We start from the raw sequence: 72,089 nt of genomic DNA, 5'->3' as shown, positions 1-72,089 counted from the left end.
GGGATAAAGTTTCAGCAGGAGGAGTCTTGGTAGTCTTGGTTCCGTGCTTGCTTCTTAGAGTGGCGGGGGTCTTACAGTAAACAGGTTGATTGGCATCTTGGCAAGCCACACCCATCTCAGAAAGGTTGTGTGGCTCCAACGGGGCACCCATCTCCAATGCTGTGCTGAACTTAGGTGGAGCTAGGTAGGAAAGCACAGAACCAGCAGGGTTGCCGTTTGGAGTTCTGGATCCCAGGCTTTCCTACCTAATGGCTTCCACATCACTTTAGTTCACACACAGTTCAAGAATGGCTCTTGACAACTTTTGTCTTTTAACTTTTATACTAAGATTAAATGTGATTTATGTGCTACCATTACAGTAGTATATATTCTGTGGTTGTTTATATACTTTTTTTTTTAACCATGAGATTTATGCTGTCATATGCATTTGTGTAGCTCTTTTTTAAGCTCATTGTGCTGAAAAATTCCTTTTAGCATTCTTGGTAGGCAGCTGTAGCGGTGATGACCTCCCATAGTTTTGTTTATTGGGGAAAGTCTTTATTCCACCTTTATTACTAAAGGGCCATCTTGATAGGTATACTGCTCTTGGTTGACAGTTTATCTTTTCCTCCTTTGCTCTTTCCAGTCCTGCAAAGGTTTCTCTTATGAACCCACTGATAGTCTTATGCTAATTCTTTAGTATATCACTTTTCTCTTTCTGCTTTCAAACTTCTTTAACTTTTGAAAATTTAATGAAAACACATGTTCTTTGTATCTTTGGGTTCAATCTATTTGAAGATTTTTTTTTTAGGCTGTGAAAACTGTTTATCTTTCTTTCCTTACATTTGGGAAGTTTTAAATTATTATTTCTTCAATTAGGATGGCTCTCCTTTCTCTTTTTCTCTTCCCTTTCTGGAACTCTCATAAAGTATATATTGTTTTGTTCAATGATGGTTCCATAACTCTTATATGTTTTCACTGTTTTTATTCTTCTTTTTGATCCTGTGACTGGATAATTTCAAATGAACTGCTCACAAATTCTTTCTTCTGCTTGACTAATTCTGTGTTGAAGCTATCTATTGAGTGTTTTGTTCAGTCTTTGTATTCTTCTGCTCTAGGATTTTTTTTTCTTTTCTGCACTTCCAATTTTGTTCACATGTTGTTTCCTGATTGCATTAGTCTATTTGTGCTCTTTTGTAGTTTACTGAGCTACTTTAAGATATTTATTTTAATTTTTTTGTCAGTAAGTCTGTAGATCACCCTTTCTTTAGGGTTTGTTTCTGGAGCTTTATTAGTTTTTTTTTTTTTTTTTTTTTTTTTTTTTTGGTGGTGTGGTGTTTCTGAACTATTTTCTATTCTTTGACACTTGCATTGGTGTCTGGGCCACACTTGAAGTGGCCACTCTTAGTTCAATGGCTTTAGCAGAGAAAGAATTTCACCAATCTGATTCAAATGTATAGTATGTCAAGATCATTGTACTGTCATGTGTAACTAATTAAAACAAACAAACAAACAAAGATTTTCATCAATTAGCACAGTCTATAATTTAGTACACACCAGCTAGGATTGACCATGAGCAGGCAGATTCTACTGCTAGAGTCTACAAACAGGACACACTGCTCATGCTCTGTGGTCACATAGTACCCCCTGGCTATTCTCTGCCAAAATTGGCTGACTAGGCATCAGAGTCACCTGGTACCAAATGGGGATTGCTCTAAATTTAGATGGAACTGAAAGTGATTCCAAATTCAGTCAAGTTTAGCTGGCTGGGCTCTATAGTCAGCCAGGACCATTTGGAGGGGCCACATGGGTGGACAGGGTCACTATGAGACTCCACAGTGGAGCCTCTAACTGTTTCCTGTAGTTATGTAGGCCTACTTCACAGGTTACATTTCAAGTTAGGCTGCTGTTCATGCTCCCTGGTTGAACAGGGCTGTCAAGTGAGGTTGGTAGCTTGACTCCCTAATTGAGCAGGGCAGCTAGCTGTGCTCTCCAGGCTGGAAGAACTGTTTTCTGTGCTCTGTAGTCAGATAGGATCACTATCTGGGTTCTGTGGTTAAGAGGAATCTATTGAAGGGTATCCAAATTTATGCAAGGCCTATTGGAAGGACTTCTTGATTGGACAAAGCTGTAAGTGAGGGCCCTGTTTCAAGAAGGCCACCTGTGGAAATGTGGAGTCTCTGCCAAAATCTATTGCTGGACATCAAGATTCTCCTAACTCTCTTTCTTTGTTTATAGCTGTCTCCAGAAGATCTAGCTATGCCAGTTCCTCAGGTATTCCACGTAAAAAGTGACAGAATTGGACCTCCTGAACAGTGTCCTGAGACTCTAGGGAAGTTGGATATCTACCTTGGTCCTTCTTTCCTCCACTAGAGAAATCACAGGCCAGGGGGATCTTTCTTGGCATGGATTCATGCCCACTTGCTGGAGGAAAATTGGATAAAGTAAAAGTATTTTTTTTTACCTTTTCAATGCAGCTTTTCTGTTGGGGTGCTGCAATTTCCTCTCTGAGACCCAGACTTTTCACGTAAGTATTCTTATCTGTGGACAGTTTCTAAATCAGCTTTTCAGTGAAGAGACTAGACTAGGGACCTCACATTCTGTTACCTTGATGAATTTCATGCAGTGAATTTTTTTGTTATTGTTAGAAACCATTTTGTTCTGGGCTGGAGAAGCTCAGTGGTATTGTGCTTGCCTGAGTGTGTGAGGCCCTAGGTTTGATGACTAGCACTAAACAAACAAACAAACAAAACTCCTGTCTTATTTCTAAACAACCTGGGAGAAATGATAAGGAGATATTTATTAGATGTATCATAATATTTTTATCTGGTCATTCACCTTTAAATATTTTTACCTTTTGTTGGAGAAGTTGAGAAGACCCTTTTGATAGTTTTTACTTTCTTCTGTTAGTGTAATGATAGTAAGCCATAGAATCCATTGTCACTGTTTTCCAAGAAAAAAGTTTGTTTTTGCTTCCTCTTCCTCCTCCTCTTTCTTCTTTCTCCCCTTCCCCTACTTCTCCTTTCTTTCATCCTCCTCCTTTTTTCTCCTCCTCCTCCTTCTTCAGTTTTGTAGAAACTGATTAAAATCTGCATTGATTTAAATTTTGTCATGAAAGTCTTGGAACTAAAATAAGAATCGTGTCAACCATTAAGTTTGAATTGTCAATTGACCTGTTGGTTTTGTTTAAATGAATTTTGGAAGTATAGGAACATGTGTTATAATCAATCAGATCTGTGCCATTAAACATTTTAGTATAGTATATGAATATTTTAAAATGTTAATCATTCATGTTTTTAAAACATTTTAATTATGTCTTTGTACCAAAAGAACATTCATGTCTTGGTATTTGAAAATACCATGTTCTATCAGAGTATAGATGTCCTATCACAATAAAACCTATATTGTGATCTCATTTTCTTCTTCAGAATTCTTCAATCAGATAAGTCACAGTGAAGCCGGAATTGCTACTTTGGTTCTTTTTCCTCTGGGGAAATGAATCAGAAATTTCCTTCCATGGAAAAATTCAGAAGGAAAATTAGCATTTTTATCCAGTGCTTTTTCATTTTACTTATAGTGAAACAATTTTTTACTCTGGTCTGAAAGAACTTCCACGAGCAACCCACTTGTTACCTCCGTAGCATCATCTACTATTTTAGGCCAATTGGTCCTCTTTATGATTTCTGAATTGTTGGATTTTTCTTTTACAACCTTAGATCTTTTTAGAGGTTGATTTTTTTTTCCCAGAAGTGCTTTTCCTCCAGAGCATTGATGGTTGGTTCATTCTTGTCATTCAGATGCCAACTGAATCCCTATTCTCTTGGTGATGACTTCCCTGACCACATCATCCATTGGAACTCCCTGGCAACTTTGTCCCATTACTCAGTGCATTGATTCATTTTCTCAATTTCACCACCCAGTAATTATTTTTCTTTTCTTTCTTTCTTTACTTACTTATTTGTAATAATATTGCTATCCCTGTCCCGTAAATGAGCATGAAATGAAGAACCTTGCCCCATTAATCACTGCATCCTCAGTTCCTAGAACGATTCCTGGAACCTAGTTGGCTCTTGGGAAATGTTTGTTATTTGAGCGAAGGAAATAATTTATTATCTTTTCTATCACTTTTGATATGAAGGAATCACGTTCATTCTTTTCATGATCTTGTCCTCCATCATGTTCATCAGCTTTCCATTGCTGAGAAAAACAATTTAGAGAAAAAGCAATTTATTTTGACTCATGGTTCAATCATGATTGACTGGCTTCAAGGTAGAAATACCTTGATGGAAGGGCATGGCAGAAAAAAACTAGTCACCTTATGGAAGCCATGAAAGGAGAGAGAGAGAGAGAGAGAGAGAGAGAGAGAGAGAGAGAGAGAGAGAGAGAGAGAGAGAGAAAAGAGAGGAGAAAGGGGCTAGGGATAAATTATGCCTTTTCAGAGCCTACCCCCAGTGACCTATATCCTCTAAATAGTCCTCAACTCCAACAGTTTCTACTACCTCCCAATCCATGATGAGGTCAAAGTTTTAATGATCTAATTATTTCCCAAGAACCCCACCTCTGAACACTGTTACACTAAGTACCAAGCTTTTAACATATAAACCTTGGAAATAAACTAGAACTCTAAATCATAACACCCAGGCTTATCCAGCTTTCCCATCTCTGGGATCTTTTCACCTTTTAGTAAGCCTTCACATTTGCCTGGGGTTATTCCACTCTACCTACCAATCTCTACTTTCCAAAAAGAGTTAAACTTATTCAAATATGACATTGATGATTAATAGCAGACTGAATTGTCAATTTGTCAGTCTTCATATTTCTTTTCATTATTTCATTAAATCTTAAACTAGTCAAATGTATCAATACCTGTCTTTATGGATAAATGTTCATGTCTTTATGCAGAATGGATTGCCTATTCCAAGGTCTCAGATACATTTTCTTATAATTACCTATAAAAGCCTCATGTTTAACTCTTCACATTAACAGTTTCAAGGTTTACTTTTTCAAGGAAGGAACTATTATACACTTTTTTCCATGTGAATATCCAGTGGACCCATCTGTTTCTTATGACACTGTCACGTCATATTTGGCATAAATCAGGTGAGTATCTTCCTGGACTCTATTCTGTTCCTTTGGTCATTTTATTTATGTGTGAGCCAAACCACACTGCCTTAATTTCTATATTATTTAAGAATATAATTAATTATAGTTTTCACCAGATCTTAATATCTCATAACACGAGCCCTTCAGTTTTTTTTTGTTTTGTTTTGTTTTCTTTTTCTTCTTCCTCTTCCTCAGGATTTCCCTGGCCTAAACCTTTGCCTGCCCGTATCAATTTTACATTCAGCTTGTCAATTTTATTACATCTTTTTATTACAAAAGACAACTACATATTTCCATTTCAATTTGATCACTATTTTGAACATTAGTTATTGGCTTAAACCATGATATAGTGGTATCCTAGGGCTCTATTATAGTGCCTACGTTTATTTTTTGTTACAAGAGCTCATTTGAAAATGACCTATTTTTAAAAAATTTATTTTTATTTTTGTAACTATTCTTTTGGGATTTTCTAGCATAAGTACATTAACTTACTCCAATTTTCCTCTCAAATATTGCTATATGTTTTAAATTTGACTTAATAAACCATGTAATTTAAACCTTTTAATCTGGTCTCTGAACACTTATATTCTGTCTGGTCTGGGAGAGTTTCCTCAGCGGTACAGTTGGAGGCTACCATTATATGAAAATAATTTTCTACACAACAGCAAAACACAGCACAGACTGATCAAAGGAGCAGAGTCTCTAACAACACAGTTGAGCAGGTGAAACAAATTCTGTACTAGCATATTCACAATGCTAAATGGGATAAAAAAATCTTTTTAAATTGGCATATCACATATTTTGAGAATTATATCTGGTGATAAAATTAATAAATTTTGAAATACTTTATATTAAGTAAGTGCCTCAAAACATGATACTTTACCAAACTTTTGCAACAGCTGATAGATTTCTGTAGAATTTATATACTGTTGTGTTGATATTTTCAAAATATCATGGACTCAGGGAAATTTAATTTTTATAGATTAAGTTTGTTTCATCTACATCAAGATGAATTACCATACATGTGTATCACCCCTACTCCTTACAATTTCCACTAAAATAGTAAAATAAATAAAAATGGCATAAATATGCAACCAAATGAGGGAATAAAAGGGAACCCATGTTAAAAATTAGGAGGTTTTAACAAAATTATGAAGGTAGAAGTAAATGATGAAACAAAATGGACAAAAATAGCTCAGAAGAAGGAAATACAATGGATCCTGAAGAACTCTGTAGAGGCTCAAAACTCAGACCCAGGAGGTGTCTAACTGAAATTCTAAGTCTAGGACATTGATCTCATGACATGTTCTCTAATTTTCCCAACCACAGTTAGAAACATTGGCATCCAGATAATTATTATCTGAGGTTACCTAAGGCTGAGCATTTGGATATCAATTTGTCCATAGCAGAGAATCATACCTGTGGGCTCTGGGAGTCCTGAAACAATTAATTGGCTTTCTTCTGGTTTCCACAACATGGCAACCATCAGTGAAGTCAAGAGTTTCGAATCATCAACAACTGTTTGAGAAAATTTGGCAGCATGAAATAAAGATCGAGTTAAAGCCATTTTTTTTTAACAAAGAACTGATTATTTAATTTAGGGAAAGAGAAACAATTTAGGAAACAAAAGTAAATTTTTTAAAAAGAGAAATCTAGTTAATTCTGCAGAGAGAGTTGAAAGTATATCAATTACATAAGACAAGCTAGAAGCAAAGATAGCAAAAACAGTTAATCTGAAAGAATTGTTGGACATTAAAAGTATGACTGAACAAAATAGGAAAAGAAATCAAAAGAAGAGAAGAATCAGTGAAACAGTTGAAACAAAATCTCTGGAGAGATGATGGAAAATTTGAGCAAATAACAGATGGAAAATTTGAGCAAAATATAAAAGAAATACAAAATAAACTTGGAAGATCTAACAAGAGACTAAAGGAAGTTTCAAAATGAATTGACAGAAAGAAATTATCAAAGGAGAAAATCATCAAAATATTTTAAAAGAGTAGAGAAGATAACTTTCCAGATTTGAAGAAGGGCATGGAAAGGTACCACTGAGTGCTAGGGACAAAAAGAATCAATAAAAACCCACACATGTTCCCATGAAAGTTCAGAGCACAGGGGTAGGGTGTGGTGGAACACAAAACCAGAGTACCTAAAAATTAACAAGAAACATATGGCATCTGATTTTTTATGGACCCCTAAGATTTACTGAAGCATTTCAAAATCAAAGTAAAAGGAGAGTTCCAAGAGAATTCAGTTACAGACAAGGGGGAAAAAAAAAGCTATAAAATACAGAAATGAGTCATACAAGATTTTTATGAAGTCAATGACAATAATCCCTAAATTGCTTAATATTAAACCCAAATATACATGCACACTCATTTTAAATTCCATTTTTTATACATTTTCAGGTGCTCTCAAGCAGGTCTCCTCTGGTTTAGAACACTTAAGGTTACTTTTTTTCAGTAAAATCTCATAATTGTGTCTAGAGACAAAGACAAGAAACAGGGATGAGGGAACTCCTACACAGTTTTTGTCTTTTGAAAGGTTCATTAATTTTAAAACAGTGGAAATATTTGCTAGTATGTTTTTTGTCCTTCCCTTTCTCTGTATTTTCTCTTTTTCCATTCCTCCCCGCAAATTTGCAAAAGTCATTTAGAATCTCATCATGATTGTCACCCACGTTAATAAATCAACGGCTAGGGTTGGGGGATAGTATTGAGCAGCCTGACTTATCTCAGTGGTCACTGTGCTTAAGTCCTGGCTGGCCTCCTCAATCTTGTCTGCAGCATGAGAAGCAAAATTAGATGAGTCCAGTTGCTCTTCCTGACTTAACATTCCTTTTCTGGACTCAGTCACTACAAGGTGAGACCCAGGATTTCTGACCCTCTGGAAAACACTTACGATTCTTCTCTATTCTTAGAATGGTAAGGTGTGTTTGTCCTCCATGGTTGTCCCATAGGAACAAAGAGACATTTGTGCCAGCACTGTGGTGCATGCCAGTAATCCTAGTGGCTCAGGAGGCTGAGGCAGGAGGATCACAATTTTGAAGCCGGCCTCAGCGAATTAGCAAGACCTTGTCTCAAAATTATAAATAAATAAATAAATAGATGGATAGATAGACAAACAAACAACTGTCTTGGAATATGGCTCAGTGATTAAAAGCATTCCTGGATTCAGTCTTTGGTTAAGAGGCGGGGGCGGGTTGTAGTAACTGGCTTCATCTTCAAAACTCACCTCTCATATGGCTGTGAACTGGTTGTGACTTTACTCTTGCAATGCAATCTCAATGTGCATGAAGAATTTCCCTGCATGTTTACAAGTGCATCATTTTTATCTAAGTTCTCTCTTGTCAGATCCTTGGACACATCACTGATTTTATCTATTTGCAGAAAAGAATCACTTTTTTTTTTTTCTCCACAGACATTGTTTGAAAAACTTAAAACTCTTAATCATTGGGAGCTACATATTTCCACCATTCTCTCAACTTAGCCGTGTTATACCACATACTATAGTGTATCATAACCATTTTTGTCCTTGTTTCTCTTCTGGGTTGCCACATAAAATATAGGACTTTCAGTTTAATTTGAATTTCAATAAAAAAAGAAAATTTTTAGTTTGTTCCAGATACTCTATAGACATAATCATACTAAAAAATCATTTATTTGTCTGAAATTTAGTTTAAATGAGAATGCTACATTTTTATTTGCTACATCTGGCAGCTTTCCTATCTTTCCACAGAAACAATACAAATCCTCAAAAGAAGGACCTCTATTGTGTTCACTTCTGTTTCCACTCTAAGTACTTTACCTTGGCATATGGGATACTTAATTTTATTTCTAATCTAGTAGTTTGTAATATGAAATGAGTCATTTGAGCCAAACTCAGTGTATGATTAGAGTGGACTTAGTCGTGGGATGACCACATACAGAATTTGCATTTTAAAACATATGTGCAAAAAATCACTCTGATATCTAGTTCAAATTGTTTATGAATCCCTCAACTTATGAAAAGCATTAAGATTAGGAATATCTCCTATATATTTGTTATATCTCTAAAAATCTAAAAATAAGTGGGAGGGTTATGGAAATTCAATTTAACTGAGAAAAAAATGTACTCCCTTTTGTAATATTTTCCCTTGATAACAGGGACTGGTAGTTAAGGATATGATTGAGTTAATACACTAATAATATCTACTTGCTTTCCACAGGAAACTTAAAACGAAAAAAATTTCCACTTACAACAACAAAAAAGACTTTTTGGAGAGATTTGGTCATGAAATATATAAACTCACTAAAAACAAAAAACTTAAATTGCCTCTATTCGATTTTGTTCATTTATATTCTCTGATTTCTCTCTTTTCTTTGACTTTCATTCTAAAATTGATAAAATTTGTCTCTTAGTTTTTAAATAAACTTTTGCTAACCATTTGCTCTATACCAATGACTTAAAGACTTGAAAAGCATGAATCCGGCTTTTTGTAGGAAATGTTACATTTGAGGAGTCACCTAAGACTTGTATCCATCTGCTCTTTCCAGAATATGCTCTTGTACCATTCTCCTCTGAGTTGCAGTTTACCTAGCCAGATGGTGGTCAGGATTTCTGTCTCGCATGGTTGTTGTAAGGAACAAATGGGAGCATGTGTGTTTGAATACAATTATTAAAAACTACAGATGCTTTTTGTTTCCATTATCAGTCTCATTCTTGCATGGAAAGACAAAAGACAGACCAGGACAGTAAAGAGGAAATCACTTGTATTCAACCTGCAAGCTGTCCTTAGAGCATTTGCTTTGTAAATGGTCTGATTTCCCATAACAAAAAATGACAGGCCCACTCAGTTATACTCAATTCCAAATCAACAATGAACTTCTGAGGATCCTCTATGGTAGAAATTGGAAATATTAAGTTAAAAGTGTAAAGTTTCTGATCAAAGGAGTGGTGAGATTGTGTGTGTGTGAGTATGTGAGTACATAAGTATAAGTGCATTGCCTTATTTACTCTCCTTCCCCAAATTGGAAGGAATCCATAAAAGACAAAAATCAGACAGACTCAATTGATTTTTTTAAAGTGCCACATCAAAAATCTTCATATGATTAAACTATAAAAACATGTAAGATTTGGTACCAAGAGACTCAACTCCTGGAGAATGAATGATGTATAGGACAGGCAATAAATATGGTGATTAGTAGGACTAGAGGAGTTAAACAATCCCTGCCCTGTTGACTAGACACCTAATGAGAGTAGTTATTTACAGGGAATTAGGGAGGGTGGATAAGAGAATGGAGGATGGACAGGGTGCATGTGATTGTGACTCCTAAGGAGAATGATGGGCATCCATACTCCAAAGTAGGTGCTAAGGGGCTATCCTGTGAGCATACCATGCTACCCCACGTAGTCAGTGAGGCAGTGCCCTGGAAGGCAGCAGGAGCACAACAGGCAATCTAAAATAAGGTCTCAACTGAAAGGAAAGTAAACAATCAGGAATGAGATATTTAAAGAAAGCCAATGCATAAAGAAAAAAGGTCAATAAGTCAAAAAAACTACAATGGGGTAAATAATAGAGCAGCTTTAGTATAGTTGTTTTTGTTAGTTTAATTTTATTTTTACAACAGGCTTTTTAAAATTAATTATTTTTTAAATTAAAAATCTGTATGGATTACCATGTGATAATTCAGTATGTATATACAATGTGTGATGATCAAATCAGGGAAGTTAGCATTTCCATCTTCTCAAATATTTATAAAATTTCAGATTAGCATGTAATAATTCATATATGCACATTTATAAGGTCCAGTGTAACATGTCAACATATGTGTATTTTGTGTATTGATTCAGTTAAATTTTCCCCCTTTGGACATATATTTTGAAAATTAATTACTAGACCTTGTATAATTAAAGTTTTAATGCATTTTTCATTTATGATTTCTCTTATTTATTGCACTTATTTCTTATTCCTTGATCATGAATAATCTATTTGGGCAATAATAATCATTACCAATGAAAGAATTATAGAAACCTAAACTTTTCTTACTAATGTATATTACTTGAGACATACTTGGGTCAGCTACATACTATGCAAAAGGGGAGACACTCTGGATCCACACAACATGACTAAACTTGTTCATGCTTGAAGACATATTTTTTCCTACACTGTGCCAGGTGAAGTGTTCATGATAGAGTCAGAAGGACATGAGATGAAGTCCCTATATGCAAAGCATCCATAATCAAGAGCAGTATACATAGTAAGTTACCGAATCCTCAGAATAGAGAGAAAGCATGTATTTAAAGGATTTCCAAAGTATAGTATTATTTCGCACTACTAAATAATCAAGTATTAACTTGGAAAGAAATAGTCTAAGCATGGTGGCTGGGGTGTGGCTCAGTGGTAAAGCGCTTGCCTCTCCCATGTGAGCACCACATAAAAGTAAATGAATAAAATAAAGATAAGTTAAAAAAAAAGAAATAGTCTAAGCAGAGCCATATGAATTTGTTTGGTGTTAACACTGTATGGGAAGTGGATTTTCTTGGAGGGAATGGACCACACTCTGTAATAATAGGAAATAAAAATGTTTTCATTTTCTTCTACAAAACACACAATTTAGGATCACTAGGGAATTTAACTTGGTAAATATCATACCAAACTGAATGAAAAGTGGGAACTGAGACTCAGTAGAGTAATTTAAGAATTAGGAGTGCATTTCACTAGGTATTTGAGGAGAAGATAGAAGAGTACAGCCCAATGAGTCCTTTCCAGGGATCTAAATCCCAACTCCAGAAGTTCCCCTTTGTACTCCAGTGGAAAATGATCCACCCTCAGAGATTGGGTCTTTAAATGATCCACCCTCTGAGCTTTTCAGGCACCACAATAAACAGCAGAGATGCTGTCATTATAGGTCCAAGTGTTAGGCTAGATTCAGAGGTTCAGTCCATGGTTGACCAATTTCATAGTTCTGGACCCAAGATGAGGCAGAACATCATGGCAGGAGAGTACGAATGAGAAAAGCCACTCAGGACATGGCAATTGGGAAACAGGTCAATTTATTTGTTTTAAAGCATAGTTAGTATCCTCAGAATAAATCATAAAGATAACAAGGTATAGGTCATGAAAATTAAAAATTAAGTCATTGCAATGAAAAATTCAAGAGATGGTCTCAAAAGTCTAGCACACATAGCTGAAGATTGATGGAGTAAGCTAGAAGAGTGAGACAGAATTCCCCTAGAAGATACATAAGGAAACAAAGAGGGAAGGTAGAATGGGACCAGACTTTCAATAGTCATTTCATAGTAGTTCCTGAACAATAAATGGGGAGGAGATGATAGTTAAAGAAATGATATAAGACTATTATCCTAAATTCCACAAAGAGTCCTAATTTAAAAAAATAAAATAAAAGTCCTACTAAAAGCCAAACAAGGAAAACCTAAACTTATTATCTGTACTGTTATGACAGAACCCAGAAAATTATGGGGGAAAATCCTAAGGTCATTCAACAAAAATTACTTACAAATGAAAAAAAACCAATCAACACTGTCTTCCCATATGAAATTCCAGAGGCTGGAATAAGAAATTCCAGCTAATGAAAAAATATCTTCAAAGTTTGAAGATAAAGTTACTTGACCTTAGAATTCAAATCACAGCCAAATTATGAAGAAGAAATAAACATATTTTTACATGCAAGGACTCAAAATATTTGCCACTGACATTCTTTTTGTAAGAATTTCCTGAAAATATGCCAGCAAATAAAGGGTTATTTCAAAAAAATCAATGAGGGGTTCAAGCAACAATAACTAAAGAAAGCGTTACAATTTAATGTGAAGTCTGAATGTGTTTGGGTCACCTAGACTGAAATCTCCATGTGATAACAGTGAAGGATAAAGAGAAGAAGGAAGTAGAAGGATTTTTTTAATGCACCAATTTGTAAATATACCTGCCACAGTCTGGCAGCAGAAAAATAACGGGGGAGGGGGTGACGAACAACTTGTGTAGATTGATACAGCAGGAGTAGGAGCCATTTATTGTAGGACAGGAGGGGTATTTATACATTCCACACAGCTTATCTTAATTAACATAAACTAGATACATCAGTCAACCAATAAGGAATCTCCACACTTAATGGCTCGCTGGCATTACTTCACAAACCACTCCCTCTGGCAAAATGCCAGGCGCCATCCAGACTTGTTTACAGACTCTAACATATACCAATTTTCTTTTCTTGTACAATTGAAGGATATAGTTATTAATTAAACTTAGACATTATTAGAAAAATATGTGTTTAATTATATAAGATTAAAAAATTAACCTTTATAGAATAGAATGATAACATAAAACATTTAAATAAGTTTAGGGATAAAAGAAAAAAAGGCAGGAAAGAGGGAAAAGCAATCAAAGCATTCCAAGTAGAAAATATCAAATCTTTGGTAAGGAATAAGTTTAATGAAATCAGTAAGCACATTAAGAAATCAATGAGTTAAATAAATCCATTAAGACAGAAACTTTTAAAATAACCCAGGTATGTACTCATTAATAATATTTACGGTGGAAAAAAGTTAAAACAACAGTTGTTCCTTGGTGTGGGGAGTATTATGGGGGAGACAGGGAGCTTCTAGGGGTGACAGAAGTAGTCCACATCCTGACAGGAGACTGACTGACCTGGGTGTACATATTTTTCAACTCAAATATACATTTCATTACATACAAATTTTACATTGAAGGGAAAAACTCTAAACAAGTATTGAATATATAATTAATGATAATCAAATTAACTAGAAGTATGCTTTATTTTTTACAGATCAATTGATATCTGCATATTACCTTGGCATAGGTCAGCCAAATAAATGGATTCACCAATTGTTTTGTAAATGGAAAGCTTTTTAGTCTAAAACTTAAGAGGTATCCATTGGGTAATATATTTGATTCTTCTAAAAGCTTCAATATGCATATATTGTGATTATAGGTGCTTCTAAATATTTTCTAAGCATAGTTCATAAGAATTCAGTGAGACTACCTGTGTCACTGCCCTTTTTAAAAGTGTCTAACACCTCTTTTTGCTCAAATGCCTACTAGAATTGGATTTCTTGCTCGTGATGCAAACTCTGTTAAACAGAATTTCTGATGAGGAATGTGGTTTTTTTTTTGTGTGTGTGTGTGTGTGTGTATTCTGAAGTTAAATAGCGAGGGTCTACTTGCTTTTTAGATATTTGTTTATTGGCAGGATCTCCGAGAAATAATTTTCATTTTGTAGTTTTGCTGCTTTTAGCTGCAGTTATCAGCTGCATTCTATCTATCATTGCCCCTAGGGTCCCTTGGGCATCCTGTAAGGACGGTGGTTCTCATGGTGTGAGAAGTACAAGCCACTAACTTGCTCTTAGTGGTTATCAAGTCTAATCGAATCTCAATTAGGTTACGATAACATAAGAACAAATTCAAACATTTTGCGGCAAAAGAGTAAATGTATGCTTGCATTCTTGTGGAATGAAACCTATCATAAGTTTACTCTGTTGAACAACCGTTGTTTTGATTTTTTCCACCAGAAATATTAATGAGTACATATTGGATTATAAAAAAAAAAGAGTATCTGTCCTAAGGGAGTCACTTAGCTCACTGATTTTTTTTATGTGTTTGATGATTTAATTAAACTGTTGATCAAAGGAAAAGCAGTTGCCTAATCTGTAGCATATCAGATATAGCTGAAGAGATCAAAGGAATCAGGTTCCCAGTCTTCCACACTCTCTTATGAACCCCCAGAAATCATCTGCCTGTGTTAGGGCCTGGCAGGTTGTCAAGAGATCTAGTTAGTAGGAATCAAAATTCCCACTTCAATTACTTTCTCTATCAGAGCTGTTATCGCTAGATGTCTTCCCAGAATTTTGAATTGCTTAATGTTTACTAGAAAGAAGGAGTAAAATAATTCCAAAGATTCCTATGTGGTATGGCCAACTAAAACTGGCAGAGGTAAGATCACCAGGTTTCATTCATATGTAATATCATCCCACTTATACTCTCTGATTAAAGTGAAGGTTTTCCAATAATCTCACCACTTTGCAGTGTACCATTTTCCTTGGTGTTTCCTTTCCCCCATGGCATCTACATACCCTCCAACTTTTGTCTTCAGGTCTGCCACCTTCTTTTATGCTTGGGTTTCCACCAGTAAATAGAATGGGCTGCAGGCCTGCTTCTTTTAAGCATTTTTTTTTAAAGCTACAAATGATTGTGTGCAGTTTCTCTCTCTCCCAATTTGTTTTTCTGTGTGATGTATAGAAAATACATTATGATCACTTAGGAGATTAATTAAGTCAGGTTAGATTTCCTAGGAATGAATTAGAAGAAACCGATTTGCCTGCATGAGATTTATTGAAGGGGTGCTCTTCAGAACAAGTCTTTAAGAAAGGAAGTGAAGCAGAATAAAAAGGGGAAAGATATGAACAGACTGTGATCTCAGGTACAGAATAACTTTGGCTTGATCTTCAAGTAGGGGTGTGCACTGGAGCATATATTGCACTACAGAGATTTCCCACCTTGAAGTAAGATGTTGGTTTATTCAACTCCAGAATCAGTTGTCATTGTCTGCAGCAGAGGAGTTGTTAATCTCCCTGGGAGATGACTGACATTATCTAAGATTAATCATGCAGGGAAATAGGTGAGTAGTAGCTATGATCCATTAGCTTTCAACACTTATGACAGATTGGGGGAACATAATTTCTGGTAGAAGCAATTGGCCATAGGAAGACCCTATCTCAAAAACAAAAACAAACACAAAACAAAGGAACCAGAAAAACAAAACAAAACAAAAACAGATGGCAATTAGACACCAACAACATCTAATATATGCTGCAGTCCACCTGTATCTCACATGCATAATTAGTTTAATAATTTTAGCTAAGATGCATTAAAGAGGAAGCTGGATATAGTTTAGAAATGCTACTGAAAATCAGCAGGAGTGAGAAAAGATGGGTGTGCTTTGTGAAGTGAACTTGGCCATACTCTGTGGCTCCTCAGGAGGATGCACATAGATATAGTAAGAGTAAGCCCTTTGACAATAAGCATGGGAGCTCAGTGGTTAGAATGGAATAAAAATTCTTACACTTAATAATTTGACCATTTAAACAACTGTTACTTTTGAATAATCATCATCTATGCCCAATCAGAGATGATTTGGATACAAAACCTGAGTCCACCACGTCTTCAATTTTACATAAAATCAGAAAACCAATATCCAATATACACATATGCTATATGTTCTTCCATCACTAAACTTAAAACGCTCTTGTACAAATTTGCTTCCACATAGCTCTCCTCCTCTATTGACCTCTAACTTCCTTCAAAGTAGATAGTGTGTCTCACATATCTTAGTACTTTATTTCCAACAGAACACCAGTGTGGTTTGATGCATAAAGATATGAATGGAATACTAAGAAAATAGTCTAAGAGTGCACCGTTCCATCTGGAGAAGTCACTATGACTGTTGGAAAAGAACCATGGAATATTTTTAGGTTTCTCAGGGAGTGACCACCTCTCTCCCAGTGTCCATCATGATTCATGGAGGCAGTTTCAAGTTTGTTTGGCTCACCGCAGTTTTACTTCGTTTGGGTTACTGGTGCAAGGTTGAGTTATAATTATGGCTTGATTCCCAAATGCAAACAAATGGAAAAGGGTAAAGCTGGGAAAATGTCAACAAGAATTTCCAGCCCAGAAAAAAATAAATTCTTTGGAAAAACAAACCCTTTAATTTCTTCCTTGAAAGACTGGGAATCAGTAAAATCATGTAATTATGCTAGAATAGTTTTTAAAGTTATTGGCACTTCATGATAGTTGTGTAGAAGCTAAAAAACAAGAAATTTTAATTTTCTGGCTTCAGAATTAAGTAACAGTATTGGATGTTTTCTTTTTAACAATAAACTGTGTTTTTCCTTGGATAAAGAAGGAGTTTTATTAAAATGACTAAATGACTTTCCCACTTTTGCAAAATTTGCCTGTGTTCGTGATGATTCTCCAGAGAAACATAACCAATCAGAGAAAGAGTGAGAGAGATCTGTTTTAAGGGATAGGCTCATGTGATTAGGGAGACTGGCAAGTCCCGAATCTGAAAGGTAGGATGGCATGCTGCAAACCCAGTGTATTGGCACCCCCTCCTCCACAGAAAATCTTAATTAAGCTTCTTCAGAAATCTTCATCATAATTGATTTTAGGATTATCAGCAAAAGAGTCTCTACAAAAGAGTTCAATGTAGCTAAGCTTCCTATTTTCCTGTTGCTCTACTTTACTTGGCCACTGGCCTAGAAGAGATCAGCATTCCAGGTGCTGAACGCCCCCTTACTAGTTTTTCACAAACATTTATCCAGGACAGTAGTTTCTAGAAGTGTGTTTGCAAATGCAAAGTGTAATTAAAAAAAAAAAATTCTTTAACAAGGCCTCTGGCCTTGAGCTGTAGCTTCACAGAGATGTTTACATTTCTAATAAAATAGAAGTTACCAATTGAGCTCCATGGTAACAGCTGGCAAGGGGAGGGAAGAAAGGGGAGAAGAAGCTCTCCCATTCTCAGGGTTAACTTGCCCAAAACAGTGAAAGAAAAAGCTGTTTTTGCATGAACTACTGCAGACTGTGTACTTCCCTCCCCTTATACGCCGGGTATAAAGTTCTGAAAATACTTGAACTCAGGGTTCAGGGGATTCACTGATTACAGTGAAAGCTTTGCCCCCTAACCTGGCTATAGCCAAATAAACCTGCTTCCTGTTCCTAATCGGTTTCTTGCCTCGGCTGTCCCCTGCAACACCACAGGGCACCAAGGACCTGGTGAGCCCAAAGGCCATCTGCTGGCAGAACTCTGGCTTCCTCAGGGAAGGTGGGTCTTTTTAAATCAAGACCCATGACTGATTGGATGAAACCCACCCACATACAGAAAATAATCTACTTTACTCAAAGTCTACTGATTCAATTGTGAATCTCACTTAAACTTCACAGAAACTTCTGGGATAACATTTGACCACATAACTGAGTACTGTGGAACAGCCAAGTTGACATAGAGAATTAAAAACATATCCCATGGCACCTCCACAGCCGCAGACCTACTGAGGACTCTGCCCCTTCTTGTCTCTCATATTTCATAGGATAACTTCTCCTCTTCGGAGTCTTGTGAATTTATTCACTAGTTTGCCATTTAATTCCTACTCTTAAATCTTCCTGGTTGTCGTAGTGTGTTTTACATGTCAATTACATCCTCTTCTGAATTAGTTGAAAAGTAAAATTCTCTGTACTTCTTCCCCTGATAATGACTTTTAGTCACATTTCTATTCAGATATCCTAAGATTTAAGATCACAGCATGAATAATAATGAACTAGTAATCACCAATTCATTGGACATTGCACAGAAGTGATTCATAAGATTAAAGTGATCCACACTAGGTTTTCACACTAATCAAGGTAGCTGGTTAGGCACCCTCTGGAAAAGAATTTCAATGTTTCTGCATCTCAAGAGTTTGATTTGAATGAATTGCCTTGGTTTAGGGGTTTGGCGATTTTTTAAGGCATAATAGAGAATGATTTAAAAAAAATTTGTAGTTGTAGATGGACAGAATGCCTTTATTTTATACGTTTATTTTTATGGGGTGCTGAGAATTGAACCCAGTGCCTCACACATACTAGGCAAGTGCTCTGCCACTGAGCTACAGCCTCAGCCCAAGAGAATAAATTATTTTAGAAAAGTGTGTTTCTATTCCACTGAACAGTCAACCCAAACCAGACAAAATAGCAGGTATAAACATACTCAACTGAGGAAGGGGAAGAGCAGTCTCACCCCTTGGTGGCCAGCTCAGACAATGCCACAAGGTGTGAGGTCAGTTTTATAAAGTTCAAAGTGTTGTAAGAGGAATGGACACTAATGAATATAACAGGTCAGTAATTTAAATGTTTATTTTTAGTGGAAGATTTTGATTAAAAAGAAGCCAATTGACACGGAAATGACGGTGAAATTTTTTATGTGCAAGGAAACTGGACTTTTTGTATTTAAGTAAAAACAATACTGTGCACATTTTAAGAATAAAGCCATTTGACATTTTGGGGAAAAAGATGTCTATTAAAGAAAATGTGAAGGAAAGAGTTGTCCCTGTCACCTGGCTCCCAACTCCAAGTAGCCCAGAGTGGAGAAAGAGGAAAAAAGGCCTTAGATTTAAAATCTAGTACAAGGCCCTCCAATTCGAGGGGAAGATTATGGCCAGCATCTCAGTAAAGGGCTCTCCTTTCTGCCCAGGGAAATCCAAGTCACCCTAAAACTTACAATCTCAGATAATTAATAAGTAACAAAACACAGATATTCAGAAATATATTTACATAATGCAAAGCCCCTGATAGATCTAGTCCACATAGGTTCTGTAACTAGACAAAGGGAAAATGGTACTGGTGGTTTATGTAAGGGGGTACATCAAAGGCAGGGATAACTTTCCAAGGGCAGAAAACTGCTTCAGGTTGATTGACATCTTGGCAGGTCAAACCCATCTTAGGTGTTGTGTGGACCAGGGCAGAGCAGGAAAGACATTCACATTGTCCCTGGGCAATTGAACAGAGGAAATGGAAATGTTCACTGGTTATTCCCAGACACCCGATGTCTCTATCCACAAGGCTTCCATGAGCGGTGACTCACATGCAACCCATGAACGGCTTGTGACACTCCATGATGAAATCCATTGATAAGCAAAATCTGATGACCCCTAGCACCACACCAAAACCCATAGACCCCCCCTCATTGGGCTCAGTGGCTGCCTGCCTCCACTCCCCTCCCACTACCTGGCAGAGGAGTAGGGAATAAGATTCACTCACTAGGAAGCAGGGCATGAAACTAGTACAGGGTTTTGTGTGTAAGCTCAATGTCAAGACTGCTGTAGTGAGATCTAGCACCCCATAGAAACTGAAGGTCCTGTACACAGGCTAAAGCTTAGAAAGAGCCTCTAGACCAGCACTGGCATCAGAGGGAGAACTGGGTACTGGTAGGATATTCACATTTTGACCCATCATTTCCAGCCTCAGAGTGGGCCTAGGGCATACCCATCCTGATCCCAAGACTGTTGTGGGTCACAGCTGTGAGAATCAGGTGCAACCCAGCTTATAGTCAGTCTTAATGGCCAAGAGATTGGCATGCTCCATCTATTCTCCCAATCTCAGCTTGCACAGTTATTGCCAGGCAAATCCTCATAGATGACTCTAGAACTATGCCACCACAAGTCAGACCTGTGGCAGAGTAGGATAGACTTGTGCTTCAATCTACATCACTGCCAGCTGCAATGTGAGCCTCAGTGCATCCCTGAGACCACACAACCCCTTGCAGCTATGAGACTCAGGTGCAACCCAGCACAATGTCAGTCTAGGAGACCAAGAGACTGCCTTCACCAACACTTCCCAACCTCTGGCACCGTGGCACAGTGCAACATTTCATTCTCTGGGGTTAGGACAGGTTTAAACATAAGTTTGCCATGGAACTTAATCCTGGGCAAGGGAAATCCAACACTGAGCAGATCCTAACAGCCCTCATCCTCAATACTGCCTGATAAGGAGCCTCTGGAACAGATCCAGTTCCTGGGGAAGACATCGCATCATCTGAGGCTGATAGCAAAAGTCTCAGACCATCAGCCTACATCAGCAACAGGGACCTTGACACAACCCTGGTGTTGTGCTTATCTTAGTGCACTGTGGGCTCAGAGTGATACAGCCTGGTGGTATTGGTGGCCACAGGTGTGAAAAATAACCCGTGGCTGCTCTGTTTTATAGTGATTCTATCCAGAGATAGGCAAAATGATGACAGACTGGTAGCTGTGATTGAAGTGTCTGACCCTACCCCAGACCAACAAGGTACTGTGGGGATGGACTCCTCTTTCTATGTATTCTCTTGGTTCATTGTGAACAATGCACCAACAGTGTATCTGGATGAAACCTGGGCTTAGATTGCCCTCTATCACTGAAATAGTGACAATACATCAACAGCAGACTCCCAGCAAACCTGGACCTAGGCACATCCAGTATTCCAATAAGAGACATGAACCTAGGCTCAGAGAAAATAAACAGCCTACTTCAAATTTCTGGAAACATAGGTACAAGGACAGATTAAGAAGAATAACTAGCTAATCCTTTAGTACCCAAATGATGTTGCATGCCAACAAGTATCAAGAGTTTTCAGGGAGCTGGGAGTATAGCTAAGTAGCAGAGTGTTCCCCTGACATATGCAAGATACTGGATTTGATATCTAGAAGAGAGAGAGAAGTGTGTGAGTGTGTGGTAGGGGGATGCTTCCAAGAAACATGACCTCACCCAATACTTAATATAAGGTGTCAGAAACTGACCATATAGTACTCAGTATAAGAGAATTATCAGATAATTTTAAATAGATATTTTAAGGAAACTCAATGGGCTTGAAGAAAATCCAGAGAAACATTACAATATTCTAACAGAAAAACTTAACAAAGAGATGGAAGCATTTTCCTTAAAAAATTTAACAGAGGGGCTAAGGATGTGGCTCAAGCGGTAGCGCGCTAGCCTGGAATGCGTGCAGCCCGGGTTCGATTCTCAGCACCACATACAAACAAAGATGTTGTGTCCTCCGAAAACTAAAAAATAAATATTAAAATTCCTTCTCTCTCTCTCTCTCTCTCTCTCTCTCTCTCTCTCTTAAAAAAATTCAACAGAAATCCTTGATCTGAAAAATACACTCTGCAAAATTAAAAACATAATGCAAAGAATCAATAAGCAGGAGAGATCAGACAGAATAAAGAATTTGTTAATCTAATTCATAACTATAATCTCAGCTGCTTGGAGGTTGAAGCAGGAAAATCACAAGTTCAAAGTCAGCCTTATCACTTTGGTGAGGACCTAAGCAATTTAGCAAGACTTTGTCTAAAAGTTTAAAAAAATAAAAATGCCTGGAGATGTGACTCAGTGGTAAGGCACCCCTGGGTTAAATCCTCAGTACCAAAAAGAAAAAAAAAATGTTAACCTAAAAACAGACTATTTAAAGAGATTCATAGTGGGATAGGGAGAGGGAGTATGGGAGGAATAGACAAACTCTAGATAGGGCAGAGGGGTGGGAGAGGAAGGGAGGAAGCATAGGGTTATTAATGATGGTGGAATGTGATGAACATTATTATCCAAAGTACATGTATGAAGACACAAATTGGTGTGAATATACTTTGTAAACAACCAGAGATATGAAAAATTATGCTGTATATGTATATAAGAATTGTAATTCATTCTGTTGTCATATATAAATAAAAAATTAATTAAAAAAAGATACACAGAGGAGAAAAAAGAAAAAAGAATAAAAATGAGTGAAGAAAGCTTATGGGAACTTTGGAACAGTATTAAAAAAACAAGTGTTCATGTTGGGGTTTGAGAAGGACTTGGGAATGCCATAGGGATAGGAAGTTTATTCCAAGATACAAATGACAGATGGCTAAATATCATGTAAATGAAGGTCAAAGACCATCAGCCAGACTTAACTGAAACAAGTGTACTCTAAAGTATCTGATAATCAAGTTCTCAAAGATGAAAAATAAAGAGAACATTCTCAAGGTTGAAAAGAGGGGAGGGACAAAAAAACAAGTAGCATTCAATGTGTCCTATTTCTCCTAACAGCAGACTTTTCAGCAGGAAGCGTATAGGCTACGAGAGTTGCAGGACACTTTTCATAGGACTGAGGGAAAAAATCGTCAACTAACAATATTATACCTAGCAAAACTATCATTGAAAATGTAGGCAAAATAAAGACATTCCCAGATAAATAGAAGCTGAGAAAATATCTTTTTACCAGACCTGCCCTTCAAAACAAAACAAAAGCTAAAGAAAGTTCATCAAATTGAAAAAAAAATCTATCTATATATCTATATCTATATCTAAAAATGAGTACAAAGAAAGCATAAGAAGGTATAAAACTCATTGGTAAGAGTAATTATACAAATAAATTTAGAAAACTCTAATACTTTAAACATGGTACTTAAGCCTTTCATTCTTTTATCATGAAGGCGATAAAAAGAAAACAAAAAATGATAATTACAATTGATATGTTAAGACATAGGCAAAGCAGAAAGATTAAATAAGATATCAAAACTTTGAAAAGATGGAAAGAATGAAATGTAAGTTTTAAATTTTCTTATTAGCATATTTTCTCTTATTCTTTTGTTTGTTTCCTCTTCTTGTTTTTACAACCCTAATTTCAAAATAGCAGTTGTTCTAATCAAAAGATTTTTTGTAAGCCTGTGGTAATCATAAGGCAAAATATGTAATAGACAAACCAAAAATAATGATCAAGAGATAAAAACACACTACTGGTAAATCACTTAAACACAAAGGAAGACTGCAAGACAGAGTGGAAGAAAGCAAGAAAGAAAATACAACAAAAATAGAAAACAAGTTACATAATTACTGTAGTAAGACACCTATCAATAATTATCTTGAATGTAAATGGATTAAATTCTCCAATTAAAAGACAAAGTGACTGAATGGATTTTAAAAAGAGCTATATATATGCTGTTCACAAGAAGCTGACTTCACTTCTAAGGACTCACATAGTTTGAAAATGAAAGATTCCACATGAACGAAATCCAAAAGGAAACAGGAATAGTCATACTTAGATTAAACAGACTTCAAGTCCGGATAAGTAAAAGAAGACAAGAAAAGTCTTTATATAATGATAAAGCAGTCAATTCAAAAAGAGGAAATAACAATGCTAAATATATATGCATCTTGTATCAGAGCATCCAAACATTAAAAGCAAATATAGCAGAGCTAAAGGAAGATATAAACTCCATTACAATAATAATTGGAGACTTTAACACTCTACTTTCAGCAATAGTCAGATTATCCTGGCCAAAAAAATAAAGAAAAATTTCTACCCTACAGCTGCCAAATACACATATTTCTCATCAGCACATGGAACACTCTGAAGGATAGATCATATGATAGGCAACAAAACAAGTGTTAAAAATTTTGGAAAAATAAAAATGCAATGATCTTAAGTAATTTTTCAGACCACAATACAAGAAAACTATAAATCAAAAACAAGAAAAAAATTGTAAATTATGAAAATGCATGGAAGTTAAGCAATTTAGTTTTGAACATCCAATGCATCAAAGAAGAAACAAGATTGAAATTTAAAAGTTTCTTGAAACAAATGACAATGGAGACACAACATATTGAAATCTATGGGATATGACAAAAGTAATGCTAAGGGGGAACTTTATGGCAATTGATTTTCATATCAGACAAAGGAAAAACATCTAAACAAGCAACCTATTACTACATCTCAAGCCCAAACCCCAAATTATTAGAAGGAAAAAATAATAAAAATCAGAGCAAAAATAAATAAAATGGTGACAAAAATAAATACATCAATAAAACAAAGAACTGGTTCTCTGACAAGATAAAATAGACAAACCCTTAGCTAGATTAAGAAAAATAGAGAGTAGACTCAAATACAATTGGAGAGAAAAAGGAGAGATTACAACTGATTCCACTTAATTACAAAATTTTATTAGAGATTATGACCAACTATATGCCCACAAATTTGATAAACCTAAAAGAAAAGGACAAATTTATATACACATACACCTTACCAACATGGAATCATAAAGAAATAAAAATCAATAACATGTAGCAAGATTAAATAACACATAAACATAACACATAATCATAAGTAAATTAGAAATCAATAATACATAACAAGATTAGATCAGTGATAAAAACCCTGCCATTAAAGTAAAGCCTGGGATCTGACTGACAGCTTCACTGCTGAATTCCACCAAACATTTAAAGAAACATTTAAGGAAGAACTAATACCAATACTCCTAAGTTATTCTGGAGAGAGAGAGAGAGAGAGAGAGAGAGAGAGAGAGAAGAATTCTCTCAAGCACACACTCTACAAGGCCTGCATTATCCCAATATCAAAACCAGTTAAGGACACAATAAAAGAAAACATGAGGCCTTTAACCTTCATTAACATAAATGCAAAAATACCAAATGAAATACTAGCAAACTGAATTCCACAGCACATGAAAAAGACTATTTCCCATAAGCACGTGGGTTTCATCCCAGGAATGCAAGAATTTTTCAGTATCTGTGAATTAATAAATGTGATATACCACATCAACAGAATAAAGGACAAAAGCCACATGATCATCTCAACAGATTCACAAAAGGTTTTTGATAAAATTCAACTTTACTTCTTCATTATAAAAGTGTTGAACTCATTAGGTATACAAGGAATATAAGTCAACAGCTAACAATATACTGAATGGGAAAAAGCTGAAAGTTTTTCTCTAAGTTGTGGAGTAAGACAAGAATGCTCATTTCACCAGTTTTATTCAACAGAGTTAGGATGCTCTACCTAAAGTGACAGAACAAGAGAAAGAAATAAAAATCATACACTTTGGAAAGTAAGTAAAATTATTGCTGTTTGCAAATGACATGTTCTTACATTTAGAAAAAAATGAAAAAATTACACACACACACACACACAGCCTATTAGAATAAATGAATTCAGCAAAGTTGCAGCATACAAAATCAGTATTCTATATGCAAATAGTGGATTATCTGAAATAGAAATCAAGAAAGTAATCCCACTTAAAATAATGACAAAAAATATATAAAATCCCTGTGAATAAACTTAACCAAACAGGAAAGATCTTCATAATGAAAATTATAAAACATTGGTGAAAGAAATTGAAGAGTATACAAAAATAGAAAGATAACCCATATTCATGGATTGGAAGATTTGGTATTTTTAAAATGCTCATACTAACTTAAAAATGCTACAAAAACAAATTTAATGCAATCCCTATCAAATACCAACAGCATTTTTCATAGAATTAGAAAAAAGAATCCTGAAATTCTGTAAAACCATAATAAAAAATGCCAAATAGACAAAACCACCTTGAGCAAAAAGGAACAAAGTAGAAAGCATTACACCATCTGACTTCAAAACATACTACAAACCTGTAGTAATCAAAACAGCATGGTATTGACATTAAAAACAAACTTATATAGCAATGTAACAGAATACAGAGCCTAGAAGTAATCTCACACATCTATAGCCAACATGTTTTTGATGATTGTGCTAAGAACACATGTTGGAGAAAAGACAGTCATTTTGATAGAAGGTACTAGAAAATTGGATATCCAATTACAAAAGAATTAAACTAGACCCCTATTCTTCACCAATTGCAAAAAAAAAAAAAAAATCAATTCAAAATGGATTAATGACATGAATGTAGGACCTGAAACTATAAAACTATTAGAAGAAAACATAGGAGAAACACTTTAGAATATTAAAATGGGCAAGATTTTTTTTGATAGGACCTCAAAAACACAGAAGATAAAATAAAAAAATAAAGAAATGGAATTACATCAAATTTTAAAAAGCTTCTATGCAGCAGACAACTTCGGTATGAGAGATAATATATGCAAACTATATATCTGACAAGGATACAAGATAAGGAACTCCAAAAACTTAATTTCAACAAAACAAATAATCTGATTTCAAAATAAGCACTAGATATAAAAAGAAATGACTTAAAAGAATATATATAAATGGCTAACAAGTATGTGAAAATTACTCTATCATTAATTATCAAGGAGATGCAAACACAAATCACAGCCAGATATCACTTTACCCAAGTAAGAATGGCTATTATAAAAAAAAAAGACAAAAAATAGCAAGTGTACTTGGTGATGTGGAAAAAAAGGGAAAATTTGCACATTATTAGTGAGAGCATAAATTTGTACAACCATTATAGTAGAGTATAGAGACTCCTCAAAAAATTAAAAGTAGAGCTATTATTGTGTAATCCAACAATCCCACTAAGGGGTATATATCCAAAAGACATGAAATCAATATGGTAAAGGGATTCAGGCATTCCTGTGTTCACTGCAGTACTATTTGCAATAGTTAAGAAATAGAAACTACCTAAGGGATCAGATTCTGATGAATGATTAAAGAAACTGTGATACATATACACAATGGAATACTGTTCAGTCATCAAAAAGAATGAAATCCTGTCATTTGAGTCAACATGGATGAGGATTTTGTTAAATGAAATGAGCAAGGCACAGAGGGGTGTGTATCGCATGATCTCACTCATATGTGAAATCTAAAAAAGTTGATCTCAAAGAAGTTGAGAGAAGAATGGTGGTTACCAGAACCTGAGGAAAGTGGGAGTAGGTGAGAAAAAGTTGATTGATGGGTAGTACTAAGTCACAAACAGAAACAAGCAGTTCTGATGTTTTATTGAACAGTAGGGTGACTATAGAACATATAATACGTTGTACCTTTCAAAAATCTAGGAAAAGAAAATTTAAAAGTTTTCTATGTAAAGAAATAATAAATGTTTTTGAGGAGTTAAACATTACACGATGCATACATTTATCAACATTACATGATACCCCATAAATATGTACAATTTTTGTTTTTATATATCAGTTAAAAATAAAAATTTTAAAGTAACCTTTCATAAAGGTACAAAAAATAAACAAGAATTGTCAACATCAATTTTTTGGAGATTATTAAATGAATTTCTACATGTAACAAGCTTTATTTAAAATAAATGACTGTGGCAATTTCAGTGCATGCCAAGCATTGTTTTGGCAATGAGTTCATATAGATGAAGCCTAGAACCCCAGACCTCAAGAAGTGGATGAACGAAGGGGTCAAGGATACTGTTAGAACTCAGATAATAATGATCCAAAGTTCTATGGAACACAGAATGTGGTAGATAGAGTTAGTTCTGCTGGAGAACCTAAGAAAGAACATACAAACAAAGTGACATGAATTAAATCTTAAATGAGTGGAAATTATCCAGGTACCAAATGGTGGGAAATATGTAAAAGAGAAGAAATCCAATATTCAAGGCTCTAGAAGTATAAAAGATTATGGAACATAAACAGCTTATAGGATGTGGGCTATCGGGAGTGTGCCCCCTGTGCACATCCTCTAAAATTAGAATTCAGCACCAATGTTAAGGTGTGATGCCTACAAGGACTTGATTAAAGACATGCTGAATGTTGTATGGAAACAAACATTACTCCCTTCAGCCTTAAATACAGGAATCAGAGAGATTGAAACTATCAGGCAGGGCCAAGTGCTGGAAGGAACTTTCCTCCCAAACATTGCAGGGAGGTCTGAGAACAGAGACCAGCTCCAGGAATGTGGGTTTATCTCACTACTACAGTAATGTTTGCTTTCAGTGAAACACAGTTAGGAGCTCACAATGTGCACAGACAATCTCGTGGTGGCACCCTTTTATGTGCTCACCATCTTGCAAAGACTAAGCAATCAGAGGGAAGATGGTATGACTTTTATATTCTTTTGCTAGATTCTGGAAATGCTTTTCAGTCTTTTGAGTATGGAAAAAAGCAAAAAAGATAAAAGCTGGAGAGGGAGAAATGTAACCATAGAATCAAAATTGCAAAGACTTTAAAATGTCCCAATGAGGAATGTGTAGATTACTCCCATAAAAGCTGATGTCTAGGGAAAGTATCAGACTACTAGGAGGTAGCTCTGTGCCATTCAAAGAGAGGGAGTGGGCAAGCCAGAAAACACAATGTGCTGAGAGAAATATGAGAACTTAGTGAAACACATTGATAAAATGAGTTCCTAGGTGTAAGTCAAATATTCAGTGAGAATATTTACTAAATAAGAGTTTAGCAGGAACCTAGTTACCAACCAACCAGGGTAGGGAAAGCATTCCTGGCAAAAGTACTTAGAATCTCTGATCAAAGCTAGACTAGTACAAAACAGAAAGCCTCCAGACAAGCTTATGCAATATTAGCAAGAGAAAAAATGGAGCAAAGCCTTAAATACAGGAATCAGAGAGATTGAAACTATCAGGCAGGGCCAAGTGCTGGAAGGAACCTTCCTCCCAAACAATGCAGGGAGGTCTGAGAACACAGATCAGCTCCAGGAGTGTGGGTTTATCTCACTACTCCAAGAAGCTGGCCAAATAAGCATGGAGAGCTCTCTTCCAGTAAATTCCTAGGGATAGAGGAAGGTGAAAGGAGAAATGTTTTGTAACCAAGAAGTGATAGCCAGATTGACTTTTCAAACCATGGTATTTTGATGAACTATGGCCTGTTACTGTTGTGTTAACAGATTGATTGTTCAATCCGTAATCAGCTAAGACTAGTTGAAATGCCTTAGGAAACCTCTGAACATACAATTGCTCTTGATTCTCTAGGTTCCCAGCGGCAGGGAGAAAGAGTCACCAGGAATGATCTGAAATTCACTGTCAGTCGGTGGGAAGAAGCCCAGGTGAAATGACTGTCCAAGGTAAGAGAGCTCTCTTCCTGCTAGGGATGTAGTTAGCAGGCTGTTTAAGATTTATTTAAGATCTGACCACAGATATAAAAAGTCTGCTCTCTGGCTGCTGTTCATTGGCATTGTGTGCATTAAGCAGAATGAGATTTCAGAAGAAAAATTTATCTAAACTGAAAGATATTATCTCCAGATATTTAAACTAAGAATTGTATCCAAGGGAGGAGTGTGAAAGTCTGAGAGCTTCTGGGACTTCACTAAAAATATTTTTTTGAGTCTGAATACCCTTTACTATGACCCTATAACCCAAACTTTCCTCAGGGCTCCTCCTCCCATCCTTTGCTTCCAGGGTGCCACCCACTCTAATCTCTCTGATCCAATTTCCTCCCATTCCCCTTCCTCTATTCCCTTCAGTCACACAACATGGCTGGAGCACATGGCTACACTTGGGTTTAGATTTGCCTGAATAAGAGTTCTCTGATTTTACCATTTTAGTTACATTTCCCAAGACCCAGATATAACTCACAGGTAGCCCTGCTGATCAACTTGAGCTCTCCTTACAACACAGCCTTGGTTCAACCTACTTTGCTTCTACATCCTAGTGGGAAGATCTTACAGGCAGTAGGACATCTTTAGAGTTTTCTAAACATAAAGCATCATTAATAGAATTAGTTTTAGTAAGTAAATTAAACCTTTTTTTTTTAAACACAAATGACAGAATCCTGGGATTCTGCCCCTTAAGGGGTGTGGTGAGAATCAAATAATATGAACCATATAAAGCCTATTGCACACTTTCTGGTGTATATCTGGCATTCAGTAAATGTTTGCTATTATTATTTGTGTACATTGATTGATGGCCAATGATTTGGGAAAGTTTGAAAGTCATTTTTTCTTCTTACATTAGTTTGCATGCTTCAAGCATATTTAATTAATGACACCTGTAAGAATTAGCATATAGATTCCCTCTTTGTTCAAAGTTCAGTGATCTTGGTTCAAAGAGAAAAATTGCTTAAGATCATTGAAAGGAAAGTGAGGAACCAGGAAACAGGCCATCGAGAAATGAAAGACAGAGACCAGGCAGAGATACACATGAGAGTTTATTTGTCAGAGCTGGTGTGAGGGAGTGGTGATATCCCCTTGGGTGGGAAAGAATGCTGGTGTTGAAGGGTTGGGTTGGTATGAGGGAGTGGTAAGCCTTTCCTGGAAAGGTCCTTGAGCAGAAAAATGGCGGCTGTCACTTAAGATGGAAGCCCAGATGATAAGCAAGGACCTTACAATCGTGCTTACCCACACCAAGGCCAGATGGATGACTTTCTTCTGTGCACCCAAAACGGCTAGAATGAACCTCAATCTTCATGATTACCACTTGTTGTGACAATGACCTCCCTCACAAGAGAGCAAGCCTCCAAAGACAAGATCTCATGGAAACCTCTAAAACCTGCACAGGGCTTGACGTGCAATGGGCTCAAAAATATGTATACATTTGTTGAGTAAATTAATGAATGAGAAGGAAAAGCAATGTCTGACCACATGGACGATGCAGTTTTAGGATTTATGTTTTTCCCTTTTACCCATTGAGGGTGTTAACCTTTTATGGTTCCTAATGATAAGTTAGGCAATTAAGTTGTTTTCCTACACTCCACTTTATTTATTTTTTATTTTTTTATTAGTTGCTCAAAACATTACAATGATCTTGACATATCATACATTTGATTCAAATGGGGTACGTAATCTTAATCTTATTTTTCCACGTGTACAGATTGCAGGATCACATTGGTTATACAGCCATGTTTATACATAGGGCCATACTAGTGTCTATTGTATTGTGCTGCCCTTCCTATCCCCCCTCCCCTCCCCTCCCCTCTTTCTACCCAATCTACTGTGACACGTTTTTCTCTCTCTTTTTTCTTCCCCCTCACACCATCTTATATGTAATTTTGCATAACAATGAGGGTCTCCTACCATCTTCCATGCAATTCCCCTTCTCTCTCCCATTCCCATGCACCTCTCATCCCTATTTAATGGTAATCTTCTTCTCATGCTCTTCCTCCCTGCTCTGTTTTGAGTTGCCCCCCCCCCCTTATATCAAAGAAGACATTCTGCATTTGTTTTTTAGGGATTGGCTAGCTTCACTTAGCATAATCTGTTCTAATGCCATCCATTTCCCTGCAAATGCCATGATTTTGTTGTTTTTTAGTGCTGAGTAATATTCCATTGTGTATAAATGCCACATTTTTTTTATCCATTCATCTATTGAAGGGTATCTGGGTTGGTTCCACAGTCTAGCTATTGTGAATTGTGCTGCTATGAACATTGATGTAGCTGTATCCCTGTTGTATGCTCTTTCTAGGTCTTTTGGGTATAATCCAAGAAGGGGAATAGCTGGGTCAAATGATGGTTCCATTCCCAGCTTTCCAAGGAATCTCCATACTGCTTTCCAAATTGGCTGAACCAATTTGCAGTCCCACCAGCAATGTACAAGTGTACCCTTTTCCCAACATCCTCGCCAGCACTTGTTATTGTTTGACTTTATAATGGCTGACATTCTTACTGGAGTGAAATGGTATCTTAGAGTGGTTTTAATTTGCATTTCTCTTATTGCTAGAGATGGTGAGCATTTTTTCGTGTATTTGTTACTACACTCCACTTTAAATTCAGCTATTGAAACCAAAGCCCTAGGCCTGCTACCTCAACACATGCATGGATCAGCACCATGTACATCCATAGAGCTTGTTAAACAACAAATCTCAAGCTGTACCCCACATCAACTGAATCAAAACGTGCAAATAGTAAGATCCACAAGTAACTGTGCACATTCATGTTGTAACATACAGCTTCCAGGCCATTCAAGATTAACATACACCACCAGAATAGCCTCCAACTTCAGTATTCTCACACTTCAGATGAGTGGTTTTCTCAATTCCTCTTTCCCCAAAATGCTTTATCTTCTTGGCAGATCAGCTATATCTTTTAAAAGATATACTTAAAATATTTTTTAATCTAGCATATAATGATGCTTGAATTGTGGGCATTTTAAATAACATCTAGTCTATGATATTGTCAGTAACAAAAACCCTGCACAATTTCATCACAATTTCATGTGAATGTGAAAACCCTTTATTTATCTAGTAGTTATATTTAATGTAAAGATTAGTAATTCTGAGTCAATATCTAAACACAAAATAAATATTGAATAACTTCTGATACTTTTCCAAATGATTTTTCATATATATTGATTCCCTTTTGTTGCTATTTATCTCTATTTCAAATGGACTTCACTATGGTAGTGTTGTAGGTTTTAATGTCATCATTATTCTTCTTCCTTTTTAGAAATTTCCTAAAATGTTGCATTTTCCAAGTAAGTTTTGATATAATTTTTCCCAACTTTAAAATGAAAATCTGTTGATATTTTAATTGGAAATCATTAAGTACTGAAAATTTTAGAGAAAGTCCTATTAAGTCTTACTATCTAAAAGTTCAGTTTGTCTTTGCATTTATATATTTTATCATTTATCTTTAAATTCTGAAGTATAAATTTTGAAGATTTATCTTTAAATTTCGAAGTATACTTTACATAGAAGAAAATGTACAAAACTTAAATGCTCTATGAGTTTTGGTAAATGTATATACCTATCTGTAATATTACTCTCTAGATAATTACCCTTTCTACACCAATACTTTCACACACATACACCCAAGGCAAGATAACCAATTCTTTAAATTTCTCTTTCCAAATATTCACTACCCCTTTTCTAGAGATTTATATAAATGAAATTATAATCTTTTTTGTCTGACTTCTTTCACCCAGCAAAATGTTTTAGAGTTGTCTCCATGTAATTGTGGATAACCTCAGTTTATCCTTTTCTTTTTCTTTTCTTTTTTTTTTTCTGGAATAGTAGTTTATTGCATGAGCATACAATTTAAAATCAGTTCTCCTATTAACTATTGTGTTAAAATTGCTTAGAAGATTCTTAAACAAGTCCTTATACAAGTGAAAATATGTTGCATTTATCTTCAGTAAATATCTACAAGTGGAATGAGTCATGAGATGGGTGTATGATTATTTTTATAACAAAACACTTACCTACTGTCTTTCCAACATTGTTGCTCATTAAACAATCTTACCAGTAACTTCTAAGAGTTCCAATTGTACCACAACCTTGCCAATATTTGGTGTTATCAGTCTTACTATTAATTGGAATCAACACTCCATCTACATTTGATAAAAATGGTTCATATAGTTGGGTTTAAGTTCACTATCTTAATATTTGTTTTTTATTGGTCTTATATGTTTTGTCTATTTTCTTGTTTTCTGACTTATTTTTCATTAAATATTTACCTAACATCCTCCTTTATTGCTTTTATTTGCCTTCTCGCTATAATTTTTTAGAAAAGAATTTAATGATTACTGTATGTATTTCAATTTGCATCCTTGATTTATCACCATTTATTTTTAGATAATATCATACTTTCATTTACCACCCTCTTTCTTTGGGCTAGTATTGTCATATATTTTACATCTACATGTTCTATTAAGTCCATATAATATTGTTATGTTTTCTTTAGAAAATAATTTTAAAAAATTAAAAACAAGAATTCAGATTTATTTTACATTTACTCACATAATTTCCATTCCTGAAACCTTTCACTCTATTGTTCAGATCCAGCTTTTCATCTGGTGTCATTTTCCTTCAGCGCCCCCCCCAAAAAAATGTTTTAAAAATATTTTAGTGGCATATTTGCTTTGGTGACAAACTTTCCCCATTTTTATTTTTTTAAATTTTTAAAAATTATTTTGCCTTTATTTTAAATGATATTTTCCCCTGACATAAATTTCTAGGACAACTGTTTTTTTCTTTCTGAACTTTAAAATTTTGTTTCACTATTTTTATGACAAATTGCCATTTTTATTAATGCAATATATATATATATATATATATCATGGCCTTTTGCTGTCTGCTTTCAATATTTTCCCTTTATATTTGGGTATTGATAATTTAACCATGATATGGTTAAGTATAACCTTCCTTTTATTTGTCTATCTGGAGACATATAGATTTATCTTTTCCCTCAAATTTAGGAAGAATTTTAACCATTATTTCTTCAAATATATCTTTTTTTTCAGTGCCCTCTTCTTCTAAGACTGCAGTTACACGTTTGACATTCCTTGGATATGCTTCCCTTTGTTCCAGTACATTATTGCTTAAGTGTTTTACTGATTCATATTTGGAAATATATTATTTAAGACTTTTGTCATTAACAATAAGAAAAAATTAATAATTTATGTTTGTTGTGATAGTGTTTAAAATAAAAATGAAGTTTATGACTATATCAGCATGTTAATTATGCATATTTTTGACAGCCACATAACTTAAAGAGAAAATGGTTGCAATAGATTTCTCACGGTGAATAAAATGTTTTGAATAATATACAGGAAAGCACTTTGTAACCACCCACATTCTATTTAAATAGACATGTCAGCTGAAATTGGTCTTATATCCTGTCCCTCCTCTCATGTAACTTACACGATAGCCACTGGATTTCTGGCCATTCTCAGAATATGCCGTGCCTTTTCAAATAGCTCTCCTCTCCACAGAGGATTCTGTGGCCTAGACAATCTTGGTTGGTGCACAAAACTGATCAAGTAAATGATACAACAAACCTAGCCTCTACTTCACATTGTCTCAAATTTTGGACTTTGGAAAACGTCAAAACCACCCAGGGCATCTCTTAAGGATGATGGCTCTAAGAGAAAGCACAATCTTTGATTTTTCCTAAAGAAGAGTTGCCTCCTTTTTAATCCATTCATTTTACTAATGTAACATTCAGTGAATTCTTACTATGTTCTCCAATAAGGGGGAAAATCATTCTTTTTGCTTTCCTCCTGTCCTCACATTAGCTACAAAACACAGTCTTCTGTTGATCTACCCTCTTGATCTACCTTGCCTTCTTACAGAAAGAGGATTGATTTAAGTGGTTAGTGAGACAGAGGCTTTCAGCCACATTAACCTCAGGATGCAGCCCTTGTGTTAAAGGTAAGGAAGGTGTCACCATATCCCAACTCCTCTTCAGTTGCAAGGAAGCTTGAAGCTGACTGACACCCTTCCATGGGTTGGTTGGGTATCTCTGTAGGCTCTTCTATATCTTAATAGGTTAAGAAATATAGAAATAGAAATAGCCTATAGAAACAGAGAAATGTGATTAATCAGGGTTCTCTCCCAAACCCTCAGTATATTTGGAACAAAATATTCTACTAAAATGAATCAGAAGTGTGTCTTATGCTCGAAGAACTCACAGTTCTGTGGTGTTTCCACAGCAATTAATATATATATTATATACATTATAATTTAGCCCATGAATTATAATCTTTTGTTTAGTTTCTACCCTCTTCATCTAGACTGTAAGCAGTGTTAGGAATGAAATCTTTCTCAACCATAGAACCTCAGCATCTAGCAAACTAGTAGGTAGTAGTAGGGGGTCATAAATTATTTACAGAGAAAGCAACTCTCATGGCATGTTTACTGTGAGTGACTTCAGATCAAGGCCGTATGTTAAAGCACAATATCTATAACTTGAATTTGAAACTGTGAGTTGATTTCTAGCACAAAACTTTCAGTTCCCACATTCTCCAGTTCAGTACCAACTTCTTTTCTATAAAATGTCATGTCTCACTTGTCATTTTTACTTTCTGGGTGAGGTGGTGAGTTCCTTCCTGTTTCTTCCTAAAATAGAACTTTCCAAATTAGTCTATTCTACAAATGTATCTTGGGTTCCTACCCCACTTACTCAGGGTAGGGAGAGATGGGTACATAAGGACTAAGTGGATTGAAAGAATTAAAGTGCATACATATTACGCAAGAATCTTGCTAAACCCCAGATTCTTATTGAGTGTGTGAAGCCTGAAAAAGCACAAGTTCTACCAAACTCCCAGAGGTTCCCACGCCACTGATTTATTTGAGCAACAAGGAAGTAGATGATCTATTTCATAATAATTCATTCATTCAATACTAAAATTTCTTAAACAGTAAATTTAGTTCTAAAATGTATCAGGCACTGAGCTATGAAACTAAAGAGGAATGTAACCCACAGTCTAGATAACAAACACAATAACAAACAAATGCTATGACTATCATGAGTTTAAGAAGACAAACTATAGATTGGGAGGAGATATTTGCAAAAGACATTTCTGATAAAGGGTTATTATCCAAACCACATAAAGAACTCTTAAAATTCAACAAGAAAGTAAATAATCCAATTTAAAAATGGACAAAAATAATTCAAAAAAAAAGATGTCATGCAAGCATATGCAAAGAGGATTAACATAATATGTTATTAGGAAATCACAACAAAGAGATATCACTGAACACCTATTAGGATGACAAAATTCCAAAACACTGACAATACCAAATGCTGGCTAGAATGTGAAGCAATAGGGACTTTCATTCATTGCTGGTGGGGATGCAAAACAGTAGAGTCCCTTTGGAAGCCCGTTTGGCATTTTCTTAACAAAATTGAACAGACTCTCACCAATGTGATGTAACAATCATCCTCCTTGTAAATTACCCAAATGAGTTGAAAGTGTGACCACACAAAATTAGAATGTTTACAGCAATCTCATAATTTAAAAAACTTGGGAAAAAACCAAGATGTCCCTCAGTAGGTATAGTGAAACAATTGAATATTATTCAACACTGAAGAGAAATGAGCTATTGAGCCATAGAAAGACATGGAGGAAACTTATATGCATGTTACTACATGAAAGAAGTCATTCCAAAAAGGCTACATGGGATATGATTCCAGCTACATCACATTCTGGAAAAGGCAAAACTATGGATGCAATAAATAGATTACTAGTTACCAGGCGTTAGAAGGAAAGGAGGGATGAATAGATGGAGCTCAGAAATATTTTAGGGCAGTAAAATTATCATGCATGTCACTATAACTATGGGGATAGGCCATTATACATGTCAAAGCCCAAACAACTTCAACACCAAAAGTAAATGTTAAGGCTAACTAGAGACTTTGGTTGATAGTGATATCTCAGTATTTGTTCAGTTTTAACAAATATACCATGGCAGTGAAGCAGAGAAGGATATTAATGAGAAGGGAGTCTGTGTGTGTTGTGGGGTGGAGAAGGAGCATATGAAAAAATCCCTGTGCTTTCTGCTTAGTTTTGATGAAACTAAAATTAGTCTTTAAGTCTCAGTCAGTCTCTCTTTTACTCTCATCCCTTCTGGTCTAGACAATCTTGGTTGGTGCACAAAACTGATCAAGTAAATGACATAACCAACCTAGCCTCTACTTCACATTTTCTCAAATCATGGACTTTGGAAAACATGTCAAAACTACCCAGGGCATATCTTAAGGATGAAGATCATACAGCCGTGTCTTAGACCTCCCAAATCAGAATTTCTTAGTGTCAGGAGTTGGTGATCTGTAGGTTAACAAATTCTTCAGGCTGTTTGATGTGCATGAAATTTAAGAATCACTTCCATTTTGTATCTATACATTTTTGTTACAAAAATAAACATCAAATTGATTTCAAGTAAGTTTTAATAACTTTATTTTCTTATTCGGAACAATCAACAAGCTTAGAATTCACAGAAAATCATTAAATTATATACTATGTATAAATTAATGAAATAATCATGGAACAATACTAAAATAGATTTATTACATATATCTCTCTGATATTTTTTATTAAGAAGGAATAGAAGCATAAATGAATTATGATTTTGACAAGCATGGTACAAATATAAGAATAAATCATTGATAGAGATGAAGTCACTCCCAACATTATCTTTGATTGTAAGATGTATTAAGAATATTTTAAATGCAGTGATGGAAATATACTTGTTTTTAAATTGGAGGGAATTTATGAAAGAACCGTTCAACTCTGTGTGTTCATCTGATAAGAAGGCAGCTGCATGCATCCTCCCATGCTTCCGGTTTCTATTTTTAAGATCACAACTAGTCGCTATTCTTTTTTACATAAATTGCTCACAAATGTAGCTTGGTGAAAAGAACCTACCTAGAATTGGTTGCTTAAAATTCTAGATATGTAATGTTATCAAACTGGCTAAATAATGTTGACTCCAAAACCCAAATCCACAGAACTAAAATTAACATGAGCATTGTGTAAAAAAAGCTTCATCATAAAACCTCATGTTTGTCTTTGTGTGTGTTCTCTACTCACACTCCCACTGTCATAATTTTGTATGGATTATTTTATTTAATAACTCATTCTAGTATTCGGTGTTTCATCAGCAAACTAAAAATGGAAAGCCGATTTGATCAGTTTCTTTTGCACTATTTCCGTAAGTCACCTGCCTCTCTCTACAGTAAAACACACACATGCGTGCACGCACACACACAGACCACATTCATTTGTTCAGCAGCTCACGTTTGTTCAAGTGGATCCTAATGTTTGCCATCCACTTTGTACCAGGACTTCTGCATTATTTAGTAGCAGCACCCAAGAACACTAATCTCAACTGTTGAATCAAGTTGCAGGCTACTGCTTAAATAATTAGACTCAAGTATTCCAGAAATTCTAAAAATCTGAAATCTGAAATCCTCCTAATTGGCTACAATCTCAGTATTTTTAACAAATGGTTGTCAAACTGTAATGCTTCAAAACATATGATTTGCCCTGTTTCCTTCCTAAAAACAGCCAAGTTATAGATGTTAATGAATGTATGTCGACCCCTACAGACCAACTTGTTATTCTAACCTTCCATTCCATTACTTGTCCTTTTAGTATTGTCAGGTCAAGAATGAGAGGGTTAAAAGTTCAGTCGATACTTGCCTGATAATACTTGTTGTCATTGCTTTTTAGGTCTATTCAGATGCCCACGAGTATATTAAATCAGCAGCATTATGTCACATTCACATACCTGATACCACATGACCCAAACACCAAGTCACTGTCCTGCTCATAAAATACTATACATTGATTGCTCCATAAATACCTATATATTTGCTTCACAATCCAACAGGGTAGATTTAAGCGTTTGCTTGCCAGGCATAGAGAATATCTACCCCACATCCAGCTGGTATATTATATACCTGTATTGCACCTATTCTTTCCATTCTTTGCTTATGTCAAGTCTAAAATTTTATTTCTCCTTTATATGGAAGAAACAATAGCTTTAGATTGACAAATAAAAATTTCTAATTACAGAATATTGACTGGTAACACACAGTGACTATATTTATAGTTACTCAAATTAGCACATTCTTTCCTTTTCAAGAGTGTGTAGTGAATTGATCCAGATAATACAAACCTCTCTTCTCCACAAGTCTCTCTGATAGCCTCAAAGGAAATATTGAGTTTATATATTGGGTAAAATATAGCTGAGTTTAAATGTTCTACTATTGTGCTATTAACAATATGAAACAGTTTTGGAGAGAAGATTTTGTTGTTCAAGGCTATAATATAAAATTCTCCCAAAGAAGTTATCAGGAGGAATTCTGATCATATGTTCTATGGACCATTAAGACACAAGCACCACCATAAACCACCTTGAACTGAAATTTCCCAAGTTGATGAATATTTGGCAAACTCTTGGGGCCAGACGAGGTGATAGGCCCATCATTTGGCTGGTTGGTATCAGGACCGGCTTTGACTCCTCACACATACTGAAGCATATTCTGTTGGTGCTTCTTGCACTGGTCTTGCTTGTCTTAGGTTCACACCAATGATAGAATGATTCAGGGAAGCATAAACGATTCCCTGTTTGTTTTCATCCAGGGATGGGTTAGAATAAACTTCAGAGCCTTCTCTTATCCTGAACAAGGAGTCGTTATCGTAAATTTGAGTTTGGGATAGCAGAGTTTGGGAATTTTCTCTGATGCTCACTTCAGCTTGTTCACTCCTCAAGGGCTGAGAGACATCCACCTAAAAGAGAAAAAAAAAAAAAAGTGCACCACTGAATGATAATATGCCCTCATTAGCAAACTGTGAGCAAAAGGCTAAATGGTGTCATCTTCCTTGAGAGAAATAATCTACTTTTCCTCACATAGGCTGATAATATCTACACTTTTGGCAAATTCTTGGTTCTTAAGGGATAAATTTTGAGGACTATTATGTTCCTACCAAGTGGTTATTTGGTGCTTTATTATGGGTCACTTTTGAAATCATAGAACACTTTCAATTCCATTCAACATAAAAGTTTAGCCCAAATTAATGGGAAAAACATAAACTGACTCATGAAAACTTCAGGTATTTCATAATCCAATGGGAAGTATTAATGTAGTATAGAATAAAAAGATTCATAAATAAAGCAGAATAGTGACCTCCTGATGGGGGCCAAAAGAATAAATATTATGAGATATCCAAGATAAATTATTATGATCTGAGACCTGGAGTTGGAAAATTGATGTCAGTTTTAGAGGGATAAAGTTTAGATAAAGTTCTGAAATATTATTCCAGTTGTTATTTCTATCACAAGAAAGTTCTTATACAATCAGTGCCACAAAGATCTCGCCCCATGATGTGGTGGAAAGAGTTGATAAAGACAGAAGCAGCAATCCCACTTACATACTTATGGCACATTATGGTTTATAATATACTTTTAAAAATGCATATTGAGCTGGGCACAGTGGTGCATGCCTGTAATTCCAACAGCTTGGGAGTTCTGAAGCAGATCTCAAGTTCAAAGCCAGCACAGCCACTTAGTAAGGTCCTAAGCAACTTGGCAAAACGCTGTTTCAAAATAAAATATAAAAAGGGCTGGGGATGTGGTTCACTGATTCAGTCCTTGGGGTTCAAAGAATGTCAAATATCTTAGAGTTTCTGATAAAGAGGTGAGTTTGTGGAAACTAAAACTAAAAAGAGTAATGATATCTCCTCACTCTTTTCAGTTATTTGTTAGCCATTTCTAGCTATACAAAGAATCTATCTGGTAAAAATGAAAATGACATGTTAATGAAAGGGGTTATTATTTCAATTTTTTTTAAATCTTGATTTTGCCAGTCAATTTGTATTTTTGATGTTTGGCCTAACTCTTTTATCAAGTCTGTAAACTTTATAATCAACATACCTTATTTAGTCCTTTGTAATTCTCATCGTGATGTGAACAGTAGGATGCATATTATATCTCCTTCAAAGAGTTTAATCATGCATGAGTATCTGGCCCTATCCTGAGAAACAAGGTAATAACTGCTTCACCTAATGAGGTGACCACTCTGAATTAACACTGAGGCTGGATAGTGACAGGGGCAGAGGTTGCTGGAGTAAGACAGAAAATGTCCCCATCTCCAAACAAAGAAGCCTGGTCAAAGTCAGTAGATTCAGTAGACTGAAGACTGTCAAGTAACCTGATAAATAGTCACAAATCCTCAATACTTCAGCATGGCTCCTGTTAATACTTTTCAATCTCTATGAATCTGTCAGTTAGTTACCTCGCCCTCTTCTCAAAAGATGGTCCATCACCATGGAGAATGTTATTAGGGTGAACTTGGTACTCCATCTCTGAAACTCCCTTGTAATATTCCATTAAAACAATCAGTGTCACAAGGATCTCGCCCCATGATGTGGTGGAAAGAGTTGATAAAGACAGAAGCAGCAATCCCACTTACATACTTATGGCACATTATGGTTTATAATATGCTTTTAAAAATGCATATTGAGCTGGGCACAGTGGTGCATGCCTGTAATCCCAACAGCTTGGAAGTTCTGAAGCAGATCTCAAGTTCAAAGCCAGCACAGCAACTTAGTAAGGCCCTAAGCAACTTGGAAAGACCCTGTTTCAAAATAAAATATAAAAAGGGCTGGGGATGTGGCTCAGTGATTAAGTGCTTGGGGTTCAATTCCTGCTAATGCTACCCAGCCCCCCAAAATGTTAAAATGCACATACCATAGCATTCGACTTTTAAGTGTATAATCACTTTTATGCTAAGGACCATTTTGGAATAAATCCAGAATATCATCAGTTTTTTATATGTACTGATAAAGTCAAAATTGCTATAGAATGAACAAAGAGAAGGCAAAAATTCTTTCATACCTTAGAGGTTGTTGATACGGATAAGCTGCTGCACATTGCCACAAAAACTGAAAATTAAGTAATCTTTGGTACTTTGTAAATATCCAATGGGCCTTCAAAGAGTCCAGAGTTACCAGTCTTTCCTTGGTATGGCAATGGACTTGCAAACTTTGTAACTGCTCTGATTTGAGTCAATTCCCCTCACCAGGTTTGTTCAAGTTTTCACCTGCAAAGAATGCTGAACTATGTGTTCCCCCTTTTAAATTCAACTTCAAGTCATAATAAACACCAGCTTACACAGGAAAAAATATGACCACATTCTAATGAGTCTGGGTTTTCCTTGCATGGTATATTATTTAGATTATTATTTTAAATAGTTTCAGGCCTGACTATGACAGAATGCTGTATTTTTCTTGTTGTTTACTTAGAAATATAGGAAATAATATTTAAGAACCTTTCCCTATTTGAGAAAATAAAGCTTTAGCACCAAACATAGTGCCTACTAGTGCTTATTAAAAACTTAATACAAGTTTATCAAGGTGAATGCATTTGATTCTCCATAAAATTCAGCCATAAAAAAGAATGAAATTATCCAATTTGCAGGAAAATGCATGGAACTTGAGAACATTATGTTAAGCAAAATAAACCAAACTCATAATATCAAGATTATATGTTTTCTCTCGCATATGGAGGCTAGGGCGGAAAAAGGAAAAGAAAGGGGAGGGGAGGGGATGTCATGAACATGGAAGTGACATCAGTAGAATAGAGAAAAGGGACTAGGGGGAGGAAAAAGGGGCAGAGGAAACTAGGAAATTATATTGACCAAATGATATTGTTATATTGTTTTATCGTGCACAAGAACAAATGCATAATAATGAACCCCACCATTATGTGTAATTATAATGGAATAAAAATAGGGGGAAAATACAATAAAATTTGACAGCTTAGGTGGGAAATGTTGAATACTATTTAATATTACATGTAGAATTATTGGTTGTATCTGTCTCTGGCATTTCTGGAACTTTCAAGATGCTTACTGCTTATTTGTCTCTAATTTTCCTTACTGAAATACACACACACACACACACACACACATACACACACACATACACATCAACTACCTCATTTATGCCTATTTTAATTAAGGAGCTTCATTTTTTCCCCCACAAATACATTACTTTATCTTGCATTCTCTCTTTCGTTCCAATATCTTCACAACTTTGGATCCAAAAGAAAGACCTAAATTTATTCTCCAAATCTTCCAGGAACAATTGCTTTCCAAAAGCCCTTTACTTTGTCTGGCTCTCTCTTCCTTTCCTTAATGAGCCCACACACCTGACCATGGACTTTGGCATAATCATTTAGCCTGGAATCATGCCTCTTTACCTACTGGTATGTTTATGAAAAAAATCTAGTTATTATAATGCAGTTATAATTTATTGTGATAATTAACCTAGAATTATGGTTATTTATGGGTTCATTTTTTCATTAACTCTCTACTCTCTTCCAGAAAGACTTCAAGGTGTTTTTGTAAGAATGAATGAAGAGCCCAAAGCCACATAATAGACCAGAGCTGAGCCAAAGTTATGTGGGTCCGTCTCTGACTTTCCTGTTTCTATTCTGGACTGCTTCCATATCAAAGAAACACTTATTATGAGACTTGTTATTCCCAAAGAGTCTTTGATGTATTGAAAAAAAAAAGTGGGTGGCCCTTGGTGTTATGCAAACTTATTGAAAAAAGATGACATAATACAAGTCACATTTATCATAACAGATACATTAAACATACCAGGTTAATTTCCCTTCCTTCTATATCAGAAGGCTTCTTTTGTTTCCCTGGAAGATAAAAGTAAAAAAAAAAAAAAAAAGATTAATCAAAAGGAGGAAAGAAAGCAGAGGTAAACCACCTCCCCCCACGCCCATCCTGTTGCATACTAGCAATGATGTCATATGTTTGGGCTTGTATATTCGCCTTGGCTAGCATGCTGTACAGGACCCAGTGGATGAGAATTCACATTACCCATTTCCCTTCCAGCCCTACTGACACCACATGGCCTATGGCATATCCAAGAGGAAGGGGCAGGATCTAGCAACTTCACTTTGAAAAGGTTAGAAGCCCTTGCTCGGAGTATATCCCATATGCAATCCCAGAAATGCTCCTGTCCTGTCACCTGCATAGCCAGTATCTCCTGTTACTCAGTTCACTTTGATGTGGCAAATCAAGATTTGTCCCACACCTGTCTGTAATTCCAGCTACTCGGGAGTCTGATATAGGAGGATCACAAAGTCAGTCTGGAGAACCTAGTGAGACCTTGTCTCAAATAAAATTAAACATAGTAAATGGGCTGAGGATGTATCTCCCAGTAGAGTGACACCCTGGGTTCAATCCCCAATACTGCAAATAATAAAAATAAACTGATAAATGAATTTTAAAAAATTATGCCTTCCTCTTTTTTCTGAAGTTCTGAGAGAAGTTATAGTAGCCTCAAGAAAAATGATGGAATATATAGAGAGACAAGGAAAGATCTATGGAGTTGCAGATGCAAAGGTGGGATTACAGAAGATTCCTCAGAATTGTAAGAAGGTTCTGGGCTTCAGAATTCCTCACTGGAAGCACTTCAACCAGATAAATCTTTCTTTTGTGGCAATGGAATCAGGGGTGGTCTGTCTGGCTTAGTTTCTATACCTACACTATAGCTGATGTTGTAGGAAAATGAATAGGGAGACATGAAGGAAAAGAAAAAAAAAGAGAAAACTGAGGTGACAAGATCAGAGTTAATCAGAATTCTCAATGCATTCCTCTCTTACTGGGTTTAAGTATTTGGTGGTGACCCTGACAGAATGTTTTCAAAACAAAACAAGGAATTGTTCTCAAAACACCACACCTCTCCCATTTTCACCAAACCCACATTTTTCAAACACATTATTTTTGAGTGAGGACTGAGTGCAATCAGTTCAGTTGTGTGTTCTTGATGGCAATAGAAAGGACACACATATGAATTCCTGCCGAGGATAATGGTTCTTTAGACAAGACTGTGTGACTGGGATGATGCATTATAGGTGTAAAAAGATGAGACAAAACAACTCAACGCAGACTTGTTCACTGAGAAATTATTTCAACCCCACTTTCAACTCAAAGTTTAGAAGAATTCTTTCTCATATGAGCATAAGACTGATGCCAATAGAGAATGTCTCAGCAACATGGCCTTCTGGCCACAATCCTGGGCTGTGCACTTTTCTGTAATGCAGGTGCCTCACTATGACAAGAGGGAGCCCAAATGGACCCACTTGGCTTTTTGGTGAAAATATGAGGAGTCCCCCCAGGAACTCCTTCTCCATGGTTTATCATAGATCAGGAAAAAAAAAAAAACAGGAACCAATGGAAAATCTATCATCCTGGAAAACAGAACCCCAGAGGGGCAGAAGGAAAATGGAACCCACCTTGATGCCTTTTTAGGTAGCAGAACAAGCAGAAACAGGCAATGATGAGGAGAGACAATCCTCCCACAGGAAGCAGACTGTAGAGGAGCCACGGCTTGTCTGCCACCTCTTCCTTGGAGGGTGGTCCTGAGGCAGTTGGTGCATCTGGAATGTTAGTCAGTGCTAAAGACATTTAGGAAGTCAGAGCTATATTAGGTTCAGCAACATACCTCTGCATCATCAGATGCTTCTATTTCTCCTCCGGAGGTCTCTCCTAAAAAAATAGGCCTCAGTACTTGGCTTAATCTTTTGCATTTTTTTTTTATTCTGCTAGGGTTAATCTTCTGTAGAACAATCTTCATAACAGCTCTCAGAAAGTATTTCACCAAGCCCTTCCCTTTACAGTATCAAAGTTTCCATTCATATGCACTATTTAAGGAAATTAGAGAAGGCTTTAGCTTTATTCAATTCTGTGACTTGAGTATAATAATAATAATTCCAGGAGTTACCCCAAAATAAGACAGCCAGTGAACTAACATGTTTCAGATACTAAATTCACTTCCCTTCAACACAGTGCCTTTTCTTTGTTTCATAACTCACTGTTATCTCCAAATACAGAATACTTTTGGCTTCCTCAAATATGCTTTGCATGGCATATAGCTGATGCTCATTATTATTTATAGGTGTTAACAAACATTAAGGCCACTTGTCCAGGGTAGTTTGAAACTTGTTAGCAGATTATAGAACAATTTAGTAGATCACAAATTCATTTCTGGAAAATGAAGCAGAGCACAACAGAATACATTGGAATGGATCACACACAGTAGTGATTCTCAAGCAGGACAATTTCTCCCCTAGGACACAAGTGGCAATGTCTGGAAATGTTTCTGGTTGTGACAAAGTTGGAATGGGACTGGCATATAATGAGCACAGGCTAAACACCCTATATTACACAAGACACCTCTTCACCATTACTGGGGGTGGACATATAGTAGACTATATGTTCTATAGTTTGGTAATTCAGAAGAGTGGAAACAAATGTAGCACTGTTCCTGCTGCAGCTGCTGTTGAAATTGGGCAGGCAGCCAAGTCATTGCAGGAGTGGGAGACAGCTGTCTCGGGGAGGGATTTGGATAACAAACAACAGATAATCTAATACAAACAAATCCACTAGACTAAGAAGACCCAACTTCTATTATTTTTCCACCCATCACACAAACTTGTTAATTTTATTTGATTAGTTTTATACTTACTTATTTGAGGTTGTTCTGAATTATTTCTGGTCTGTTCTGAAATACAGAAATAGGATGAAGAATTGAAATTGAGAAAACAATGAGTATATTCTCAGGGATGTCTAAAATCAAAGCTAACTTTGGAGAAGACTGTGGTAATTGCATACTAACAGAGAATCCAATGATCCACTTCAAGGCCAGTTTGCATGATTCATGTATCATCACTATAAAATCATGAAATAAAGTAAATTCCTAAGTTAGTTTCAGACTCAAAAAACTCTGCAAATACAAGGTGACACTCATCTGTCTGCTTTGATTCCCTCTTCCACATTCCTTAGGTATATGGATACAGAACAGCCCATGTAAGCACCTCTAGAACCTGCAATAACAAGACACACCAGCAAGTGCTCCAAGTTGAGTATGGAAGGCCATAAGGAAAGGATGCTTTGGGAGACATTCTGGGTGCTCATTCTGAAACAAAGACTGTGCCTTTCACTCTCTTCCTTCTCACTCCACACCACTTTCTTTCTCAGATAATAATCACCCTGCATTTGTGAAGTTTCTCATCAGGACTGACCAGGGACAGTCTGAGGAGAACAGACTTCTAGACCAATGTATGTTCCCCTGACTGTTTCCCAGCTCAATCAACTTTCCTCTTGGGACTTTGCTTTGCTTTACAAAGTTGCTTTTCTTCATTTTGGGAGAATACTGCTTTCCCAAGAGAATCCAATTCCCCACTTTGTCACAAGCCTGTTCTTACATGAACCCACTCTGAACATAAAAAGAAAAGGAGAGTCAGACACAAAAACAAGAAAATGCCCAATAACCCTTCAGAAAGATATTTCAAGGGGGAACAATTAAATAGTTTTTTCATACCTCCAAAATGTATTTATTAAAGCATAGTTGTTAAACATAATTCCAGGGCACATTTTTCCCTCACTTCATATTTACTTTATTGAGTCCTCTCATTTTCAATAGGAAAAAAATTTTCTTAACCCTTGCCCTATTACCTTTGTTTTCACCATTTCATTAAAGTAGAATTCACACTCAGTTTAAATTAAAATAATTTCAAAATAATTTATTTGACTTTTGTGAAGGAATCAGATAACCCAAAGAAATATGACACAATTTCTACCTTCCAGGACATTATACTCTCTCATGGAACTTGAGAGCATTTCCATACATTACTATTGTGAAAGAAAATATGTTAAAAGAGAGAGAGAGAGAGAGAGAGAGAGAGAGAGAGAGAGACAGGCTTAAATTGAATAAGGATTGGTAGAAAAGAGAAATTGCATCCCCTAAAGCAATCGTGGAAGGCTTCCTTGAAAACTTAGGTAATGAGCTGGAATTGAATGGCGGGCTGAAGCTTTGATAGGTAAAGATAGGTGAATGAATGCCCTGTGAGCGGTGACAATGGCATAAGAGGGTTCATGGTAAGTGTAGAGCCATGGCAAGTGGGGCAGCTGGGCTGAGTGGAGAGGTTCTACGTGGAATCCAGAAACAATCCACAAAGGTAGGGATGAGCTGAGGAAGACCTTGAGTGACGGTGAACAAACGTAAGCCCAATTCTGCAAGCACTGAGGATGCTCTCCAGGGGACAAGAAATGTATCAGGTGTATTAAGTATTTTAGGGAGATTTTGGGCCAAAATGACCAAAATGGGAAACACTAAGGACAAGAAGTCCAATAGTACCATTAATTGGAGTCATTTAGAAGGAAAATAATGAAGGTCTGAGATGCTCTTAGAAGCTGTAAAGAGAACACATCACAGAGCAGAAGATTCTCTTGACAAACAGGAGCAGAAGGCCAAAGCCAAGTGGTGGGGAATACCTGGTGTGGACCAGAAGCCTTGATTGACCAAGTGAAATGAAAGAGAGCAATAAGGAAGGGAGGAGCAGGGAAGAGACAAACCTGGGAGGGTAGAAATCCTCCAAAAGAAACCAGCCCCTTCCTGTCTTCAATTTAACTCTTTGGGTCTTGCGGGCCTCACCTCCACACTTTTATTTTCCAGTATAAAACTAATAAAACCCCTCAGGGCACAGAGTTTAACAGGAAATGCTTTTGGGTCTGACTTCTTTTCCTTAGCAGAACGTTTCTGAGGTTTATCCAGGTTGCAGCATGTATCGGTACTCATTCCTTTTTAGAGATCAATAATATCCATTTGTGTAGATATGCCACATTTCCATTCATCAGGTGGTGAGCATTTAGGTTGTTTCCACCTCCGGTATTGTGAATAGCTGCTTATAAATGTTCATGTGAAAGTTTTTTGTGACATATATTTAATTCCACTTGGGTATTTACCTAGCCACACAATTGCTTGGTAATGTGGTAACTAGGTTATCTTTCTGAAGAACTGCTAGACTGTTTTCCAAATTAGCTGTGCCAATTTATATTACCACCACAAGCAAGGTAAAAGTGGTTCCACTTCTCCACACCCTTGCCAACACTTGTTTTTGTTTTTTTTTTTTTTTAATTCTTGTCATTCTAGTGGGTATGCCATGGTATTTCATGGTGGTTTTGATTTGCATGTTCCTAAAGATGAAATGATATTGAGCTTTTTCTCACATGCTTATTGGCCATTTTGTATACAAAATTCTTTGATAACATGTCTACTCAAGTCCTTGCTTATCTGTTTATAGTTGGCTTGTAGTAGTTCTTATACATTCTAGGCAAACATCTCCTATCAGACATATAATTTGCAAATATTTTCTCATATTCTGTGGTTTGAATTTTTACTCTTTTGAAAGTATCCTTAGATGCAGAAAAGTTTTCAGGTTTTATGAAGCCAAACTTATCTAATTTTTTGTCTACTTTTTTTGTAATTTTATCTAGAAAACTATTACCACATCCAAGATCAGGAAGGTTTACAGTTTTATATACATATTTATAGTTTTATATAAATTTAGTTTTCATAATTTTAGCTCTTATATTTAAATATCTGATCCATTTTTTAATTTTGTGTGAGGTAAAGGGTTTTAATTTATTCTTTTGCTTGTGTGTATACAATTGTGTCAAACAAATCATTCATTTGTGTTTTTTTATTGGGTGGTGTTCAGTGTTGGGGATCAAACCTGGGGCCTCTTGCATGCTAGGGACCAATCAATATCTTAAGGGTTTCTCCTATGTTCTCTTCTAGTAGTTTTTAAGATTCAGGACTTAGATTAAGGTCTTTGACTCATTTTGAGTTAATTTCTGTACAGGGTGAGATAGGAGTCAAGTTTCAATTTTCAACATGTGAATATCCAGTTTTTCCAGCACCATCTGGTAAAGAGGCTGTCCTTCCTGTAATGTATTTTTTTGGCACCTTTATCAAAAATTAGTTGACTGGGCTGGATGCAGTGACTGTAATCTCAATGGCTAGGGAAGCTGAAGCAGGAGGATCTCAAGTTCAAAGCCAGCCTCAGCAAAAATGAGGTACTAAGCAACTCAGTGAGACCCTGACTCTAAACAAAATACAAAACAGGACTGGGGATGTGGCTCAGTGGCTAGTGCCCCTGAGTTCAATCCCTGGTACCAAAAAAATAAAATAAAATCAGTTGGCTGAAGATGTGTTTGGGTCCTCTGGTCTGCTCCACTGATCTTTGTGCCTGTTTGATCAGTAGCATGCTGTCTTTCTTTGTTACTGTGTCTCTGTGGTATGTCTTGAGATCAGGTATGTGATGCCTCCTGCTTTGCTACTTTTCAAGATTGTTTTGGCTATTCCAGGTCTATCACAATTTCCTATGAAAATCTGATTCTAAAAATTCATAGGAAAAAACAGCTGTTGGGATTTTGAACGGGATTACATTGACTCTCTAGACCATCTTGGGGAATATTATAATTTTTACAACAGTGATTCTTCTAAACCATGATGATGGGAGGTGTTTACACTTATTTACATCTTAAATTTATTTTAGTCAGACTTTTTTTGCTCAGTTTGCAAGACTTTTATCTCCTTGATTAAATTTATTTCTAAGTGTTTTACTTTTTGATGTTATTATAAATGAAAAATTTCCCCTTAATTTCCTTTTCAGATTATTCTTTACTGGTGTTATAGAAATACCACTGATTTTTATATGTTCATCCTGTATCCTATAAATTTGCTAAATTTGAGTGTTAATCTTAATACTTTTTTATGAATTTTATAGCATTTATCTGTATAAAAGGTCATGCTGTCTTTGAACAGACTGTTTTACTTCTTCCATTCAAATTTAGATGCCTTTTATTTTTCATTCTTGCTAAATTGTTCTGGCTCAAACTCCCAGTTCACTGTTGAATGGAAATGGCAGAAGCAGGCATCCTTGTTTTGTTCCTGATCTTAGGGGACAAGAATTCCATCTCCCACCACTGGATAAGCTGTTTTCTGTGGGATTTTCACAAATCAAAAATAATTTTACTCTCCTTTCCTCCTCCCTATATATATATTTTTTTTCCCTCTCCTTTGTTCAGTTGGGTTTTCCACAGCTTAATCTTCACCTGTTCTCCCTCAGCTGTTACAGCTATTTAAAGGCCTCTGGGGAGGAAGTGGGGAGTCAGCTGAAGCCCTGCACAGTCCCCAAAACTCATCAGAGTCAAGCTACTTGTGTCAGTTTGCCCTGTGAACATTAATAAGCGTGTATTTATCGGAGCACCACAAATATAACTTGCATTAATTATAATCGACAAAGTCAAAAACAGAAAACTGGAAGAAAAAAAAGAAAAGAAAAAGAAAGCAAGGACAAACAATAAAGAACTATCTGTAATCACTGGTATTCACCTTGACATTTTTTTTTTTCACTGTTTCAATAATCTACTTCTGGACTTACCAAGTAAATGATATAATCCATAAGTGCAAAAACAAAAACTTTCATTGTACTTTTCTTACTCTTCCCCAACTCACTTCACACGCACACACCCACATACATGCAGACACCCATGCACTCCTGGATCTCACACTCTGTGAGGTGTGGCAGACTTCTGAGGTGATGCAGGCGTTCAGTTTCTAACCTACTCACTTAAGAAAACCCAGATCTTCAGTTGCCTGGAAATATGATGAGAAAAACATTAGATGGTCTGGGGGTTGAGAACTCACCTGTCACATAAAGGGTTATTGAATGACTTGGAGAGACAAAAGACTGAAAATGCGCATGACAGCTATATGAGCCATTGTCGCTAGGAAGCACTGGTTCAAAATGTAGAAAAAATACTGAAATATTCTGCCTTTCTTCCCAACTTGTGTGTGGCTGAAGTCTATCTCCAAGTTGGAAACACTGTGTTCCATTGAATTTGCACCAAGTCATATTGGGTCTCTTAGCACAGTATTTGACAGGGCATTCCATTTTAAAGGAACTTCCTGCCGGGGCATGGTATGCTGAATGTCTCTTCACGGAAAGTTGTTCTTTACATGACTCCTCCCCTAAAAGATAAAGACAGAATTAAAATCAAATCTGTTCTTCTCAACCACCATATATATGCCACTTCCACCATTTCTACCAAAAATTTCTCAAGCTTAATTATATCATTTTTCTAGGTAATATATCCAAGGAACTGACCCTCACTAGCCCAGTGTCTTGTATATAATAGTCACATAACAAAGATCTTTATTTAATATTTTTAATACTGGATTTACAGAAAATCATTTCATCTTCACAACAAAAATACTATATATTAGTATATATGTTTTACAAATGAGGAGACTGAGGTGATAAAGAACTTGTCTATAGTAACATGCTAAAAATTCAGAGAATTAAGATTTAAAGTCATACTGTAGTTTCTTGTTCTAGAACTCATTAGCCATTAGTCTGTATTACTTCTTGAGCAACTCTTAAACCATTAAATGAAGAAGAATTTTTAAAAAGTTTTTTATAGTTGTAGATGGACAGACTGCCTTTATTTCATTTGTTTATTTTTTTATGTAGTGATGAGGATTGAACCCAGAGCCTCACTCATGCTAGGCAAGTGCTCTGCCACTGAGCTACAGCTCCAGCCCCAAGAAGAAGAATTTTTGTAAACAATCATATGCCTAAAATACCTGAAATTAGGAATTTTATTTCTTAGTTTTTCAATGGCCTTAATGCTGCCTTGCAAGTTTTTCCCCGTTTTCTTTGTAGAAGACATGCAACTCAAAATAATCATCTGAAGACAAGATGTTCCTAGTTACCCAGAACTTTTTATTCTCCAACAGGAAGGAGGAGCAGGGCTCCAACTCTGGGAATCTCTGCATGCTGGCCCAACATACTGCAAACATGCCTCCCTTTGGGGGAAAGAGCTTTTCCCTGAAAATAGGCCTTTTTTCTATGTAATCTATGAATCTCCAGCTAGCAATTGTCAAGTGTATATAAAATCTGCAGCCAGAAACATTTTTAAAGTTTTCTATGTTGTTGAATAAGTTATCATTAACTTATCATAAATATATTTACCCTGTAACCTCTATATTCAAAATAATACCTGAGAACCAAGTTATATGAGAAAGAAATCTTTTCTAAGCAGACAAAATAGATATATCAAGATCTAAAATTTAGCTCATTTTATACCTAATTCTTCCAATTCCATTTTCACTTCAGAGGACAAAACATGCTATATGATACAGACTAATATGTTCATAATGACAAGACTTAATCAATAATAGAATTTTAACTATTAATTCTCAGAGTCCCATGCATAAGGGACATGAGATACGGTATGCATTTACAATAATTAAAAAAAATACTTTTACATCATTTACATCATGTAACTGATATATGTATGATATGTGTATAAATCACTGAATATTTTATTATGGTTCTAACTTCTTGATGTAGTGAAACAAAATAAAATAGGCAAAGTTTCTGTCGAGTTAAGCAATTTATATATTTTTACTTTTCTAGTAAAGATAAGGCTAAGCACATGGTCTTAAAAGTATTTAAAATACTTTTTCCTCCAATCTTCTAGTTCTTTATTAGCCTATTCTTTTATGTTTTGAACTATTCTCTCAGCAATGTGTCTAATCCATATTCATTAATCTCTTTAACACATCTTCAAGTATTCTTCTGAATAGATTCACAGAATCATGGGTTATAAACACATAAGCATACCTGAGATTATAGCTAAAAGCCTTCTTTAAAGACCAGGAGGGCTAAGGACTCCACCACAGGGAAGACCAGACGTTGAGCTAGCCAGCAGCTTTGGGCCCCAAGTTCCACAAGCCTCTCTACATAGGACAATATTCTGCTTTATTTCTATATCCTTATAGAATGAATATTCTCATTTTAGCTATTTCCTAACACCTAATAAAACTTTCACTCTAATTCCTGGTCATATCTCATCGATTCCAGCTCACTATAATTGAAATTTGATTAAGTTTTCAGAAATTGTGATTGAGACAGAGAACCTTTAGAGAAACTTAAGAACCCAATTTACTATTTATAACTATGTTGAGAGCACAAATGAGTTCACTTTAATACTTGCTAAGTCAGTGGCTTTCAAAAATTCAGAATAAAAATGAAAGCAAACAAAAAAGGTAAGTCATAAAAATGAGATTTTCAAAAATTGAAGAGAAAGAGTAAAATAACTTACCAAAAGGAAGTGCCTAAATGTGGTTATAGTTATGACAAAAAAGCAAGGAGGTCAGGGGCAGAAAGACCAAGTGAAACCAGGTGTCTGTTCCTCTCCCTAACGTTAATGGACTATCATAGCTTCCTAACTTCCCCTTTTCATTCTCTTGGGTAAATTAATTACAGTTTATGGAGCCTATAACTTTGTACCAGAATTGCAAAAATCCAGATGGTTACAAAGACGTTTTGTTTTCAGAAGTTTACTGTTTAATTAGACAATATTACCTAATGACAAGGCCACATTTCTAGAATATACTTATTATCTACTATTCTTTTAAAGTTTACTTGAGCTGAAAGCAAGGTTTAGAGGGATCTAGTATGTTAATTTTGGGGGGTGGGTATAGAAATAAGACATGATGCCTGCATTTTGGAATTTGGCTTCTAATGGGAAATAAAAATACATGATGAGTGGGAGAATAACTCTGTGTAAACATACAGACCACTTTTCGTGGCTATGCACAGGTGTGACCTCAGCTAGGGCTCTTGAGGCAAGTCTTCATGGAACCTGAGAGCTGAACCTCAGTAAATAAACAGCCCTTTGACAATCAGAGCAGAGACCAGCAAGATATTTCAGGACTGAGACAATGGGGGATTAAAAAAAAAAAGAAAAAAGGCTCTTCATCCAGAAATCTTATGGTTCATTCAAGGAACTGACATACAACTGGATTGCAGTTTTCTGAAAGTGACATGGATTCCACTGGTTGGTTCAGAATAAATGGAATAAGTATTAAGTAGGGAAGTTTAAACTTTGCCTATCTACCATGAGAAAATGCAGTGCCTAATTTGGGGGGAGAGGTATTTATAAAGGGCATGGAAATAGCTGTAAATGAGAATATTCATTGAACACACCTGTTTCAAATGTTAAAACATTGTGTGAAGTTGAGATAACTACCCAGTTTCAACAGCACTCAATTGCTTCACAATAAGAACAGGACTGAATTACAAAAATAGGAAAGTTACTAACCACCATCACCTCCTAACACAAACACATACAACTTCACGTCCCTCAATGTGTGATTGACTGTGAAACCACTTCTAAACTGCAATTTTGACCCCTATTGCAACATAGTACCCTTCCATTTATCCAAAGAATTGTCACCTCATGCTAGTAGCACAATTAAACACATCTTTTGGTCTCAGCATCCTGTGATTCTATGCTCGAGAGGAATGCAAAAAATTGATTAGCAGGTGGAGGTGGAAAAAAAGAGATAGCTGTTAGTCCTAGCTACATCCCTAACTTGCAAAGGGCTTACAGAAACATTATTGAGGTTCCTGCATATTTTTATCAGCAGGATGAGGATCATTGACAATCCCAGTGTGAACTTTGATTCCACAGGCACAGGAATTTTTCTTGAATGAAAGAATGAATAGATGATGAATGCTTGGAAACTAGGCATTAAAAATCATCAAGAATATTCCCTCTGTGCATAAACGAGATGTTACTCTTCCTATCTCTCAGAAACTAAATCTAATGTTTCTAGGGCAAAAAGGATCCACTGAACCAAATGTAACAATTCTAATTTTTCAGGATATGTGGGTGGCCAGATCTCAAAGGAGGACTGCTCCTTAGCTCTTCCTAGGAAGCTCTCAGGGGATAAAGAATCTCGGATCTGTATCCTGAATTTACCTTAATGGTCAAAAGGTTAAGTGAACATGTTTTTGTAATAAGCAAAAAAAAAAAAAAAAAAAACACAATAAAACAAGCTATTATATCAAAGAAAATGACCTGAGGTCTTCAAGGACACCATCAAGAAGCCAAAAGGAAGCTAGGTGCAGTGGTGCACTCCTGTAATCCCAGCAACTGGGAAGCAGGAGGTCAACCCAGGCAAATCAGTGAAGCTCTGTCTCAAAAAAATAAATACTGGGGATGTAGCTTCATGGTAGAGTGCCCTTGGGTTCCATCTCCAGGAAAAAAAAAAGGAAGGAAGGAACAAAACTCACAGAATGAGAGAAAATATTTGCAATTATTTATGTGTAAGAGTCTAAGAGTTAGAGTGTATAAAGAACTCTCACAGCTCCATAATACAAGGTAAATCACCCATTAAAGAAAGGGCAAAGAGTTTGAGTAGATATTTCTCCTAAGGGTATATACAAATGGCCAAATACATATATGAAAAGATGTTCAACCCTGGGCACCATAGTACATGCCTGTAATCTCAATGACTTGGGAGTCTGAGGCAGGAGGATCACAGATTCAAGGCCAGCCTCAGCAAGTTAGCAAGACCCTTTCTCACAACTAAAAGGATTGGAGATGTAGCTCAATAGTAAAGTGGCCTGGCTTCGATCCCAAGTGCCAAAAAAAAAAAAAAAAAAAGCTGTTTAATATCATTATTTGCCAGAGAAGTACAAATGAAAGTCACAATGAGATACCAATTTACACATCCTAGAATAAGTGTAATAATAATAAAACTTCAGAAAACAACAGGTGTTTGTGGGAATGTGGAAAAATTTGAATGCTTATACACTGCTGAGCGAAATACAAAATGACGCAGTTGGTGTGGAAAACAGTTTGGTAGTTCCTCAAAAAGCTAAGCATTATAGTTATCCTAGGACTCAGCAATTCTATTCTTAGGTATACCCCAATAGGAGTAACAATGTGTGTACCTACAGTGTCTTGTATAATAGCGTTAATTGTAACTATATTCATAATAGTAAAAAAAAAAAAAAACGGAGTAACCTGAATGTCCATCAACTGATAAATGTATAAACAAAAGTGGTATTTCCAAACAATGGAATATTATTCATCCATAAAAAGAAACGAAATATTTATTCATACTACAACATAAATGAACCTTGAAAATATTATGTTAAGTAAAATAAGCCAGATACAAAAGATCACATGTTGTATGATCCTATTTCTATTAAATACTCCAGACAGACAATCCATGGAGACAGAAAGTACATTAGTGGTCTCTAGAAGATGGGGAAAGGGAGGGAACTGGGAACAACTTAACCAGTATGGTTTCTTTGAGGTGATGGAAATGTTCTGGGATAAGATGGTGGAGATAAGTGCACCATGTTTTGAATACACTAAAAACCACTGAATTGTACACTTTGAAGTGGTGAATAATATGCTATATGAATCTTATCTCAATAAAACACCATTGAACCTACAGGTATGTTGACAAGTTTTTTTGTCTGTCTTGAATTATGAAACTCTACCTTAATACACGCAAGACACACAAAGCTTTCCTCAAGGGGAAAACATTTTCTGAAGGGAAAAGACAATCATAGTTGCTTTGAGCTGTGACTTATCTGCCAACTATCAGTTAATTTTTGTTACTACTGTTAGTGTTTCTGCTGTTTTTTTCAAACATTCATATCTGGTAATAGGGAATTTTTAATGCTAAAATAATTAAAATGCAGCGTGAGGTTAAAAGTATCTACCACCTCTAGGTTTTCATCTGATAAAATATAATAGTTGCTTTTTAAGTAACTATAGATTTGGGAAGCCTCTTATTTTTAAAATTCTTAAGAAAACCACAGGGGTATTATCACAGTATGTAGCACATCTGAAGTCTAGCACAACTCATTTTGAACAACCTTTACCTCTACATGGAAAAGTATTTTCAGAAATGATCATAAAATGAGACAATATAATGGCCAGAAAAGAAATACAAACTATAAATATTTTTTGCATTGAATTTTACATATACAACTAATAAGTTTAGCAAATATTTGAAAAATAGTAGAATAGAAAAAATAAAAAAAATGCATAACTATTTGTTCAATTATTTGAGCAATGATTGAACTTTGATCCTTAGTTACATGCTGTGGTAATAATGTACAAAATAAATGTCCACTAATTCATAGGTGAATTTCATTAAACTAATGATTGAACCTTTATTGAAACTGAAATTCTGTAAAGTACAATTTAGGCAACTGCTAAATTTTACCACTAATACAAAGTGTTTTTCTTGCTTCATTCTGTAGTTTCAAAACAATTAAGCCCTTTAAATAGTGTTCATTTCAATTTTAAAGATATTAATCAAACATTTGTTGTATGAGCTAGGTCACCAAATAAAAACATCACACCTACACTCTGTGCTCTGTTTTGTTGTTTTAAAACTTCAAAGACAATAAATATTCAACACAATTGCATATAGTGACAGAAATGAAACAGCGTCTGTTGTGCTTCTTCATCTCTATAATCATTGTGGTGTTCATTTAAAGAGGACAGCTGAGAGGCAGGAACATGTAGTACCACAGCCACTGTGACTCTAGAATGGACCTGGAGCACTGGAGAGTGATTCGGAATATTGTAAATTTATTCTGGAAATGAAAAAAAGTAGCTGAATTTGTATGTGTCCAGGGCCAATTCTAAGTGGGAAGTTCTTGGAGTTAACTTGCATGTAGAAGGTAGCATTTATTGGAGAGTCAGAACTATAAACACATTAATGTGAAGATCGCATACATATTATTAACACTCAACAGTAACACATTAATCACTTAAAACTTAGACCAAATATTACGGGAGCAGTGTTCAACTCCTGACGTTGTTCAGAATTACTAGTGCTGTAAGATACTAGATAGACTGTGGGAACATAGATACGCCTGTGGCAATTTAGGAATGATGGTTTCTAGTGCAAAGATGAGACCGAAAGTTGCTTATGTGGCTCTTCAATTGTGCAGCTAGATTTTTATTTATTTTGAATATGATTATAATCTCTGAGAGTTTTCAGATCCCTAAGAGGGAGGGAATCTTTCTGACTAGGCCAATCAGGAAGGCCTCATGGAGGAAAATGAACCTTCTCCCACTCCCAACCCCACCTCCAGGTATACTTGGTCCTTTTCCTATTTTCACAATTAATACCACCCCCCCTCCCTAAAGAATGGTCCCATGCTATTCAGCGTGCCACACATCATTCTATTTCAACTACCTCTGTGTTGAAGCATTTGCCCTCTGTCTAGTTAACCATGACCTTGATCCTATGGTACCCATCTCTGTAGAAGTAAGTAGCCTTAGGAAAGTATGAAGGTGAGAAAGCATGATGTGTCCTGAGACTAAAAAGAAAGCTTGATGAAGTGAAGAATCCCCTGTTTATAGCTCTAAATGTTCCTTTGTCTTAAGACACAGACACAGCTAAGTCCTTTAAGAGCTCAATCAAAAGGCATTGAGGTGGTACTATATGCACATCAAAATACCCTGTAGTGGTTAATTCATAACCACTGAAGAAAAACTAGATTTTGCAAGTATGTGGGAAGATCTGATTTATGTCCACTTGTGGGTGATATTTAAACTGTTTAGTATGTGGTGCTCTACAGCCAGACAGATCAGTTAATTGAAAAGGAATGCCAGCCATAAACAAGTACATATCCAGGGACTTCCAGCTGAGCAAGTGTAATTGCATATAGAAATTCTTTCAGGGGCTGAAGAGAGTAAGTAATTTGTGAAAACTATTAGCTAGGTTCTTAAATTAGGACTGTGATTATGCATATTTTGTGAAATGTCATTATTTCTTATTTTTAAAAACCATGTCCTTTGATTATAACTGTTATCATTAGAAAAATCCTAACAAGTTTCACTGTTCCTCCATTGAAAATTCTTAAAATTTAAGGAAAGTTCAAAATGATTAATTTGAGCTGACAGTGTTAGAGATGAACATAGAAATGTAAACAATATTTTAGAAAACTATAATATTACTAAAGGTATAATAGACCAATAATTTTTAAGGACATCAGCCAAGATTTTAGCCTCTATCAGAAGAGATGATGATAGACAAATAACAAATACTTCAGATACATGCTGGGGTGACTACAGAGGAGAGTTTGTTCGCACTCAGGAGGAAAAGGCTTCCAGGTGATGCTGGTGGTATGTTCTGCTTTACTTCAGTGGGGTAGGATAGTAGAGGGAGGAGAGATGATGGCCACCAGAGAAGAAAATAACTGCATCAACCCTAGCAAATTGAGGTTTTGTGATGACATCAGGCAATGGTTTGAGCACAGTCAAGGAAATCCATGCACAGCGATGGCAGACCTGTAATCACACTTCAAAGAGCCTGGGAGGACATCAATTTGGACACCTTGGGGAATCACACAAGTAACACTTGAAGGCCCAAATGCCATACTTCCTGTCACAAACTACTGACATACATTCACAAAATCAGAATGCGGTGACATGAGATTAGAGCAGGAACTTCCACATCATCTAGAAACCACTAATTCAATGTTTTGTAGCCTTTATTAAATATGTCACTTTAACACTGTGGCAAATGAACCTACTGCATAAGTCAGACACTCCCAAAATTGATAGGAATACCTGGAGAAATTTAAATAGACATGAGCATAAATATGTTAAAGTCAGAACTTGTATTATAAAAGGTGACCATTGTTAGTTTAAGGAAAACCCTGTGACTTGTTCTCAGGACTATAATGGAAACTGAGATTGCTGTGAAATGAAAATGTATTCGTATACATCTTCTTGACAAACAGCACTTAATGTAATATAGATCACAGACATATAAATAGCATGGAATAATATTGTCTCCTGTTCTCTGTAGAATAATTTCTCTGGATATTGTCTTTAGACAGAGATAGCCATTTTCTCCCTAAGCACATACAAATGCACACACACACACACACACACACTCATACAATATAAAGTTCTCTTAACAAAAATGAAAATGGAAAGAATTAACTTCATATCAAGAATACACATGGTATGATTCCATATTCTCAGTACTTGCAAGACAATGGCCATGATACAAGAAAATTGAAAGAATTTTCATAATTATCATTTACTATTTCCTCTTAAAAATCCCCTTCTTTCAAAAATTTATCTTCTTATAATCATGCAAGAATCATTTAAGTTGCTTTCATGTGGTATTTATTTAGCACACTTTCAAACTATTTCTTCTAAGGCTAGAATTTCTCACTGTATGATATGACTACTTGGGGGGATATTTGAAGACTATCTCTTCCACCTAGTTGTACAGAGCAATCTAAGACCTTAAACCATACACCTCATGGTTTTATCTAGTTTGAGATAATTCTGAAATTGTTTTACCTAAAAATAGTCACTTTCGCATTTGCTGTAGCTTTTGATAATACTTAGCAAAGCTTACAAAGTGCCTGAGCCATTTCCTCTCCTTGAGATATTTAAGAATAGGACAAGCAGAGGTCTTTCAACGTCATCAGGTCAGATAGCAGATGGATGGGCTAAGTCACATTTGGAAGAGCATCTTGGGAATCATTGCTGCACACTCACTGCCACCTGCCCAAGAGCCCATGGCAACTCATTCACCACTGGACGATAGACCCTTTCTGGATCCATCCCCACAATAGGCAAAAAGGATAAGACTAATACATTTAAGTTCTTATTTCATGTTAGCCACTTTTAGGCATATCACTTTTGCATTATTGTAAAGTTAAAAATTTTTAAGTTGAGTCATTCTAAATCAAGGACCATCTATATATATTTTATTTTTATCCTCACAATGATTGTTATTATTATTTTTATTTTTAAGATGAGGAAATTGAGTATACAAGAAGATAAGCTGTTTTCAGAACTCTAAGTATAACAAAACTCACCAGTAATGGAAATTAAGTAGAAAGTCCCAAGGAAGCAAGATAATAGCTTTTGATTTCATCATTAAAATGGAGGAAATTTTTATAGTTGGATGAAGGAAGCAATAATAAATTGAAGAGCCCCTCATTGTTAGGGAGTCAATTCAAGGCTGTAATCAGCACAGGGGTTAATTTGTTCATGCCCTAATCCAGGAAATCCTGAAAATGCAGAATGAATTTCTAGACATTTGCATAAATGGTGGGCATTTCTGTGATGACAGCACATAAGTATTTGGCATTTAGTAGAAGACATGACTCTATCTCTAATATTTCATATGCGCATTTCAACAGGAACAAATACAACAGCCATATAAATAAATAAGCCTGATACAGATGCTGTGCTACAATACTTGAACTTCAAGCAATACTGGTTGCAGACTACTGGTTATCTGCCCTAGTGGGCCTGCTCTGATTCAAGGACACAGCTGGTACATAATGGAGCAACATATCTGGATGGGATGTGGAGTATGGCATTTAAAAGTAGATCCATGAACCATACTGAACCCTCATAATAAGAATTGGGCACAGTCAAAAAACAAATGGAGACATGACCCTAACCACTTTTGTTTTCCAAACAGCCTTATTGGGCCAGATTAGGATTCTTTAGTATCACAATAACCAGTGAACAAAGATTTCCAATTGCCTTTATTCCAGCTCATACACACTGTCAGTGTCCAGACATTAATTGTAGTACTCCTGCCTGACTGAAGGTGGAATCCTCAGTTGATCCTCAACTAAACAAGTGGTCCAGGGACTTACAGCAGAAAGAACAACTTCCACCTGCAGCCTAGGTCTTGTCAGCCTGAGAAGGGGTTGGTACTTTTATTACTTTCATGAGGACAGAAATCACCTGACACTGAAGCACTGAAGGACAGGTTTCCCTGTATGTTTTTGATAAATAGAGAAGAAAAAAAAGCAAGCAAGCATAATTTTGTGTTAAAGAAGGACTTTAAACATGGAGTTTGTATAAAATATTATATTTTTTTCAACCTTATTATAGATTCAGAGTCACTCCTGGGTGAAAGGAAAGTGAGGAATGGGAAGACGGGCAAGCGAGAAATGGAAGACAGAGACCAGGCAGAGATACATGCGAGAGTTTATTGGTCAGAGCTGACAAATAAAGGCACATCTCTCCATAGACAGAGAGAGGCAAAACAGGCTGGGGTTCAGGACTTTTATGGGGCAGGCTCAGAGATTAGAGATGGGCGGCTCCTAATGTGGGTGGTAAAAGGTAGGGTTGGTATGAGGGAGTTGTGAGCCTTCCTCAGAAAGGCCCTTGGGAGGGAAAGTGAAATTTTTCTTAAAATGGTGGCTGTCATTTAAGATGGCCATCCCAGGTGCTAAGCAAGGACATTTTTTCTTTGTATTGGGCCCCTTAAGGAACAGCGGCATAGATCTAATCTTCCATAGCTTCTTCCTGCTGGGAAGGGGCAGCATCTGGACCCTTGTTAGGGGTGTTGGGTGCCATTGAGGCAATGGTGATGGTCAGGTGGCGCCAGGTGATGCTGACTCCAGAGGGCCCAATTTTGGTGAGGGGTTGGAAGCCCTATAACAGAAGCTGGTTCACAGTTTGGTTAGAGATCCTTTGAATATGGTCTTGAATAAATCTAATGATGCAGGGGACAAGCATTAGCAAAAGGCCTATGACAAGGAGAGAGGTCAGAAAAGGAAGTGCCCACTGAAGAAGGGGGTTACTTAGCTGCCATCCTTCAGTTCCAATGGCAATGGGAAGCTTTAAGGTCTGAAGGATATTGGAGATAAAGGGGGCATTAGTAATTGAAGTTCGCTTGGTGGTAAGGAATCCATGCTCCTTCCAAATAGCAGAATGGGAGAGAAGTATGTGGAAAGCGTATTTAGAGTCAGCATAGACATTGAGGGAGGGTCCCTTTGCCACAGTGAAAGCTCTGATGAAGGCAACAAGTTCAGCCTGCTAATTGAATGCATTATGGGGGATGGGAGCCACTTCCGCAACCAAGGTTAGGGAGACTATGGCATACCCTGCCCAATGAACTCCTTCCTAAAGGAAGGAGGAGCCATCTGTGAACCATCTGTATATTGTACGGAGTAAGGGGCCTTCCTATAGGTGGGAGGGATATGGAAGAAACTCCTCCAGAGTTTCAATGCATGAATGGGTAAAGAAGAGAAGAATTGGAAGATTCCTGAGGAACTGGGAGGAGAGTAGCAGAATTTAAAGGTGAGCACGTGTGGAAAGTAAGACTGGGATCTTCTACCAGGGAATCCTGTAGAGATAAAAGGCAACAGGGAGGTAAGGAATGTAAGCCCTTGTAGGTAAGGAGTTCCTTTAGGTGATGGGGAGCCAGGATGATAAATGGGGCCCCAAAGGTGAATTTTTTTTTTGACTCATTAATGAGTCAAGAGGCTGTAGCCAACATTTGTAGGCAAGTAGATTCAAGACCCTCAGATTAGGAGAGTTCTGGGTCTCTTGTTTGTCTAGAAGTAGGGCCTCTGGAGGAATCCAGAGTTTTAGTGGCAAGTAGAAGCTGGGCAGAGGAGCAAGAAGAGCAAAGGGAAGGCTTAGAATGGAGAAAGGAGAAAGCTCACACATAAGGGATTTTCTTCCATTTTCCTGAGCGCTCACAAAAGTTGTAAAGATTGGAAGGTTGAATTGGTGGATGGGACTTTAGATCAGGAGCCAAACGGAGTGGGACTAAGTGGGTAAGGAGGCAGCCAAGAGGTGAGTCAGATGGGATTTGGAAGTTCCCCATGACGAGTTGGAGTCTGGAACTGAGAGAAGGGAATCACCCACTACTTCCATAGTCCTGGGCTTTGCCTATAGGGAGTCTTGGTTGCCTGGCCAGGGCTTTCATGAGCTCTGCTAAGGAGCTGAGAACCAAGACCCAAGAGTGAACTCTCCAAGGGGAAGAAATTGGGAGTTTCCCATGGCGAGTTGGAGTGAACTCACCCAGGGGAAGAGATGGGTGAGAATCTTGGTGCTGGACCAAGATCTAAGTTCTAGAGAGGAGACTTGTAGAGTTGTGAGGAGCAGGGGAGGGGAAGGGTGAAGTCATTTACCCAAATGAGGCTGGAGTGTGGATAGAGAAGAGCAACAGGTGAATGGAAGAAGGTGTGTAGTAATTGTCCTGGGCCCTCAGGCCAGGATCCCAAAGCAGCTCAAATCCCCGGGGAGGAGAACAAAGCTGATAGGAGCATGTAATGAAGTCACTGGCATCAATGAAAGAAAAGTGGCTCAGGACTAATCACACACCTGGGATAAGAAGTGGGTTTACTGTCAGAAGCCTGACAAGGCTGCTCTGCAAAAAGAGGGACAGCAGCAGCAAGGAGGGAGAGCGGGTATTGTGACTGGGTCAGAAAATGGAGAGGGCTTTTGAGACAGATGTGAATGGACTCACGGTGTGAGGAGATAGAAGGACTGGAAACATCCCAGATGGTAGGGTCCACCTTGGAAGGGGGTAATGGGAATGCACTGGCAGATGGAATAGGGGATGGTCCTAAGGTAAGGGTGAGGATCAGGGGAGCAGCAGGTGAGTTTGGATGGAAGCATATATGAGGGGAGAAGGAAAGCGTAGCCACCAAGTTTGTGAGGATGTCCCTTCCTATAAAGGGAACAGGGCACTGTGGAATAACCAAAAAGGAGTGGGTAAAAATTAGAGAGCCAAAAGCACTAACAAGGCTGGGTGTCTGTAAGGGTTGGTAGTAGGCCCCTAGAACTCCTTGAGGACTGAATATGTATCTCCCGGGGTATAGAAGGAAGGAGACAGGTCTACCTGAAATACGCAGAGTTACCCTAGGTTCCCATGGAGTGATGGTAGTGGTTGGGTGATGGGGACCTGGGCCTCGTCAGTCCTCTGTAGCCAGTTCTAAGATTTGGAAAGGAGAGCTAAAAGGGCTGGATAGCTGGGGGCTTCTATGGACTTGGGGACAGTCAACGGCCCATTGTCCCTCCTGATGGCATTTAGGACAAGAGCCCAGAGGCTTTCGAGGCTTGAGACATGAACAAGCCCAGTAACCCACTGACCACATTTAAAACAGGGTCTGGGCAGTCCTGAGGGACTCTTCCATGGGCCAGTGGAACCAGGGAAAGATGCTGAAGCCAGCCAGGTGACTTGAGTGAACATCTAATATTTCTGCTTCCAGGCCTTCTCGTCTTTCCTGTTCTGTTATACACCTTAAAGGCTACTCCCAGAACCTCAGCTTGGGGAGTTAGGTGTCCCCTCTTGGGGCACCTTAGTGAGGCTTTAATATTGGAGAAACTCTAGGAGAAAAAGTAGACCATTAGTAGTTGTCTCCCAACTGGAGTGTCAGGGTCAGATTAGTATATTGTAATAAAGCCTTGGTCAGGCGGTCTAAAAATGCTGAAGGTTTTCATTTTTATCTTGGATGACTTCCTGGAGCTTTTCATAATTGATAGCCTTATGGGCTGCCTTGCTAAGTCCTGCCATGAGGCAAGTAATGAATTCCTTTCTACTAGTTACTCCTCCAGGCAAATTGTAATCCCAATTGGGGTCCCAATCAGGAACTGCTTCAAAGCCAATTGGATGGGCAGGGGAAGTCTGATGTACCTCATCTGCATAATTTCTAGCTTGCTCCCAAACTTGCCTGGGCTCCTCAGGCAGGAGGACATCAAAGGTGGAGGGGCCGAGGGGACAGTTGCTACAGAGGCTTCATTAGAAAGAGAATTATGGTGTGGCGGGAGCTCATCTGCTGGGTCTAAGGAGGAGTCCTGGGTAGAATCTTTTGTCCCCTTGGAATCAGGCATAGGGAAGGAGAGAGCTAAGAGAACTTGTGCAGGAGAGCAAGAGTTGCAGAGAGAGGGCTTAGAACAAAGAGGAGAAAGCCTGAACGAATGATATCTCTTTCCATTTTACCGAATGTTCACAATAGTTTAAAAGATCCCTGATATATTGGGATCTAGAGGGCCATTAAGAGGCCATTTAGAGTCCAAAGGGTATTGAGGACAGATCTGATTGCACAAATGAATAAGTTTTTAGGGTTTAGGTCCAGGGTGAGAGAGAGAGACCCTAGGTTAGCCAGGAGGCAGCCTAGAGGACTATGGGAAGGAATGAATGAGGAGCCGCCCATGGTGAGATACAGGAGGTGAGTTTAGAGTTGGGCGTCGCCCAGTCTCTAGTGTCACCTAGTCAAGAGGACTGGTTATGCTCAGGGGGTTGTCACCACTGCTGGGTAAGCGTCAGAGGCAGGACCTGTAGAAGTACTTGGGCACCTGGCTGGGACTACATAGGGGCAAAAACCATAGAGATTAAACCAAGGCCAAGAGATAGTCTCACCAGGAACAACTCCCAATCACCCTTGGTGGTTTTTTTCAAAACCCAAGACCCAAATAAAAGACCACCTATAGACTCTGTCAACAGTAGGGATCAGCCACAGCTGTAAAAGCTGTGGCTGTGGGTGCCCTGACCACACGGTAACCCTGGGAGTGCCAAACGAAAGATCAACAGTCACTTCCAGGGACCTGTAGGTTGTTTAGGTTGACCAGAGACAGGGGTCTTACCTGAAATAGTGGTGGGTGCAGAGAGGGTATTTGGCAGAATGGAGGGCCTGCTCCCATAATGGAATTCAGATAGGGGCCCGGAGGCAGTCAGTGACCCTTTAAGAGAGGAATGGGCACACCAGGGAACCCAATCCTGGGTTTTGGCACCAATGAAAGGAAAGTGAGGAACCAGAAGACAGGCAAGCGAGAGAAGGAAGACAGAGACAAGGCAGAGATACACGCGAGAGTTTATTGGTCAGAGCTGACAAATAAAAGCACATCTCTCCATAGATGGAGAGAGGCAAAACAGGCTTGGGGTTTAGGACTTTTATGAGGCAAGCTCAGGGATTAGAGCTGGGCGAGCCCTAATGGGGGTGGTTAAGGGTGGAGTTGGTGTGAGCCTCTCTCAGAAAGGCCCTTGGGCAGGAAAGTGAAATCTTTCTTAAAATGGGGGCTGTCATTTAAGATGGCCATCCAGATGCTAAGCAAGGACCTTATACTGGGAAGAAGCACATGGGTCTCAGGTTGTTTTGAAGTGAGGGAAAACATTTTTAAATTATCTTTAAACTCTTTGCTCTGCCTCTGAGCTACACCCCCACTTGATGTTCTTATCTCAACCTATATTCTTAATTTAATATGAATAGTGATAAAATCAATTATATTAACTTTTATATAAGATAATTGGTCAGTACTTGGTCCAAGCCTTTCCCTTTCATTTTCCAAATGATTTGATTCACTACATTCTGGGCTAAATATATTGTACAATATATTTTACTTATTCATTTTAACTTTAATAACTCAAGTATTGGGAGATGTTGGTCACAGGTACAGAGTTCAAGTTAGGAGAAAAAGGTTTAGCGATCTGTTGCACTGCATTGTAACGATATAATAATGTTAAACTTTACATCTCATTTAACTGGATTTTACGGGAGTTTCTTGGCAGTAAGTACTATTAGCAAAAATACCGCTAAGATTTATCAAGCTTTGGTTATGTGTACTTAGTATTCAATACTTTACCTGTATTATTGCACTTAAAATTACTATAGGCCCACAACTTGGGCACAATTATCATCTCTATTTTACAAATGAGAAAAGTAAAAATGAGAGCAGATAAGAAACTTAACCAAGATCGCACAGTAACTGGCAGAGTGAGTAAGTGAACACAATTCTAATAGCTGGGTCTATTTTTATAAGCACTAAGTTACAATACACTGAGAGGAAGAACGGAAGTCATATGGCACCCCAACTGTAGTAAAGCACTGAAAATATTTTATTTTCTTTCACAAAGAATATATAATAAATCCTTTAGGATGAATTTTGTTTACTATTTGTCTCTGACTGTAGCTATGTGATTGCAGGCATCCGATGGAAGCCAAAAAATTAAGCCAAATAGCTAAGAACCTACTGGACTCAACACTTAGACACTTTAGTGACCAAGGAGATTTTTACTGTGGCATCCTGGCATCTTAGAGTCAAATTCCAAGCTAAACAGTTTTAGAACTAAAGATGACATTCTGTAGGACTGCAATGATCATATTTTCTAGTTTAAAACAGAAACACACAAGCTGATAAATGTGTGCTGTGTGCAAAGGAGAGTTAACTGAGCAATTAGAAACTTTGTCTAACCACTCATAGGCCCTGTACAACTTGTGGTCCCCGTGTCAATGTACAGGAGAAAGAGACCTCAAAATAGAGAAGGAATGACCTTTTTCATGTACCCAAAGTCTTTTTAGAGCTGGCCAAACATCATCTATACAGAACTCAAACACTTTCAATGTTCAGCTAACAACCATGTAGGAATCATTCCCTTCCAACAAAGTAGAAGCTCTGTGGAAGGCTCTGCTCCTGTTTCCCAGCATTTGCTCAGTCAATATTCTCAAGGCACACACATCACCGAAGCAAGTACCAAGATTTTATTTAGAGAAAAATACTACTTAAGAGTAACCAAGGAGACAGATTTAATTTCAATTATCCAGCACCTATCCTACCCAACTACCCAAATGAACTCTACAATATTTTTCTGGAATCAGTTTGGAAAGATCATGCTATTTGGGGGTGGGGTGGGGGGTGGGGGGGGGTGGGGGGGGTTGTAGCTCAGTGATAGAGCACTTGCCTAGCATATGTGAGGCACTGGGTTCAATTCTCAGCGAAAGAAAGAAAGAAAAAGAAAGAAAGAAAGAAAGAAATGTTCATCAAACTGAAATATATATTTAAAGTGCTATTAATTCACTATCAGTATGGTAGTCAAAAAGTTTTTGGTAATAGTAGTGATAAATTTGTACTTAACTATGTATAGCACCTAACCAATTTTTTTCTCTTACCATTAGCACATGTTTTTAAGAAAACTGGCCAAGCTGTGAATTTGGTGTTTACTATTTAAGCAGGTGAGTACCAGGCTCTAATTTGGTTTACATTCTCTAATGTCATCAGGGAGCAAATCGTTTCATCTACTATTACCCAGTTGGCATAAACATCATACACTGCTAAGTTCAACAGGGGAATACATTACATCCATATTCCCCTGAGAAATAAAACCAGAAATAATCTAAATAGGTACCTTACCATGGATGCTCCAGAAGCCCAGATGTGGGATTAGGAAAAGGATCCCAAATAATTTCCCAATTCTACACATGGCTGGCGATGTCTTCATTCCCCTGTGTATCAGTGACAGAAGAACAGCTCAAGCAGAAGGCTTCTTTTCTCCCCTGAATTCCTCAGAGATGGATCAGGTTATCTACCCCAGCAGCATCTGAGAATTAAAGAGGAGAACACCAGGGAGAAGACAGTAGGAAGAGCCTGAATGATTCTGTGAAACAAAGTGAGCAGAGTCTTTGTGGTTTTGCTTCTTGTTAAATTGGCTGTTCACTTTCAAACACTGCTCTGCAAAGCAACTCAGTCCTTAGCTTCTCCTTCCGTTCTGCCACCCTTCTTGCCCCACCTTGGGTCTTTTTTTGTTTTTCAAAGTGAAATGAACAATTAAACTCTAAAGACATCTAAATTGTTGCAATCTTTAGGTTGAGGTTTTAATCAAATCAAGGTCAGGAAATTCATGGTAAAAGTACCTATGGGAGGTAGACATTCTCTCCCTTTTCACAGCTTGTGATTATGAAACTTCTTTTATGTAAAAGATCTTAAACTCCGGCCCCCTCACAAACATCATGTCACGGTAAGATGAGACTGCTTATTATCATGAAAACAATAAGCACTTATCTGAGGTTATGGAGAAAATGAGAGACAGGATACATTTCCTCAACAGAAGAGGGAAGGGCCTCTGTCTTTAATCTGCAGATACATATCAATGGAACAAAATCATGGTTATTATGGGCTATATGTTCTTTCTAAATATATTAAAGTTCCGGACAAAATGAGATCTTGAATATCAATTAAAGGAAACTTTCATTTTCAGCAATCTTAATGTGGTTGCTATCTGGATGAAGTATCATAGAAATGGTACAGGAAGAAATGAAAAATTTCAAAATCAGTTTAGGGTTACTGTGGGTCTGTTAAAAATTAGTGTACTTGATAACCACAGGAGATATTCAAATTTGCCATCATTTGAGATTTTAATTGAATGATCTTGCTTTGTGGCCCTTGTCCACCTGTACTCATTGACAGAAGTTGATTTTGCAAATCTTTCCCACAGAGGCTGGTGATGTGCTCCCAAGGCCAAACTTCAATGGCTTTTAGTACATAAGGTTAAAAACTGTGTATATTCATTCATTCAAACATAACATGCAGTGGTTGGAGATACAAAGATGGATGTGTTACTGCTCCTAATTTTAAATAATTTGGTCAATTGGTATTGTAACCTCTTTACATCAACATTTAATGTTAGCACTTAAATTCACATGCATTTCCACCATGCATAGTACAATATAGAGTAACTGTACATAGCCTTTAGTACTTCCATTACCGACCAAGTGTATGGTTTGGATATGAAATGTTGAAGGCTTGATCCCCAATGCAGCAATGTCCCCACTGCAGAGGTAGAACTTTAGGGATGTGATTGGACAATGCATTAATCTATTGATAGCTGAATGGACTACCAGGACGTGGTGGAAGCTGTGGGAGTGATAAATGTTAGAGAAAGTAGGTCACTAGGGATGTGCTTTGGAAGGGTATCTCTTATCCCCTGCCCCTTGCTGCTTCCCAGCTCTTATGAGCTGAGTAACCTTTCTCTACCATGCCCTACCGCTATGATGTTTCTGCCTCACTTCAGGCCCAAAGCAATGGAGCCAGCTGATCACACAGCAGAAACCCATGAAACTGTAAGACAAAATAAAATTCTCCTCTTCTTAAGTTGTTGTTTTCAGGAATTCGGCACAGTGACAAAAAGCTGTCTTACACATCAAGTCAACATCCTGGAATGTATTTATGCAGCACTTGAACACCTCCTTCCTTTTCTTGTGCCCAGGATAAAGTGTAAACTTCCTGTGGCAGCTGGAGAAAGTTTCGTTGTTTCCTTAAAATGGTCCTAGAAACCAAAAGCCATAAACCATAAGCCACAGAGCT

At 36.8% G+C, this 72,089-nt stretch overlaps 1 protein-coding gene across 2 annotated transcripts; it reads right to left on the bottom strand.

Annotated features, from left to right (window-relative positions):
* Window positions 1-37,900: 37,900 nt before the first annotated feature.
* On the bottom strand, window positions 37,901-70,707 carry Btla (B and T lymphocyte associated). Of its 2 annotated transcripts, none has more exons than XM_046425242.2 (6): window positions 70,140-70,707; window positions 52,042-52,365; window positions 47,014-47,049; window positions 45,782-45,943; window positions 44,130-44,176; window positions 37,901-40,254 (listed from the first exon to the last, which is right to left on the bottom strand). In XM_046425242.2, exons 1-6 carry the CDS (start codon window positions 70,225-70,227, stop codon window positions 39,967-39,969), a joined length of 945 nt encoding a protein of 314 aa, XP_046281198.1. In that variant the 5' UTR covers window positions 70,228-70,707; the 3' UTR covers window positions 37,901-39,966. The 2 variants fall into 2 exon arrangements, with proteins under 2 accessions (XP_046281198.1, XP_046281199.1); XM_046425243.2 differs by having other exon boundaries at window positions 45,782-45,925; window positions 70,140-70,706.
* Window positions 70,708-72,089: the final 1,382 nt, after the last annotated feature.

Source organism: Marmota monax, unplaced genomic scaffold (assembly GCF_021218885.2).
Source record: "Marmota monax isolate L192 unplaced genomic scaffold, Marmota_monax_Labrador192_F-V1.1 WCK01_AAM20220418_F8-fsc00119, whole genome shotgun sequence".
In the NCBI taxonomy this organism is placed as follows: Eukaryota; Metazoa; Chordata; class Mammalia; order Rodentia; family Sciuridae; genus Marmota; species Marmota monax.
The sequence above is the reverse complement of the archived record's forward strand: the minus strand, read 5'-3'. Positions and strand labels throughout refer to the sequence as shown.

Excerpts from the sequence above, each read along its gene's own strand:
- Btla (XM_046425242.2), bottom strand. The coding sequence starts at position 70,227 with ATGAAGACATCGCCAGCCATGTGTAGAATTGGGAAATTATTTGGGATC. Across the intron at positions 47,050-52,041 it reads AATAACCCTTTATGTGACAG|AACAGACCAGAAATAATTCA; the intron begins GTGAGTTCTCAA and ends TCTGTATTTCAG. Across the intron at positions 45,944-47,013 it reads TTCAGAACAACCTCAAATAA|CACTGACTAACATTCCAGAT; the intron begins GTAAGTATAAAA and ends AAATGTCTTTAG.